This window comes from Phyllobates terribilis, unplaced genomic scaffold (assembly GCF_046119375.1).
Source record: "Phyllobates terribilis strain yellow unplaced genomic scaffold, ASM4611937v1 Scaffold_86__1_contigs__length_6382490, whole genome shotgun sequence".
NCBI classification, from domain to species: domain Eukaryota; kingdom Metazoa; phylum Chordata; class Amphibia; order Anura; family Dendrobatidae; genus Phyllobates; species Phyllobates terribilis.
Window position 1 is genome coordinate 4,058,652 of NW_027362846.1, and position 72,089 is coordinate 4,130,740.

General features: G+C 47.0%; 2 protein-coding genes across 2 annotated transcripts; both read right to left on the minus strand.

The window, feature by feature from the left end:
* Positions 1 to 2,216: 2,216 nt before the first annotated feature.
* On the minus strand, positions 2,217 to 5,972 carry LOC141197707 (uncharacterized; the record flags this gene model as incomplete). The annotated part of the gene is made up of 1 exon (XM_073662793.1): positions 2,217 to 5,972. A coding segment is annotated over one exon (2,034 nt), but the record flags the coding sequence as incomplete, so codon positions are not given.
* Positions 5,973 to 9,266: 3,294 nt separating this feature from the next.
* On the minus strand, positions 9,267 to 46,460 carry LOC141197708 (uncharacterized). The gene is made up of 9 exons (XM_073662794.1): positions 46,400 to 46,460; positions 29,186 to 29,335; positions 28,877 to 29,056; positions 28,670 to 28,793; positions 28,209 to 28,354; positions 9,988 to 10,137; positions 9,679 to 9,858; positions 9,472 to 9,595; positions 9,267 to 9,388 (listed from the first exon to the last, which is right to left on the minus strand). The coding sequence occupies exons 2-9, from the start codon at positions 29,261 to 29,263 to the stop codon at positions 9,267 to 9,269; spliced, it is 1,104 nt and encodes a 367-aa protein (XP_073518895.1). The 5' UTR covers positions 29,264 to 29,335; positions 46,400 to 46,460.
* Between the last annotated feature and the right edge of the window lie 25,629 nt (positions 46,461 to 72,089).

A 72,089-nucleotide genomic window follows, 5' to 3' on the forward strand; every position in this document is an offset into this window, starting at 1 on the left:
CCATTTTTGAAACTAGACCCCCCAAGGCACCTATCTAGATGCATAGTGAGCACTTGGAACCCCTAGGTGCTTCACAAATTGATTCGCAAAAATGAAAAAGTGTTTTTTTTTTTATTTTTACCAATCAATTTGTGAAGCACCTAGGGGTTCCAAGTGCTCACTATGCATCTAGATAGGTGCCTTGGGGGCTCTAGTTTCCAAAATGGGGTCACTTGTGGGGGAGCTCCAACGTTTGGGCACACAGGGACTCTCCAAATGCAACATGGTATCCGCTAACAAATTGTCGGCTCAAATTGTTAGCGGACACCATGTTGCGTTTGGAGAGCCCCTGTGTGCCCAAACATTGGAGCTCCCCCACAAGTGACCCCATTTTGGAAACTAGACCCCCTAAGGCACCTATCTAGATGCATAGTGAGCACTTGGAACCCCCAGGTGCTTCACAAATTGATTCGTAAAAATGAAAAAGTGAAAAAAAAAAACACTTTTTCATTTTTATGAATCAATTTGTGTCGCGTTTGGAGAGCCCGTGATGTGCCTAAACAGTGCAGCTCCCCCACAAGTGACCCCATTTTGGAAACTATACCCCTCAAGGATTTTATTAAGGTGTATAGTGAACATTTTGAACCCAGAGGTACGACACAGAATTTGATAACATTAGGTCATCATATTGAATAAGTTGTCATTAGTCTTGAGCGCAAGTGCTCGCTACTTGAGTTTGCATCGGGTACTCAGGTATGCACCATGTACAGCGTGTGCTCGAGTGACATGCTAGAGTCCCTGCTCCGCATGTTTCACGGTTATTAGACACCCAAAAAAAAACATGCGGGGATCGCTCGTGCATGGCAGGCAATCCCCGTAAAGTTTTTTTGGCCTCAGAGCATATGGGGCGGAGACTCGAGCATGTCACTCAAATACCCACGATACTCAATGCATACTAGAGCACCCGATGCAAACTCAAGTAGCGAGCACTTGCGCTCAACACTAGTCGCCATATCGTCATCTTTTTTTTCTTACTTTTGAAAAAAATCCCAACCCCATCACAACCCTAACCCCAAACCCAGCCCTAACCCTAGCCCAACCCTAACCCGAGAGTTTATTTTTGACGCCGTTCCTCGTGCGGTATAAGTGATTAGACGACTTTATTCTTCGGGTCGGTGTGATTACAGCAATACCAGAATCTTATGGGGTTTTTATGACTGACAGCTGTCACACACTAAAAGACGCATTTTTTGTAAAATTTAGTTTTTGCATCGCCATATTTTGAGAGCTATAATTATTCCTGATTTTGGCAGACAGTCATGTGATGGCTCGTTTTTTGCGGGATGAGTTGACATTGTTATTGGTGCCATTTTCAGGCACATGACATTTTTTGATCGCTTTCTATTCCGATTTTTGGGAGGCAGAATAAACAAAAACCAACAATTCAGGAATTGTTTTTTTTTTTTTTTTTTTTAATTCTGTTCTGCGTGTGGTAAAATTGATAAGGCAGCTTTATTCTTCGGGTCAGTACGTTTACAGCGGTACCACATTTATATCGTTTTTCTATGTTTTGCACTTTTACATAATAAAAGCATTTTTATAGAAAAAATTATTTTTTAGCATAGCTTTATTCTGAGAGCTATAACTTTTTTTATTTTTCGGCTGATGGAGCTGTATGTCGGTTTGTTTTTTGCGGGACGAGATGACGTTTTCAGCAGTACTATTTTTATTTATAGTTGTCTTTTTGATCGCGTGTTATTCCATTTTTTGTTTGGCGGTATGGTGATAAAGCATTGTTTTTTGCTTCGTTTTTTAAAAAATTTTTTACCGTGTTCACTGAAGGGGTTAACTAGTGGGACTAGTAGGTCAGGTTGTTCCGGACGCGGCGATACCAAATATGTGTACTTTTATTGTTTTTTTTTATAATAATATTTATTGATGGGTACATTATATTTTTATTTTTGGTGGATTATTTTTTATTTTTTTTGCAATTTTTTTTTTTTTTTTTTTCACTTTCTGAAAGTTTATATACTTTATTACTTTGTCCCACTATGGGACTTTCACTTTTTTTCTCTGATCGCCTGCATGGCACAGGAATGCAGCACCATCCCTGTGCCATGCAGGCTGTCAGCGCTGGACAGGGAGAAGATTGTTTGGAGATGCACTGCGCATGTCCAAACAATCTTCCTGCTTGTCTGGTGACCCGGATGTTGTCATGACGACATCGGTTCATCATGGCAACACCCGGGAAGCCGCGTCAGACAGCGCTGGAGGCCGGAAGAGGAGGTGAGTATCTGCGATCACCTCCCCTTGCCCCCGCAATGCTGCGATCGACTTCGATTGCAGCATCGCGGGGGTTAATGTGCTGGGAGCGGTGCAGGATCGCTCCCTGCACATAGTATCGGGTGTCAGCTGTGACAATCAGCTGACACCCGGCGGCGATCGCGCCCGAACAGCCTGTGTGCGCGCGCGATCGCCATGACGTACTAATACGGGTCTGGCTCTTAAGTCCCAGGGCACAGACGCGTATTAGTACGTCATATGTTGTTAAGGGGTTAAGGTCTGAAACCTTGGTCAAAGTTATCTAAGCACACAAATCTCAAAGGATGCCTAAAAACTTTTGCACCGTCCCATTTTCCTTTTTGTAATTTTTAAAATGTAAAAAATGACAATATTTTTTTTTTCTTTTGTCTAAAATACAAAGGAAATGTGTCATATTTAACTTTAGGCATTTCAGAGATCATTTACTCTTCAACTCGCTTAACTGTTCTCAATGACAGTAATTTTGACCAGGGGTGCCCAAACTTTTACATGCCACTGTATGAACACATATATATACAGCTTTACTAAATATGCACATTTGCATACACATACACTGTATATACATGACCCCATTTTGTAGTTCCTTCAAGGTCATGTGATTGATTCCATGATCTGAAAGGTCTTTGAGCTATTCGGGTGGAAGGTTCTTCAGCTGCTCACACAGAACGTGCAGCCTCTGTGCAGGTCCCGGTGGCTTCCTTTCCTGCTCAGCACCAATCAGTTAGAAAAGTGTGGAGCTGCAGGAGAGAGAGCAGTTCTTTCAGTGATCAGGAAGGACACTGTCATATTATTCTCCTCTGTCACAGGAATCTGACTCCAGTCTACAAGACGCACTCACTTATTAGCAAGATTATTTTCTTGCTAAAAGTGTGTGTCTTATAGTCCAAAAATACAGTCAGTTTTAAATATACAACTGTCTGCTATCTGTTTTTGTACAGTTTGTCAATAACATATATAGTTTCTCTCCCATCGGAGTTGTTTTGGATGGTCAACAAAATAGGATTTTCCAGAAAATCACTTTTCACACTCTAGGTATGATAATGACTAATCTCTATGTGGGATTTTTTGATGTTTAAATGGGTTCTCCACTACTTTCACAACCCATTCTCATTCCTAATGTTTGATCCTGCTAAAATAAAAACAAATTACACAAACTTCCCAATCCAGCGCTGTCAGCATTTGCATTTCCGAGGCTCAAGTGAGGTTGTTGAGAGCCTTGCACCCAATCAGTGCTGGTGTAACTGTCCCCACCTTCGAACAAATTGAACATTAAGAGGAAGTCGGAGAGCAGCTGCAGCCCTGGCTTCCTGTTGGTGTTCAACAAATCCGAAAGCGGCGACAGTGAAGCTGATTGAAGGCAGGGCTTGTGTGATTTAACGACCTCACATGAGCCCCGGGAATGCGAATCTCAACACTACTAGAATGGTGCTGACATGGAAAGTTATTATGAGTGTTTTTATTTTAACGAGGTCAAACATGAGGAATGACGAGAGACTGTCCTAGTAATGGACAACTCCTTTAAGATACAATTTTCAGTTAAAACAATTCCAACATTCTGAACATGAAAGGGGCTTCACCCCTGTGTGACTTCTCTGATGTTTATTATGAGTTGATTTCTGTGTAAAACATTTCACACCTTAAGAACATGAAAAAGGCTTCTCCCCTGTGTGAATTCTTTGGTGATTAAAAAGAGATGATTTCTTCAAAAAACATTTTCCACATTCTGAACAGGAAAAAGGCCTCACCCCTGTGTGAGTTCTATGGTGCTTAACCAAATCTGATTTGTGGCTAAAACATTTCCCACATTCTGAACAGAAAAAAGGCTTCTCTCCTGTGTGGGTTCTCTGGTGAATTACAAAATTTGATTTCTGGCTAAAACATTTCCCACATTCTAAACATGAATAAGGCTTCTCCCCTGTGTGAGTTCGCTGATGCTTAACAAAATCAGATTTACCGTTAAAACATTTCCCACATTCTGAACAGGAAAAAGGCTGCTGCCCTGTGTGAGTTCGCTGGTGCCTAAGAAAATATGATTTATCGTTAAAACGTTTCCCACATTCTGAACAGGAAAAAGGCTTCTCCCCTGTGTGAGTTCTCTGGTGCTTAACCAAATCTGATTTCTGGCTAAAACATTTTCCACATTCTGAACAGGAAAAAAGCTTCTCCTCTGTGTGAGTTTTCTGGTGCTTAACCAAATCTGATTTCTGGCTAAAACATTTTCCACATTCTGAACAGGAAAAAGGATTCTCCTCTGTGTGATTTCTTTGGTGCTTAACCAAATCTGATTTCTGGCTAAAACATTTTCCACATTCTGAACAGGAAAAGGGCTTCTCTGTGTGAGTTCTCTGGTGCTTAAACAAAATTGATTTCTGGCTAAAACATTTTCCACATTCTGAACAGGAAAAAGGCTTCTCCCCTGTGTGAGTTCTCTGGTGCTTAACCAAATCTGATTTCTGGTTAAAACATTTTCCACATTCTGAACACGAAAAAGGCTTCTCCCCTGTGTGAGTTCGCTGGTGCTTAACAAGACCTGAATGATCGTAAAAACATTTCTCACATTCTGAACATGGAAAAGGCTTCTGCCCTGTGTGAGTTCGCTGGTGCTTAACAAAATATGATTTATCGTAAAAACATTTCCCACATTCTGAACATGAAAAAGGCTTCTGCCCTGTGTGAGTTCGCTGGTGCTTAACAAAATATGATTTATCGTTAAAACATTTCCCACATTCTGAACAGAAAAAAGGCTTCTCCCCTGTGTGAGTTCTCAGGTGCTTAGCAAAATCTGATTTGCGGTTAAAACATTTCCCACATTCTGAACATGAAAAAGGCTTCTGCCCTGTGTGAGTTTGCTGGTGCTTAACAAAATATGCTTTATCGTTAAAACGTTTCCCACATTCTGAACATGAATAAGGCTTCTCACCTGTGTGAATACTCTCATGCCTAACAAGATTTGATTTCTGGCTAAAACATTTCCCACATTCTGAACATGAATAAGGCTTCTCCCCTGTGTGAGTACGCTGGTGATTAACAAAATCTGATTTCTGGCTAAAACATTTTTCACATTCTGAACATGAATAAGGCTTCTCACCTGTGTGAATACTCTCATGCCTAAAAAGATTTGATTTCTGGCTAAAACATTTCCCACATTCTGAACAGGAAAAAGGCTGCTGCCCTGTGTGAGTTATTTGGTGCTTAACAAAATTTGATTTGTGGCTAAAACACTTCCCACATTCTGAACATGAATAAGGCTTCTCACCTGTGTGAATACTCTCATGCCTAATTAGATCTGATATCTGTTTAAAACATTTCCCACATTTGCAGCAAGAAAATCCTTTTTTTGCTTTATGAATTTTTTGATGTTTAAGAAAACACTTTTCCAGGGGAAAATTATTCCCATGTTCTGAATGTGAAAATGGCTTCTTTGCTTTACGAGCAATTTGATTTTTAATGCCTTTTTTGTGACTTTGATTTTCCTTAGTAGTTGGTAATGAATCAGAAGATAGGACCCGTTTCAAAGGACCAGATGACAGATCTTTGCTGTGAGGGGATGATGGTATATCTGGAGTAATGGCATTCACTTCAATTGTATCCTGTGGGATCTCAAAAACATCTGATTGAAAAATTGAAGATACCAGCTGTCCCTCTGATCTCCTGGTACAGTCATCTGCCAAGAATAAAACGAATTATTATTTTTGAACAAAATATATCCTTGAATTTTATATTTTTTGAACATTTCTACTTAAACTCGCTGTAAAAAATAGCAAGTTATGTAAAAATATGGAATTATTCACCAAGACAATGACAGTTCACTGTCTAATAAGAAACTGTGAAGACCCGGGCATAATACTACTCAGAGAACGCAGGGTGAGAGTAAACAGTGTGGCAATACTTTATTGAACCACCAAACGGACAATAAACACATAGAACTACTACTAGAACTACTACTACTACTACTACTAGAACTACTAGAACTACAACTACTACTACTAGAACTACTACTACGTCTGGCAGTCAAAAACTGTGACTATAGACAATAACACATTTACTGAAATGATCAAACTCAACAGTCTTCATTAGTGATGGGCTAGCACTAAAATGCTCGGTTGCTCGGGTTGAGCACATTGGAATACTCGGATGCTCGACCCGAGCGATGAGTCCAATGTAAGTCTATGGGAAACTCGAGCATTTTTCAGGCGGCACCCCCGACTGTCAAAAGAGGGCCTAAGAATTGCTCAAATCGATGGGAAAAGTGCTCAAATGACATGGGAACAGCATGGGGAAGACCCCTGGAAGCATTTCTGACTCCCAGGTTACTTCTGTCAACAACGTTGTCAGAGGTATTAAGCCACTTTTACAGACTCACAATAAAACATACAAAAACAAAATGGATTTTCCTGGGAAATATGTTAAGGAACATCCTTTCCAGGGTAATGACTTGTATATAAAGCAAGATAAATAACCAAAAACAAAAATACTTCAAATATTTGGGCATCGCTACCTGCAATCTCCACTTGCCCCGCTTCAAGTGGACCGGGCGAGAGGCCCGAATCTATAAATGGAAAAGTGAACCGCTCTTCGGAGTGTCTAAATGTGGGATCAGTTGTCTCCGGGCACTCGGCATGGTGGGAGGAAGGAGGATCAGTGTGAGGAATATGCGGTCCAGACTCACGGCTACTGAGTCTTGACCATGTGGAAGACAGCGTGGTGGTGGTGGCTAAGTGACTGGAAGCATTATCCGCTATCCAACCAACAACCTTTTGACACTGCTCTGGGTTCAATAGTGGTGTGCTGCGGTCCCCTAGGAATTGGGACAGGAAGGTCTGGTAACAAGATGTGGGTGTTTGTTGTGGCACAATTTCAGCTTGCCCACGGCCTTGGCCTCTGCATGCACCATCACCCTTACGTCCAGTTCCCCGTCCCTTGCCACGCGCCTTGTCCATTTTAAATGGAGGACAATATCTTCCACGCTCACTACATATGGCTGAATTTGGAGCGAAGTTATATGTAATCCGTGTGACAGAGAAAACACAGTTTTAAATACCTGGCCTGTAGGTAACTATTTTGAACAGCAAACCGGTGTCAAAAACTTTGCTGACACACTGAAAAAAAATTTGAATGGAGGCCAAAAATGGCAGTATTTTCAGCGCAATTATATGTGATCCGTGTCACAGACAAACCACAGTTTTAAATAGCTGGATTTTTAGCACTGTAATATGGAAAGGATTTGGCTGTATTCTGCAGTGCCAACAAGCAAACGGCGCAGAAAAATGGATTAAGATCCCCCCCAAAAAATTATTCCTGGCCCCTGAGACCTGGGTCTATTTCTAGAAATATCTAATAGCAGCAGAAGTCAGAACTGGAATGGAGCCTCTTGTGCTATAAGCACTGCAGTCTGCTATATACACTGCCTGCCTGATATCTCTGCAGATGGATTAGTCCTCAGAAGGACTGTTTGTTAAGATGAATATGTGTAATGTACTTTTTTTCTCCCTACACTACCTAATACACAACCAAATCTCTCCCTAGCTTAGCAGCACCTCTCCCTACACTGCCTGATTGCGGAGTAGACTGACTAGCACAGCGGCGCCAGGTCTGATATAGACCTGATGACGCCGTGCAGCCAGCTAATCAGTGTAATGCCACAACCAACATGGCTGCGGCATTACAGTGAGTGGCAGGCAATGCCTGCATGTTGTTTCGCGCTCTAAAGAGCACCAAACATGCAGGGAGGAGACCCAAGCATCCGCCCGAGCATCTCGCAAGTACTCGGCGAGCTCTGAGCATCTCGAGTACTGAGATGCTCGGGCGAGTACTGAGTACTTGCGAATATGCTCGCTCATCACTAGTCTTCATCGGTAAAAAATAAGTAATTAGTGGTGAAACCTCTCTGGAAAGAGTAGAGGGCTCGGTGGAACTTGGTAATCTAAACTATCATAAGGGACAATATTCTATCAGATGAGTTTCAAGAAGAAATATTAGACATTTAAAGAGAACTTTTTATAATAGTGCAGAGCTGAGGAGTCTTAAATTTAGCTTAGAGATATATCATGGCACAGGTGTAATGTTTTTTGCATAGTTAATCGTGATCCTGTTTGAAGTTAGTTGGATTTAAAAGAAATTGAAAACTCAGGATAAAGGGAAACTCTGTTGTTATTATACAGAAATTCACACTTGGCCTCACTGCACATTTAATGTTGTAGATCATAAAAGTGAAGTTTGGCCAGAAAGACTGGACCTGGTCTTGTAGGGACCATATGAGGACATTCAGCAGCACAGAAGGGAGAGAAGGTAGATTCATCCTATAAGATATCAGGATTCTAGAAAGCCAACAGCATCATTACCCTTCACTTTCTCTGAAAAGCCCATCATAATTTTTCTTCAAGTGATTTTCTAACTTTTGTCAGCACATTCTACATACGCTGTCATTTGGCTTTGTAAATTACAGATCTGGGCGGGTAACGGTCAGTGTCTTCTGATCCCAGAGTGCAGGTGGATCTTCCAGGTTGTAAGTTCTATAGAAAAGGGCTTTCAATACCAAAAGTCATTTGAAAATTTTTGGGTGGAAGAGAATGTTGTGGTCCAGAGGTAAAATGGTGAACAGACGATTGTGATACAGCCGGACTACACCACCGATAAAGCAGCCACAGCCGGTGACTGAGAATAATCGGTGACTTCTCTACATTTAGTGGTCACTACTCACCTGGGTAGTCATATGTAGGAATCTCGTCTTTACACCGCTCCTCACCCCTCACATATGTCTCTGTAGTATTAATAAGGGTCAGATCTTCACCCTGAAACAAATATTGTAAAAGTCACAGACAGATGGAGAAGTCCCATCTATGATCAGCTCTAATCCTGCCATCTCCACCGTTCTCATTACACAAGTATAAACCATATAATACTGATTGATAAAACAAGACTGAACACAAGACCTTCACAGCCGTCTACACATCATAGGGGAGATCTCATGACACCTTCTCTCCATCTACCTGATGATCCTGAGGAACATTGGGATCTTCTTGTTTACAGTCCTGTGGAAGAAGAGGACGGGGACATCTCTCTGGTGTTGTCCTCTTACTGGATAGATCTGGAGGAAACACATACAGGGACTGAATTCATTCTTTACATACAGATAATTATAGGCCGTGTGTATTTAGTCCTGTCTATTACCTGGTGATGTGAGGGGCTGGGGAACCTCCATCATGACGTCCTTGTACAGATCTTTGTGTCCTTCTAAATACTCCCACTCCTCCATGGAGAAATAGACGGTGACATCCTGACACCTTATAGGAACCTTACACATACAATGATACCGTCATCCCCCCGATCCCTCCATAGCATTACTGTATAATGTCCCAGCATTCCCAGCAGTGTCACCTCTCCAGTCAGCAGCTCAATCATCTTGTAGGCGAGTTCTAGGATCTTCTGGTCATTGATGTCCTCATGTATCAGGGGGTGAGGTGGAGACCCCGTGATTGGGCTCAGGGGTCTTCCCCATCCCTCAGACACAGGGTCCTGACAGCGCTCACTAGAGGTCTTCTTCACTACTGTGTAATCCTGGTTATGGAGAGACACGTTAATAAATCTCACTACAGACATTTCCAGAGTCCTCACCTCTCCAGTTCTGTCCATCTGTTATTCCCATAGATAAGAATGATGTAATGTGACGTCATCAGAATCTCTCACCTCTCCAGTAAGCCGGAAGAGGATCTCTAGGGTGAGGTGGAATATCCTCTCCGCCATCTTGTCTCTGTCCATATCCATAGTTGATGGGTAAATCAGGAAAATTCTTTTATCCAGAAGATCTTCACTGAGAGGATCCGATATTGTAGAGACCTGAATGAGAAGAAGATGAGCCGATGTAACATCATAAAAATCCTGTGTAATAATACAATTACTGGAGACAATGAGGAGATATATTATTTTACATTATTTAGTTTTCTGCTTTACATCTAGTAATAAAACCTATATATTTTAGGCCACAGACAACAAGCAGTTTCTTCCTTGGAGTCTGTAGCTGAACACGTTTCTCATAGACTCGTCTTCCATTACACTGGTATCCACTATAATCGGCATTAGCAATACTGCAGGATATATTCATTACACATGACTTGAGAAATAACTACTTCATGATGAGGACGACATCTTTAACCCCTTTACAGCCTGTGACGTATTAGTATGCACCAGGCTATCACCCCCTGTTCAGCTGACCTGTGCCTGCAACAGCCGCGGGTGGAATCGCGATCCACCCGCGGCTGTTAACATGTTAAATGCCGCTGTCAATCTCTGACAGCGGCATTTAACATCACCGCGCCGGAAGCACATCACTTACCCCGCCCATCGGTGACCCCGTCACGTGATCGCGGGTCACCGATGCGTGGGCATGACAACCCTGGGTCTGCAGCAGACCCCAGTGGTTGTCATATGCTGATCGCTATGAGCGCCACTTAGTGGTCGGCGCTCATAGCACAGGACCATTTCTGTTACATAGAGGTGATCTGTTCATCACCTCTGTGTAGCAGAGGCGATCAGACAAGTGCTGCTTCTAGTCTCCTATGGAGACTATAGAAGGAAGCAAAAAGTGAAAAAGAAAAAAAAATAGAGTTTAAATCACCCCCCTTTCGCCCCATTCAAAATAAAATAATAATAAAAAAAACCACATACACATATTTGGTATCACCACGTTCACAATCGCCCGATCTATCAATATAAAAAAAGAATTAATCCGATCGGTAAACGGCGTAACGAGAAAAAATTTCAAAACGCCAGAATTAAGTTTTTGGTTGCCGCAACATTGCAATAAAATGCAATAACGGACGATCAAAACATCGGATCTACCCCAAAATGGTATCAATAAAAACTTCAGCTCGGCACGCAAAAATAAGCCCTCACCCGGCCCCAGATCCCAAAAAATGGATATGCTACAGGTCTTAGAATATGGCGCCATTTTTTTTTTTTTTTTTAGCAAACTTTGGAATTTTTTTCACGACTTAAATAAAAAAGAACCTATATATGTTTGATGTCAACGAACTCGTAATGACCTGGAGAATAAGAATGGCCGGTCCGTTTTAGCATTCAGTGAACGTGGTAAAAAAAAAACAACAAAAAAAAAATCTGTGGTATTGCACTTTTCACAATTTGCAATTTCACTGCACAATTTTTTTCCCGTTTTCCCGTACACGATATGGTAAAACCAGTAATGTCGTTCAAAAGTACAACTCGTCCCACAAAAAATAAGCCCTCACACAGCCATATTGACCAAAAAGTAAAAACGCTATGGCTCTGGACAAGGGGAGCAAAAAAGGAAAATGCAAAAATGGAAAATCCCAGGGTTGCGAAGGGGTTAACTTTGGTTCTAGAAACATATTTGGCCAGAGTCCGTCACTGACTACATCACCACCGGTCGTCTATATGAATGTTTCCCGTCTTCCCCAGACTGTAATCTTCTATCAAGTTAGATCTCATGTCTGATTCACACAAAGAAGTTTGAGGCTTTTATAAAAGCTTTTTTGTTTGCACAAACACCACAGGCAGAAATTATTTGACCCCAAAGTATCCATTTACATTGTTTTATGGGGTTTATTTATGGGCTTAGAAGAAAAACACCAGAAAAAAAGAAGAAATTAAGATGTTTCAAAAGAAAACTGGCACTAAAATAATTGCAAAAAGAAAAAAAAGCATAAGACACATTTTCTTATTTTTAAAACAATTTTAAACATTTGTTTTAAGAGAAATTGGGCACAGAACATAGATGACACGGCAGGGATGGCACAGGTGTGGCTGCAACAAGAAAAACCCTGCCAGTTTAACCACTTGTTGCCGTCAAAAGCAAACATGGCATCTCAGAAGGTTTGATAGAGTTCGGCTGAATGCCCCATTTCCCCGAAATACTTGATATTATGGGGCTGCCTAGTTATTCTGATACTTAAATGCCTAATAATGGTGTCTGGGCCTGCAATGTACGAGAGTCTATTAGGCCAGGCCAGAGGAAACATCCAACAAATTACCTTTTAACATCCCCATACACATTATGGGGATGTTAAAAGACCATTACCTCTTACTATAGACTCTCTCTTCTCTTGGCATCACAGACTTGGCCCTATCCTGGATCTCTTCATAGCTAACAGACAGGACATTCAACGTCTCCCACTCACACACCACCTCCTCATCTCACCCTCTATCTGTCGGTGTCCCCCAAAGTTCAGTTCTAGGACCCCTGCTCTTCTCCATCTACACCTTTGGCCTGGGACAGCTCATAGAGTCTCACAGCTTTCAGTATCACCTCTATGCTGATGACACACAGATCTACCTCTCTGGACCCGATACCTCCTCCTTACTAACCAGAATCCCACAATGTCTGTCCGCTATTTCATCCTTCTTCTCCGCCAGATTTCTAAAGCTTAACATGGAAAAACTGAATTCATCATCTTTCCCCCACCTCACTCAACCCCCCATCTGACCTATCCATCAAAGTTAATGACTGCCCACTCTCCCCAGTAACACAAGCTCGCTGCCTCGGTGTAACCCTGGACTCTGACCTCTCCTTCAAACCACATATCCAAGCCCTCTCCACTTCCTACCAACTCCAACTCAGAAATATCTCCCGGATCTGCACATACCTCAGCAAAGACTCTACAAAAACACTAGTGCATGCCCTCATCATCTCCCGCCTCGACTACAGCAACCTCCTGCTCTGTGGCCTCCCTTCCAACACTCTCGCACCCCTCCAATCTATCCTAAACTTTGCTGCCCGACTAATCCACCTGTCCCCCCGCTATTCCCTGCCTCTCCTCTCAGTCAATCCTTTCACTGGCTCCCCATCACTCAGACTCAACCTGTCACCTCCATACATCTGTGACCTAGTCTCCCGGTACTTACCTGTGCGAAACCTCTGATCCTCACAAGATCTCCTTCTCTACTCCCTTCTTATCTCCTCCTCCCACAATCATATACATGATTTCTCCCGTGCATCCCACCTACTATGGAACTCTCTACCCCAACATATCAGACTCTCGCCTACCGTGGAAACCTTCAAAAGGAACCTGACGACCCACCTCTTCCGACAAGCGTACAATCTGCAGTAACCACCGCTCCACCATACCGCTGCACGACCAGCTCTACCCCCACCCCTCCCTTGTAGATTGTGAGCCCTCGCAGGCAGGGTTCGCTCTCCTCCTGTACCAGTCGCTGATTCGCTTTGTTCAAGATTATTTTAAGTGTATTTGCTATGTATACCCCTTTTCACATGCAAAGCGCCATGGAATAAATGGTGCTATAATAATAGATAATAATTAGATTAAAGTTGCATGAAAGCACTGATTTCGGGGGTTTGGTCGACTTGATAATGTATTTGGGGGCCTCCCGACAGATGATGTCAGGGCAGAGAAGAATCTGGCATCCTGAATTTCAGAGGCTAATCTGTTTGTTATTCCTGTAGATAATCCTCTGCTAGAAGAGTCTGGAGGTGGCACTCTCATATAGACCGCAGGAAAGCTGGAATAATTGTGTGTATGGGGGAGTCGGAAGAGATAACCGTCTGCCAAATGACCGTTCAGCCAACACTTATCATGTGTATGGGGCTGTTAGTATTACACTGACAGGCAGTGATAATACACGGCACTACAGTAGTACAGTGCATCACCTGAACAATCAGAGGCTTGTATGTTGTATGATCGCACTAATAAAAATTGTTTCAAAAAGTTTAAAGAAAGGTTTAACATGAAAAATAATATCATTGTTTTTGCAACAAGAAATATCAGTCACTATGAGGAAAACAGACTCACTGCACAATGTCAGTTAAGTCACGTCCTTAACCACTTTATTACCCTATACACAGTGGCATAGGTAGAAATCACAGGTTCCACAGCAATAGCTGTAATTGGGCCCATCAATCTGAAAAGGAAAAAAAAAAGTATATATATATATATATATATATATATATATATATATATATATATATATATATACACATATATATATACACACACACACATACACACAACCACACTCATTTAAAGATTTTTCTGTATTTTCATGACCGTAAAAATTGTACATTCACACTGAAGGCATCAAAACTATGAATTAACACATGTGGAATTATATACTTAACAAAAAAGTGTGAAACAACTTAAAATATGTCTTATATTCTAGGTTCTTCAAAGTAGCCACCTTTTGCTTTGATGACTGCTTTGCACACTCTTGGCATTCTCTTGATGAGCTTCAAGAGGTAGTCACCGGAAATGGTTTTCACTTCACAGGTGAGCCCTGTCAGGTTTAATAAGTGGGATTTCTTGCCTTATAAATGAGGTTGGGACCATCAGTTGTGTTGTGCAGAAGTCTGGTGGATACACAGCTGATAGTCCTACTGAATAGACTGTTAGAATTTGTATTATAGCAAGAAAAAAGCAGCTAAGTAAAGAAAAACAAGTGGCCATCATTACTTTAAGAAATTAAGGTCAGTCAGTGCGAAAAATTGGGCAAACTTTGAAAGTGTCCCCAAATGCAGTTGCAAAAACCATCAAGCACTTCAAAGAAACTGGCTCACATGAGGACCGCCCCAGGAAAGGAAGACCAAGAGTCACCTCTGCTTCTGAGGATAAGTTTATCCGAGTCACCAGCCTCAGAAATCGCAGGTTAACAGCAGCTCAGATTAGAGACCAGGTCAATGCCACACAGAGTTCTAGCAGCAGACACATCTCTTCAACAACTGCTAAGAGGAGACTTTGTGCAGCAGGCCTTGATGGTAAAATAGCTGCTGGGAAACCACTGCTAAGGACAGGCAACAAGCAGAAGAGACTTGTTTGGGCTAAAGAACACAAGGAATGGACAGTAGACCAGTGGAAATCTGTGCTTTGGTCTGATGAGTCCAAATTTGAGATCTTTGGTTCCAACCACTGTGTCTTTGTGAGATGCAGAAAAGGTGAACGGATGGACTCTACATGCCTGGTTCCCACTGTGAAGCATGGAGGAGGTGTGATGGTGCTTTGCTGGTGACACTGTTGGGGATTTATTCAAAATTGAAGGCATACTGAACCAGCATGGCTACCACAGCATCTTGCAGCAGCATGCTATTCCATCCGGTTTGCGTTTAGTTGGACCATCATTTATTTTTCAACAGGACAATGACCCCAAACACACCTCCAGGCTGTGTAAGGGCTATTTGACCAAGAAGGAGAGTGATGGGGTGCTATGCCAGATGACCTGGCCTCCACAGTCACCAGACCTGAACCCAATCGAGATGGTTTGGGGTGAGATGGACCGCAGAGTGAAGGCAAAAGGGCGAACAAGTGCTAAGCATCTCTGGGAACTCCTTCAAGATTGTTGGAAGACCATTTCCGGTGACTACCTCTTGAAGCTCATCAAGAGAATGCCAAAAGCAGTCATCAAAGCAAAAGGGGCTACTTTGAAGAACATAGAATATAAGATATATTTTCAGTTGTTTCAGACTTTTTTGTTAAGTATATACTTCCACTTACTGGTGGCTGTCCCTCGAAAGCCCTAGTTAACCCTGATATATATGTATAAAAATACACGGATACATTAAATAGGACCAGATATGCCTCATGGTATATACACGTGCTTCTCACTAAATTAGAATATCATCAAAAAGTTAATTTAATTCAGTTTTTCAATACAAAAAGTGAAACTCATACAGTGGGTACGGAAAGTATTTAGACCCCTTTAAATTTTTCACTCTTCGTTTCATTGCAGCCATTTGGTAAATTCTAAAACTTCATTTTTTTTCTCATTAAAGTACACTCTGCACCCCATCTTGACTGAAAAAAAACAGAAATGTAGAAATTTTTACAAATTTATTAAAAAAGAAAAACTGAAATATTACATGGTCATAACTATTCAGACCCTTTGCTCAGACACTCATATTTAAGCCACATGCTGTCCATTTCCTTGTGATCCTCCTTCAGATGGTTCTACTCCTTCACTGGAGTCAAGCTGTGTTTAATTAAACTGATAGGACTTGATTTGGAAAGGCGCACACCTGTCTATATAAGACCCCACAGCTAACAGTGCATGTTAGACCAAATGAGAATCATGAGCTCAAAAGGAACTGTCCAAGGAGCTCAGAGACAGAATTGTGACAAGGCACAGATCTGGCCAAGGTTACAAAAGAATTTCTGCATTACTCAAGGTTCCTAAGAGCACAGTGGCCTCTGTAATCCTTAAATGGAAGAAGTTTGAGACCACCAGAAGTCTTCCTAGACCTGGCCGTCCAGCCAAACTGAGCAATCGTGGGAGAAGAGCCTTGGTGAGAGAGGTAAAGAAGAACCCCAAGATCACTGTGGCTGAGCTCCAGAGATGCAGTAGGGAGATGGGAGAAAGTTCCACAAAGTTAACTATCACTGCAGCCCTCCACCAGTAAGGGCTTTATGGCAGAGTGGCCCAATGGAAGCCTCTCCTCAGTGCAAGACACATGAAAGCCCTTATAGAGTTTGCTCAAAAACATATGAAGGACTCCCAGACTATGAGAAATAAGATTCTCTGGTCTGATAAGACAAAGATAGAACTTTTTGGTGATAATTCTAAGCGGTATGTGTGGAGAAAACCAGACACTGCTCATCACCTGCCCAATACAATCCCAACAATGAAACATGGTGGTGGCAGCATCATGCTATGGGGATATTTTTCAGCTGCAGGGACAGGACGACTGGTTGCAATTGAAGGAAACATGAATGCGGCCAAGTACAGAAATATCTTGGATGAAAACCTCTTCCAGAGTGCTCTGGACCTCAGACTTGGCCGAAGGTTCACCTTCCAACAAGACAATGACCCTAAGCACACAGCTAAAATAACAAAGGAGTGGCCTAAGAACATTTTGACTGGCCCAGCCAGAGCCCTGACCTAAACCCAATTGAGCATCTCTGGAGAGACCTGAAAATGCCTGTCCACCAATGTTCACCATCCAACCTGACGGAACTGGAGAGGATCTGCAAGGAAGAATGGCAGAGGATCCCCAAATCCAGGTGTGAAAAACTTGTTGCATCATTCCCAAGAAGACTCATGGCTGTACTAGCTTAAAAGAGTGCTTCTACTCAATACTGAGCAAAGGGTCTGAATACTTATGACCATGTGATATTTCAGTTTTTCTTTTTTAATAAATTTGCAAAAAATTCTACATTTGTTTTTTTTTTCAGTCAAGATGGGGTGCAGAGTGTACTTTAATGAGAAAAAAAATGAACTTTTTAGAATTTACCAAATAGCTGCAATGAAACAAAGAGTGAAAAATTTAAAGGGGTCTGAATACTTTCCGTACCCACTGTATATTATATAGAGTTATTACAAACGGAGTGATCTATTTCAAGTGTTTATTTCTGTTAATGTTGCTGATTATGGATTACAGCCAACGAAAACACAAAAGTCATTATCTCAGTAAATTAAAATAATTAACAAAAAACACCTGCAAAGGCTTCCTAAGTGTTTAAAAAGGTCCCTTAGTCTATTTCATTAGGCCCCACAATCATGGGCAAGACTGCTGACGTGACAGATGTCCAGAAGGCAGACATTGACACACTCCACAAGTAGGGTAAGCCACAAAAGAACAGGTCATTCCTAAAGAAGCTGGCTGTTCACAGAGTGCTGTATCCAAGCATATTAATGGAAAGTTGAGTTGAAGGAAAGAGTGTGGTCTAAAAAGGTGCACAAGCGACCGGGATAACCGCAGCCTTGAAAGGATTGTTGATAAAAGGCCATTCAAAAATTTGGGAGAGATTCACAAGGAGTGGACTGCTGCTGGAGTCTTTGCTTCAAGAGCCACCACACACAGACGTATCCAGGACATGGGCTACAAGTGTCGCATTGCTTGTGTCAAGCCCCTCATGACCAATAGACAACGCCAGAAGTGTCTTACCTGGGCCAAGGAGAAAAAGACCTGGACTGTTACTCAGTGGTCCGAGGTGTTGTTTTCAGATGAAAGTAAATTTTGCATTTCATTTGGAAATCAAGGTCCCCGAGTCTGGAGGAAGAGTGGAGAGGCCACAATCCAAGCTGCTTGAGGACTAGTGTGAAGTTTCCACAATCAGTGATGGTTTGGGGAGCCATGTCATCTGCTGGTGGAGGTCCACTGTGTTTTATCAAGACCAAAGTCAGCGCAGCCGTCTACCAGGAAATTTTAGAGCACTTCACGCTTCCCTCTGCTGACAAGCTTTTTGGAGATGGAAATTTCACTCTCCAGCAGGACTTGGCCCCTGTCCACACTGCCAAAAGTACCAATACCTGGTTTACACACAACAGTATCACTTGACCATCAAACTTGCCTGACCTTAACCCCATAGAGAATCTATGGAGTATTGTCAAGAGGAAGATGAGACACCAGACCCAACAATGCTGTCGAGCTGAAGGCTGCTATCAAAGCCACCTGGGCTTCCATAACACCTCAGCAGTGCCACAGGCTGATCGCCTCCATGCCACGCCGCATTGATGCAGTAATTGATGCAAAAGGAGCCCGACCAAGTATTGAGGGCATTTACTGAACATACATTTCAGGAGGCCAATATTTCGGATTTTAAAATCATTTTTCAAGCTGGTGTTATAAAGTATTCTAATTTACTGAGATAATGACTTTTTGATGGTATTTTAATTTAGTAAGAAGCACTTGTACCGTGGGGAAAATAAGTATTCGATACACTGCCGATTTTACAAGTTTTCCCACCTACAAAGAATGGAGAGGTCTGTAATTTTTATCATAGCTACACTTCAACTGTAAGAGACAGAATCTAAAAATAAAAACCAGAAAATCCCATTGTATAATTTTTAAATTGCATTTTATTGCATGAAATAAGTATCCGATCACCTACCAACCACCAAGAATTCGGACTCTCACAGACCTGTTAGTTTTTCTTTAACCCCTTAAGGACCCTGGGATTTTCCATTTTCGTTTTTTTGCTCTCCTTGTTCCCAGAGGTATAGCATTTTTATTGTTTGGTCAATATGGTCGTGTGAGAGCTTATTTTTTGTGGTATGAGTTGTACTTTTGAACGACATCACTGGTTTTACCATATCGTGTACGGGAAAACAGGAAAAAATTTCCAAGTGGGGTGACATTGCAAAAAAAGTGCAATACCACAGATGTTTGGTTTTTTTTTTTAATTTTTTTTACCACGTTCACTGAATGCAAAAACTGACCGGCCATTCTTATTCTTCAGGTCATTACAAGTTCGTAGACACCAAACATGTATAGGTTCTTTTTTATTTAAGTGGTGCAAAAAAATTCCAAAGTTTGCTAAAAAATTTTTTTCAAAAAATGGCGCCATATTCCAAGACGCCTCCATTTTTCGAGATCTGGGGCCGGGTCAGGGCTTACTTTTTGCGCGCTGAGCTGAAGCTTTTATTGATACCATTTTGGAGTAAATCTGATGTTTTGATCGCCCATTATTGCATTTTATTGCAATGTTGAGGAGACCAAAAAACATAATACTGGCGTTTAGATTTTTTTTTCTCGCTACGCCGTTTACCGTTCGGATTAATTCTTATTTTATATTGATAGATCGGGCGATTCTGAACGCGGAGATACCAAATATGTGTATGTGGGTTTTTTTTTAATTATTTTATTTTGAATGGGGCGAAAGGGGGGTGATTTAAACTTTTATATTTTTTTTAAAAACATTTTTTTCACTTTTTGCTTGCGTCTATAGTCTCCATAGGAGACTAGAAGCAGCAACTGTCTGATCGCCTCTGCTACATAGAGGTGATGAACAGATCACCTCCATGTAGCAGAAATGGTCCTGTGCTATGAGCGCCGACCACTAGGTGGCGCTCATAGCGATCAGCACATGACAACCACTGTCTGCTGCAGACCCAGGGTTGTCATGCCCACGCATCGGTGACCCGCGATCACGTGACGGGGTCACCGATGGGCGGGGTAAGTGAAGCGCTTCCGGCGAGGCAATGTTAAATGCCGCTGTCAGAGATTGACAGCGGCATTTAACTAGTTAACAGCCACGGGTGTAAGAATCAGCTGACATGTGCCCAGTTCAGTGCGGGCTCAGCGCCGGAGCCCGCGCTGAACAGGGGGTGACAGCCTGGTGCATACTAATATGTCCCAGGCTGTAAAGTGGTTAAGAAGCCCTCCTGCTCTGCACTCATTACCTGTATTAATTGCACCTGTTTGAACTCGTTACCTGTATAAAAGACAAATGTCTACATAAGCAATCAATCACACTCCAACCTCTCCAACATGGTCAAGACCAAAGAGCTAAGGGACAAAATTGTAGACCTGCCCAAGGCTGGGGTGGTCTACTGGACAATAGGCAAACAGCCTAGTGAGAAGGCAACAACTGTTGGCACAATTATTAGAAAATGGAATAAACACAAGATGGCTGTCAATCTTCCTCGGTCTGGGGCTCCATGCAAGATCTCGCCTCATGGGGTAAGGACGATTTTGAGAAAGGTCAGGAATCATCTCATAACTACATGGGAGGACCTGGTCATTGACCTGAATAGAGCTGGGACCACAAACATTACTGTTAGTAACACACTATGTCATCATAGATTAAAACCCTGCAGGGCACGCAAGGTCCTCCTGCTCACGCCAGCACATGTCCAGGCCAGTTTGAAGTTTGTCAATGACCATCTGCATGAATCAGAGGAGGCATGGGAGGTCAGGTGGTCAGATGAGACCAAAATAGAACTTTTTGGTATAAACTACACTCGCAGTGTTTGGAGGAAGTTGAAGGATGACTACAACTCCAAGAACACCAACCCAACTGTGAAGCAGGGTGAGAGAAACATCATACTTTTAGGGTGCTTTTTCTGCAAAGGGTACAGGACGACGGCACCATATAGAAGGGAGGGTGGACAGGATCATATATCGAGAGATTTTGGCCAACAACTTCCTTCCCTCAGTAAGAGAATTGATGACGGGTCGTGGCTGGGTCTTCCAGCATGACAATGAGTCGAAGCACACAGCTAAGGAAACTAAGAAGTGGCTCTGTACGCATTTCAAGGTCCTGGAGTGTTCTAGCCAGTCTCCAGACCTGAATCCAATAGAAAATCTTTGGAGGGAGCTGAAACTTCATGTTACCAAGCGACAGCCCCGAAACCTGAAAGATCTGGAGAAGATCTGTATGGAGGAGGGGGCCAAAATCCCTGCTGCAGTGTGTGCAAACTTGGTCAAGAACTACAGGAAACGTCTGACCTCTAATTGCAAACAAAGGTTTCTGTGCCAAATATTAAGTTCTGTTTTTCTATTGTATTAAATCCGTATTGCATGCAATAAAATGCAAATTAACTATGTAAAAATCATAATGTGATTTTCTGGATTTTTTTTTTTTAGATTCTGTCTCACAGTTGAAGTGTACCTACGCTAAAAATTGCAGACCTCTCAATTCTTTGTAGGTGGGAAAACTTGCAAAATCGGCAGTGTATAAAATATTTATTTAGACAGAAGACCCAGGTGCCTTCTGTCACCACTGCCATTTGGGGACACCGCATGGTTTCACATCTTGCTGGGAACCCCGCAGGCAGCCTCCTGTGGTCATTTCACCTTTTCAGATTGGGGGGATATCTCTCCCTTCAGGGAGATCTGGATGGCTCATGTGGACATCGACTCTCTGACCCAGGTATATCTCTGGGTCATAATATGGAATGCCCTCTAGTGGCCGGGCATATACTTGCGCTCTTTTGTCGACAATTTATTTCAGGTCTTTAGAGCAACCTTTAAAAAACAACATGATACTCGCTTACCATGTTGCCCATACAGCCTGATTAGTCGTCCAGGTCATAGTTGGCGCAAAAACTTTTTTTTGACAGATTTTCTTTTTGTAAAGAGGCATAATTTGCTTTTCGCTGAGGGTCTAACTGCTGGTGTCGCTGTTCCATTGGACAGAACCTGGCAGAGGTCATATTACATATTATACAGAGCAGTAAAAATGCTCCTCTTACAAATTTTGAGGATTATTTTTAGCCAAGGAAAAGGACATAATTTGCAGTAACTCAAATCTAGAGTACATGGATATAAGTTGTGGTAAGACGATTCACTCGGCCACTTTCGGAAGTAGACTGGGGAACAGATTTTTCTCTGCAGGCTTTATTGTATGGCATAAAGCCCTACAGCTCCAGCAAAAGAAACACAGCCTTACTGGCAAAGCTACAAAACAAAAGATAAATGATAGGACAGGTTCGCCCACACAGGTTGTAGCCCAGCCTTTAGCTCCTTCCTGAGCTATGGCATTTCAGTCTGGAGACCTTGCCTCTCCAAACTCAACAACAGAAAAAAAAATAGTGACTGAGCATTTAAGCTTGATCAGCAACACCCTGAGGGGAGGTAGGGTGAATGACTTCTCACCCTCTTTGCCATTCACATAAAACCACACCCTTTAGGGGAGTTAACCCCCAACATATAACATGCTGGAGGAAAGTTTGCAGGTTTCAGTTCACACAGGTTAGCAGCCGAAGTGACAACCTCCCCTCGCATATAACACCAGTGACTGTGTCACATGTTCGCCCCCTCTGCCCAAAGCTGGGGGTTTGGGCACCTTCAGACACCAGACAGGGAATTCTAGACAGGGCATCATCGTTCCCATGCAACTTACCAGGCCTATGCTCCACATGAAAATTAAAGTCTGGAAGACCTAAGAACCATCTAGTTACCCTAGCATTTTTACCCCTCTTTTCCCTCAACCATCTCAAAGGGGCATGGTCTGACACTAATTTAAACTTCTGGCCTAGTAGGTAATATCACAGTGTATCTAAGGCCAATTTTATGGCTAAACACTCTTTTTCTACTATTGCGTAGTTGTTCTCGCAGGACAAGAGCTTCTGGCTCAGATAGAGAATGGGATGTTCTTCTCCATTTATCTCTTGAGAGAGTACGGCTCCTAGACCAACCTCTGAAGCGTCTGTCTGGGCCACAAATTCTTTCTTAAAGTCTGGTGCGACCAGGACCGGCTGCTTACACAGTGCTAGCTTCAACTGTTGAAACGCGATCTCTGTTTCCTCCGTCCACTTCACCATGGTTGATTTGGTGCCTTTTAAGAGGTATGTAAGTGGCGCGGCCATCATGGCAAAGCTTGGGATAAACCGCCGGTAATATCCCACCATTCCCAGGAACAATCTCACTTGATTCTTGGAGAGCGGTTGCTGACAGGTCTGGATTGCCTCCACTTTATTGACTTGTGGGTTTATTTCGCCTCTCTAGATGACATAGCTCAAGTACTTGGCTTCCTCTTTTCCAATGGCACATTTGCTCGGATTTTAGTAAATCCCGCCTTCCTCAGAGCATCCAGAATGGCCTGTAGTTTAGGTAAATGACTAGCCCAGTCTGGGCTAAAGACTACAGTGTCATCAAGGTAGACTGCGGCATACTCCTTATGTGGGGCTATGATCTGATCCATAGCCCTCTGGAAGGTGTCTGGGGCCCCCTGTAGTCCAAACGGCATACGAGTGTATTGAAAGCACCCATGAGGTGTCGAGAAAGCTGTCCTCTCCTTGGCCGTCTGGGACATAAGGATCTTCCAATAGCACTTTGTTTGGTTGAGGGTGGTAATATACCTCGCTGGTCCCAGCCTCTCGATGAGCTCGTCGACGTGGGGCATCACACTTGGACACCTCATTCAGCCGGTGGTAGTCGTCACAAAACCTCCACTCTCCGTTGGGTTTTGGCACAAGGACGATGGGGCTCAACCATCCACTTTGACTCCTCTATCACTCCGAGGTCTAACATCCTCTTCACCTTGGCCGAAATCACCTCCTGGCGTGCTTCAGGAATCCTTTACGGCTTCAGGTTCACCATTACATGCGGCTCATTTAACACATTATGTTCTACCACCTGGGTATACCCCAGCAAGTCAGAGAACAGGTCCCGATTCTGCTGGAGAAGTTCTCGACACTTTGCTTCTGGGCTGGCAAAAGGGTCTTCGCTATCGTGACATCTTCGACCGGACCTTCGGGAGTGGTCCCAGGCAAGGAGTTCTAACGGGTTCCCAATGCCGCCACGACTTGAGCAGGTTTACATGGTACACCTGGTGTGGTTTTCTTCAGCCAGGCTGATGGACTCTGTAGTTCACTTCACTGAGTTTCTCCACCACCTCATAAGGTCCTTGCCACTTGGCCAGGAGCTTACTTTCAACGGTGGGAATGAGAACCAAAACGCGATCCAGAGACTGGAACTGTCTCAGTCTTGCCGACCAGTTAAAGACCCTCGCGTGGGCTTCCTGCTCCTGAAGGAGATGTTCCTTCCCGATGGGCATCATCTTCGCCATTCTCCCCTGTAACTGGACTACATGTTCAATGATTCTCCGGTGGGGTGTGACCTCGGCCTCCCAGGTTTCCTTGGCAATGTCAAGGAGACCTCCTGGATGCCGTCCATACAGGAGCTCAACTGGAGAGAAGCCAGTGGAGGCTTGAGGAACTTATATGATGGAGAAAAGTAGAAATCGGAGCAGGTCTGTCAAAATCTCTTTTGGCAGACCTGTCCGAGCAAAAATATGGACCAGCTCTTGGTCTATACTTTTACTGGATGAGTTCCTTAGGGGTACCGGGTCGCATAGTCCATGACCACCAGGATATATTGGTGGCCCTAGGCCAATTTAACTAAGGGACCCACGAGGTCCATGGCAATCCTCTCAAATGGGACCTCTATCATAGGTAGTAGAACTAAGGGACTGCGGAAGAGGGAGGTTGGCACGGTTATCTGGCAGGTGGGGCAGGACCTACAAATAGTTTAAGATTTCCCAGTAACATTCTGGCCAATAGAACCTCCTCATTATTCTCTCCTGGGTTTTCTCAACTGTTGCTGTCCCGCCAGGATATGCGAGTTGGCCATGTCTAATACCCTCCGACGGTATGACCCTGGAACTAACAGCTGTTCCACTACCTCTTCACCATTTAGTTAGTCACCCAGTATAAAAGCTCCCCCTGAACTGGAAAGTGTGGGTACCTGGTGTCCGCCCCCGGCACTTGAGCAACACCATTACAAACAGTAAAATTGTTTCACGCCCCTTTCAAGGTCACTTCCCGAACTTGAGCTGACCCAAAGTTCTCTCCGGGCACCTCCAATTCAGAGAGGTCGGCCACCTTGGTCACAGTCTGGTCCTCGTCGCCGGCAAGGAGACACAGTGGGAACTCATCCACTTCCGATGTCGACCGGGGTATTTCTCTCGGGTCCTGGCTTTTGTCCACGTAACTCAGTCTCGATCCCTTCCCCCACAAGTCCCAGAACAAGAGAAAATCACGCTCCAATATGACGGGATGTATCAGGTCCTTGACCACCCCGACCTCGTGGGATTGGGCGCCACAGTCTGTTCCAACTGTCACTCTGGCCACCGGGTAGTTCTTGGCGTCCCCATGTATGCAGCAGACGCCCACAGATTTGGTAGGGATCCAGACTCCCATAGTCCAACAACCCCAGGACCATCACCCCATTAACAGAAATGGCACACGCCTGCAGCCCCTCGCTGGGTTGACAGTCCACACTGCAGGCTGGGTAAGCATAATATGAACCTTGTCTGCCTAGGCTGCAGTCCATTGACTCAACAGATGTATGACACTGGGCGGCTACGTGTCCTGGATTGTGACACGGCCAACAGATTACATCCTTAACAGTCCTTGCGGCACCTTCAGTGGAAGTGGGGCGCCCCCCAGTTGTGGCTCTGAACCCCTTCCGTAGTAAACCCACCCCCTTTTGGGCACTCCAGAACAGGGAGGGATTTTTCGACCATTTGGTACCTCTCTACCAGACCCACAAGGTCGTCGGTGTTCCGAGGGTTGCCCTGGGCAACCCAGGTCTGCACCGGCCTGGGTAGGGAATGGATGAACCTGTTCATCACCACACGCTCAACCATCTGGGCAGGAGAGGAAGACTGTGGCTGCAACCACATCTGGACTAGATGTAGCAAGTCAAACATCTGTGAGCGTGGAGGTTTGTCGCCAGCATACGCCCAGTGGTGGACCCTTTGCGCTTTGACAGACAGTCACTCCTGAGCGCACCAATATCTCGGTTTTCAATTTGGCGTATTCCTTTGCGTCTTGTAAAGTCAGATCATAATAAGCCTTCTGCGGCTCCTCGGTCAAATATGGCGCCAAAACCTCCGCCCACTGCTCCAGTGGCAATCTCTCCCATTCCGCCACCCTCTCAAAAACAGTCAGGAACGCCTCAACATCATCCCCCGGGGTCATCTTCTATAATGCTCTCCTTACTCTCTCCAGTAGGTAACTAATTAAAAATGGTTACCTACAGGCCAGCTATTTAAAACTGTGGTTTTCCGTCACACGTATCACATATCACTGCGGTTCAAATCCAGCCATTTGTACTGAACGTGGAAAATATTGTCCTCCATTTAAAATGGGCAAGGCGCGTGGCAAGGGACGGGAAAGTGGACGTGATGGTGACGATGGTGCATGCAGAGGACGAGGACAAAGACGAGGACAAGGCCGAGGCCGTGGGCTAGCTGAAATTGTGCCACAACACCCACATCTTCTCGCTCGACCTTCCTGTCCCAATTAATAGAGGACCGCAGAACAGCACTATCGAACAAAGAACAGTGTGAAAAGGTTATTGGTTGGATAGCAGATTCCATGCTTCCAGTCACTTAGCCACCACCACCCTGTCTTCCACACGGTCAAGTCTCAGTGACCGTGAGTCTGGACCGTATATTCCTCACCCTGATCCTCCTTCCTCCCACCATTCCGAGTGCCTGGAGACAACTGATCCCACACTTGGACAGTCTGAAGAGATGTTCACTATTCCATTTATAGATTCGGGCCTCTCGCCCGGTCCACTTGAAACGGGGCAAGAGGAGATCGCATGTAACAATGCCCAAATATTTGAGCAGCCATGGTCACAAGAAGGCGACGGTGGGAAACTGTCACAAGAGGTGGACGATGATGAGACACAATTGTCAGAAAGTCAGCAGGAGGACCAGGGTGCGGAATTGGAAGACGAGGTGGTGGATGATATAGTAACTGACCCAACCTGGCAAGGGAACATACAGAGAGAGGACAGCAGCACACGGGGGAGGGAGGCGTAGCACCACAACAGGCAGGAAGAAACAGTGTGGTGGCCGCAGACAGAAGGCGGGCAACCGTTCCCCGTAACATCAACAAGACGGATGTTGCCAGTATAACTGTTGGGTCTTCCCGAGTCTGGTTGTTTTTTAAAGACTCGGCCGATAACCCCAAAAAGGCCATTTGCACCACCTGCCAGGCCAGCATCAGCAGGGGTAGCAAAACTAGCAGCCTGACCACCACCAGCATGATCAGGCAGATGGCAGCAAAGCACCTGACTAAGTGGCCCGAACCCAAGGGTCCAGGAACAGTGTCTGCGGGTGGCATCACTGCTTCTTCCGCTGTTGTGCGTGCAAGCCAATCCCCTGTCCATGGCGCATGCGAAGATGCCTCCTGCCTTACACCGGTCGTTGCACACTCTCAACTAGCACCATCAGCAAGCATGTCCACGTCCTTGTCCCAGCGTAGTGTTCAGTTGTCCCTACCCCAGTCCTTGGAAAGCAAGCGCAAATACGCAGCCAACGTCTCACAGGCCACACTACTAAATTCACACATTTTGCGACGGCTTGCGCTCGAAATGTTGCCCTTTAGGCTCGTGGAGACGGAAGCTTTCTGCAACCTGATGAAGGCAGCCGTTCCTCGGTACTCGGTCCCCAGCAGCCACTATTTCTCCCCATGTGCCGTCCAAGCATTACGCAAGCATGTGTCCCACAACAATGTAGTTACTGGGAAAGTCCACCTAACCACGGACACGTGGACAAGTGCTTCTGGGCAGGGACGGTACATCTCGCTGATGGCACACTGGGTTAATATAGTGGAATCTTGGACACAGTCGGACCTTGGGATGGAACACGTCCAAACAATTTTTTTGCTTTAGGAGCAGTTCGTTTTTTAATGCTTATTTTGGGACTTTGATTTTCCTTATTAGTCAGTAATGAATGAAAAGACAGGACCTGTTTCAAAGGATCTTTGCTGTGAAGGATTGATGGTATATCTGGAGTAATGGCATTCACTTCAGTTGTATCCTGTGGGATCTCAAGATCATCTGATTTAAAAATTGCAGATGTCAGCTGTCCCTCTGATCTCCTGGTACAGTCATCTGCCAAGAAGAAAATATTATATTTTGAATAAAATATCCTTGAATTTTATATTTTTGAACATTTCAACTTAACGTGATTGTAGAAATGGCAAGTTATGTAAAAACATTAAATTATTCTCCAAGACAATGACAGTTCACAGCCTAATAGAAAATCTCCTACCATGAGCCAACTGTTGGGCAATAAAATGGTCTATTTGCAATTTTCACTCTCCAACATCCCCCTTTCGCCCCATTCAAACTAAATCAATAATAAAAAAAATTCATTCTTTACATACAGATAATTATAGGCCGTGTGTATTTAGTCCTGTCCATTACCTGGTGATGTGAGGGGCTGGGGAACCTCCATCATGACGTCCTTGTACAGATCTTTCTGTCCTTTTAAATACTCCCACTCCTCCATGGAGAAATAGACGGCGATATCCCGACACCTTATAGGAACCTGACACATACAATGATACCGTCATCCCCCCGATCCCTCCATAGCGTTACTGTATAATGTCCCAGCATTCCCAGCAGTGTCACCTCTCCAGTCAGCAGCTCAATCATCTTGTAGGTGAGTTCTAGGATCTTCTGGTCATTGATGTCCTCGTGTATCAGGGGGTGAGGTGGAGGCCCCGTGATTGGGCTCAGGGGTCTTCCCCATCCCTCAGACACAGGGTCCTGACAGCGCTCACTAGAGGTCTTCTTCACTACTGTGTAATCCTGGTTATGGAGAGACACATTAATAAATCTCCCTCCAGACATTTCCAGAGTCCTCACCTCTCCAGTTCTGTCCATCTGTTATTCCCATAGATAAGAATGATGTAATGTGACGTCATCAGAATCTCTCACCTCTCCAGTAAGCCGGAAGAGGATCTCTAGGGTGAGGTGGAATATCCTCTCCGCCATCTTCTTTCCGTCCATATCCATCCTTGATGGGTAAATCAGAAAAATTCTCTTATATAGAAGATCTCCACTGAGAGGATCCGATATTGTAGGGACCTGAATGAGAAGATGTAACAAGTAGATGTAAAAAAGATAAATACTGTAAATTAAATACCTATAATCGCAATCGTAAGGCTCATATTCATCATATCAACAACAACCCAAATTTAGAAAAAATGCAAGCCAAAATATATTAAAAACATCCGATTTATTTAGAATATATAACAAGTAGAACAAAAAATAACATAGGATAATAATAAGACAACACAGGTAGGAAAAAGGGGGCACACCCAATATACAAACAGGTGCATCTCACTAAATTAGAATATCATCAAAAAGTTAATTTATTTCAGTTCTTCAGTGCAAAAAGTGAAACTCCTATATTATATAGAGTCATTACACACAGAGGGATCTATTATATAGAGTCATTACACACAGAGGGATCTATTATATAGAGTCATTACACGCAGAGGGATCTATTATATAGAGTCATTACACGCAGAGGGATCTATTATATAGAGTCATTACACGCAGAGGGATCTATTATATAGAGTCATTACACGCAGAGGGATCTATTATATAGAGTCATTACACGCAGAGGGATCTATTATATAGAGTCATTACACGCAGAGGGATCTATTATACAGAGTCATTACACACAGGGATCTATTATATAGAGTCATTACACACAGAGGGATCTATTATATAGAGTCATTACACACAGAGGGATCTATTATATAGAGTCATTACACACAGAGGGATCTATTATATAGAGTCATTACACGCAGAGGGATCTATTATATAGAGTCATTACACGCAGAGGGATCTATTATATAGAGTTATTACACGCAGAGGGATCTATTATATAGAGTCATTACACGCAGAGGGATCTATTATATAGAGTCATTACACGCAGAGGGATCTATTATATAGCGTCATTAAACGCAGAGGGATCTATTATATAGAGTCATTACGCAGAGGGATCTATTATATAGCGTCATTACACACAGAGAGATCTATTATATAGAGTCATTACACAGAGGGATCTATTATATAGAGTCATTACACAGAGGGATCTATTATATAGAGTCATTACACGCAGAGCGATCTATTATATAGAGTCATTACACACAGAGAGATCTATTATATACAGTCATTACACGCAGAGGGATCTGTTATATAGAGTCATTACACACAGAGGAATCTATTATATACAGTCATTACACAGAGTGATCTATTTCAAGTATTTATTTCTGTTAATGTTGATGATTATGGCTTACAGCCAATGAAAACACAAAAGTCATTATCTCAGTAAATTAGAATACTTTATAACAACAGCTTGAAAAATTATTTTAAAATCGGAAATGTCTGTTCAGTAAATACCTCAATACTTGGTCAGGGCTCCTTTTGCATCAATTACTGCATCAATGCGGCAATGTGGCATGGAGGTGATCAGCCTGTGGCACTGCTGAGGTGTTATGGAAGCCCAGGTGGCTTTGATAGCAGCCTTCAGCTCATCTGTATTGTGGGGTCTGGGGTCTCATCTTCCTCTTGACAATACCCCATAGATTCTCTATAATAGATTCCCTATGGGGTTATGGTCAGGCGAGTTTGCTGCCAATCAAGCAGAGTGATACTGTTGTGTGTAAACCAGGTATTGGTACTTTTGTCAGTGTGGACAGGGGCCAAGTCCTGCTGGAGAATGACATTTCCATCTCCAAAAAGCTTGTCGGCAGAGGGAAGCATGAAGTGCTGTAAAATTTCCTGGTAGACGGCTGCGCTGACTTTGGTGTTGATAAAACACAGTGGACCTACACCAGCAGATGACATGGCTCCCCAAACCATCACTGATAGTGGAAACTTCACACTAGACCTCAAGCAGCTTGGATTGTGGCCTCTCCACTCTTCCTCCAGACTCTGGGACCTTGATTTCCAAAGGAAAATTGAAACTTTGGGACCTTCCGGAGTGTGTCAATGACTGCCTTCTGGACATCTGTCAAGTCAGCAGTCTTCCCCATGATTGTGGATCCTACTGAAACAGACTAAGGGACCTTTTTAAATGCTTTGCAAGCCTTTGCAGGTGTTTTTTGTTAATTATTTTAATTTACTGAGATAATGACTTTTGTGTTTTCATTGGCTGTAAGCCATAATCATCAACATTAACAGAAATAAACACTTGAAATAGATCCCTCTGCGTGTAATGACTCTATATAATAGATCCCTCTGTGTAATGACTCTATATAATAGATCCCTCTGCGTGTAATGACTATGTAATAGATCCCTCTGCGTGTAATGACTATGTAATAGATCCCTCTGCGTGTAATGACTATGTAATAGATCCCTCTGCGTGTAATGACTATGTAATAGATCCCTCTGCGTGTAATGATTCTATATAATAGATCCCTCTGCGTGTAATGACTCTATGTAATAGATCCCTCTGCGTGTAATGACTCTATGTAATAGATCCCTCTGCGTGTAATGACTCTATGTAATAGATCCCTCTGCGTGTAATGACTCTATATAATAGATCCCTCTGCGTGTAATGACTCTATATAATAGATAATAATAATAATAATAGTTTATTTTTATAGCGCCAACATATTCCGCAGCACTTTACAAATTTTAGGGGGGACTTATACAGACAATACAGAATAAGCATATCTCATATCGAACGGAGTGAGGGCCCTGCTCGCGAGCTTACAGTCTATGAGGAAGTGGGGGAGACACAAAAGGTAAAAAGTACATATATTGTATAATGCAGCCTTGATATACTGAATAGGATAAATAATAATACATGGACTGGTCGCCAGCCAGTATGTGTGCAGTCCTGACAGAGGCTTTTATGTGCATGGTTGGTTTGAACCCGAAGTTGAAGAAGATTTTAATATGGGGGAAAGCTGGGATGGACAGAGTGTGTTTAGGTGATACGCCAGTCTAAAGAAATGTGTTTTTAGGGTTCGCTTGAAACTGTGGGTATTGGGAATTAATCGAACTGTCCTGGGTAGTGCATTCCAGAGAATTGGCGCAGCACGCGAGAAATCTTGGAGACGGGAGTGGGAAGTTCGGATTATGGAGGATTTTAGTTTCAAGTCATTTGCAGAACGGAGGGCACGTGTAGGGTGGTAGACTGAGACAAGGGAGGAGATGTAGGGGGGTACTGAAGCATGGAGCGCTTTGTGGGTAAGCGTGATAAGTTTAAAACGAACTCTATATTGGATGGGCAACCAATGCAATGACTGGCACAGGGAAGAGGCATCTGAGTAGCGGTTGGCGAGGAATATGATCCTGGCTGCTGCGTTCAGGACGGATTGGAGAGGGGAGAGTTTAGTAAGAGGGAGACCGATTAGTAGAGCGTTGCAATAGTCAAGACGAGAATGAATAAGAGCGACAGTAAGAGTTTTTGCCGAGTCAAAGGTGAGAAAAGTCCTGATTCTTGAGATGTTTTTGAGGTGTAGATGACATGAACGAGCGAGTGATTTGATGTGAGGAGTGAAAGAAAGATCTGAATCAAAAATGACCCCAAGACAGCGGGCTTGTAGCTGGGGAGTAATGGTTGAGCCACAAACGGAGATGGCAATATCGGGCACAGGTAGATTAATGGAGGGAGGAAAGACGAGTAGTTCAGTTTTTGACAGATTCAGTTTTAGGTAGAGGGAGGACATAATGTTAGACACAGCAGAAAGACAATCACTGGTCTTTTGTAGTAATGCAGGGGTGATGTCCGGAGCAGAGGTGTATAATTGGGTGTCATCAGCATAGAGATGGTACTGAAAACCGAATCTACTGATTGTTTGTCCAATAGGAGCGGTGTATAAGGAGAAAAGAAGGGGGCCTAGGACTGATCCTTGAGGAACCCCGACAGTAAGAGGAAGTAGGGAGGAGGAGGAGCCGGCAAAAGACACAGAGAAGGAGCGGTCAGAGAGATAAGAGGAGAACCAGGAGAGAACCGTGTCCTTGAGGCCAATAGTGCGGAGCATAGTGAGGAGGAGCTGATGATCCACAGTGTCGAATGCTGCAGAGAGATCCAGGAGAATCAGCAGGGAGTAGTGACCATTAGATTTAGCTGTTAGTAGATCATTAGAGACTTTAGTGAGGGCAGTTTCAGTAGAATGTAAAGAGCGGAAACCAGATTGTAAAGGGTCAAGAAGAGAGTTGTCTGAGAGATAGCGGATTAGACGGGAGTGGACCAGGCGTTCCAGGAGTTTAGAGATAAAGGGAAGATTGGAAACAGGTCTGTAGTTGGCCGTGCAGTTCTGGTCGAGGGATGGTTTTTTAAGTAATGGTTGTATGCTGGCGTGTTTAAAAGAAGAGGGAAAGATACCAGATGAGAGGGAAAGGTTGAAAATTTTAGTTAGGTGAGAGGTGACAGCTGGAGCAAGGGACTGAAGGAGATGTGAGGGAATAGGGTCGCTGGTGCAGGTGGTAGGGCGAGAAGATGCAAGGAGCCTGATCACTTCATCTTCCGTGACTGGTTCGAAGTCAGAAAATGAGCAAGATACAATGTGGCGGGGGGGAGCATGCATAACATTTGGGGATTGGGAGAAAATTTCCTGTCGGATATGGTCAATTTTTTCTTTGAAATAGTTAGCCAGATCGTCAGCGCTGAGGTCGGTGGTCGGGGCCTGTGCTGTTTGATTGAGGAGAGAATGAAACGTGTCAAAGAGTCGTTTAGGATTATTGGAAAGTGAGATGATGAGGTTGTTAAAGTAGGTTTGTTTGGAGAGGTGAAGGGCAGAGTTATATGTTTTCAGCATAAATTTATAGTGGAGGAAATCTTCGGGCAGATTTGATTTTCTCCACAGCCGTTCAGCGCACCTGGAGTACCTCTGGAGAAGACGTGTTTGAGGCGTGTGCCAGGGTTGTCGCCGTCTATGCCGAATTGTTCTTTGTGTAGGAGGTGCGGCTTCATCCAGGGCGCATAGCATTATTTTGTTATAATGCTTCAATGCAGAGTCGGGACATGAGAGGGAGGAGATTGGGGCCAATGATGATTGCAACCTTTTTATAAATTTCTGGGTGTTAATGGCGCGTAAATTTCTATAAGTGTGGACGGTGGGAGTGTCTTGAGTAGAGTCACAGTTCTTGACAGAGAATGAAAGAAGATTATGGTCAGAGAGTGGAAGGGGAGAGTTAGTAAAGTCATGTACTGAGCAAAGCCGGGAGAAGATCAGGTCCAATGTGTTCCCGTCCTCATGTGTAGGAGAATTAGCAAGCTGTGAAAGGCCGAAGGAGGAGGTTAATGATAAAAGATGCGTGGCAGATGGGGAAAGAGGATCGCCAATTGGGATGTTAAAGTCTCCCATGATTATCGTGGGGATGTCGCAGGATAGAAAATTTGTAAGCCAGGCAGCAAAGTGATCCAGGAATTGACGGGGGGGACCTGGGGGGCGATAGACAACCGCCACTCGCAGGGAGAAGGGCCGGTAGAGTCTGACTGTGTGGGCCTCAAAGGACGGGAAGATAAGGGAGGGTACAGGGGGGATAACCTGAAAAGTACATTTTGTTGAAAGAAGCAGACCAACACCTCCACCTGATCTGTTGTCAGGTCGCGGGGTATGAGAGAAATGTAGGCCACCATAGGAGAGAGCTGCAGCGGCGGTGGTGTCCGACTGCTGGATCCAGGTTTCAGTGAGAGCCAGAAGGTTGAGGGAATTAGAGAGGAAAAAGTCATGGATGTAAGAGAGTTTATTACAAGCTGAGCGTGCATTCCAAAGGGCACAGTTGAATGAGACAGAAGATATGCAGGGAATATTAATGAGATTAGCAGGGTTTCTGAATGCAACAGGGAAAGAGTTAGTGTTATTATTACTGGAGGGTCCTGGGTTGGGAGAAATATCACCTGCGACTAATAGAAGGAAGATACAGAGAGTGAGCAGATGATTGAGTGATTTGTGAGAGCGTTTCCTGCGTTGTATGGTGGGAATGAATGGATCTGCGTGGTATAACATTGTGAAGAGAGCATGACAACTGTACATAGGAGAAGAGAGGAGTGAGGGATTAATATGGATGAAGTGTGCCGCATTTGTGGGAGAACGGTGAATGTGGATGATTGTAGCAACCAGAAAATAAATGGCACAGATACAAATGGTGAATACTGTTTGCCAAAAAGATGACCTGTAAGCAAGTTTGTTTAATTGTCTTGCATGTCTTACCTGTCTCCTGCCCTGTCCAACTGCCATTTTCTAACTGCCAGGGCACTTTGCTAAATTATGGCACTTCGATAAAGTATGCATAAATGCTATATGCATAAATGCCCCCGCATAAATGCTGCCCCTTAACTAAGTCTCAATATATAGGGACGTATCTGCTTAGATCTGCACAGATTTAACTCATTAACAATCAATCACTAGCTTAAAAGACAACAGGAGACCATAATAGATCCCTCTGCGTGCAATGACTCTATATAATAGATCCCTCTGCGTGTAATGACTCTATATAATAGATCCCTCTGCGTGTAATGACTCTATATAATAGATCCCTCTGCGTGTAATGACTCTATATAATAGATCCCTCTGCGTGTAATGACTCTATATAATAGATCCCTCTGCGTGTAATGACTCTATATAATAGATCCCTCTGCGTGTAATGACTCTATATAATAGATCCCTCTGTGTGTAATGACTCTATATAATAGATCCCTCTGTGTGTAATGACTCTATATAATAGATCCCTCTGTGTGTAATGACTCTATATAATATAAGAGTTTCACTTTTTGTATTGAAGAACTGAAATAAATTAACTTTTTGATGATATTCTAATTTAGTGAGATGCACCTGTATATGATAAAGAGCTACATAGAAACAGCCAGAGTATGTGCATATAGATAATCAAATATAGGTGCAGGCCCCTGAACATACACTCAGTATAGACAAGACCCCAAAAGGAGAGAAGGCAAAAGCAGAGAAGACGTTCCAAGGGGCGCACCTACTAGCTGTTTCTATTATCTTCTATTTAGCTCTTTGTCATATATCAGGGCTGTGTAAGTAGCAGCCCACAGAACGGGACAGACAGAGACCATAACCTATGGGAGCTAATGCAGGGGCCATTATACAGTGTGAGAGCTAATGCAGGGGCCATTATACAGTGTGAGAGCTAATGCGGGGGCCATTATACAGTGTGGGAGCTAATGCGGGGGCCATTATACAGTGTGAGAGCTAATGCGGGGGCCATTATACAGTGTGGGAGCTAATGCGGGGGCCATTATACAGCGTGGGAGCCAATGCGGGGGCCATTATACAGCGTGGGAGCCAATGCGGGTGCCATTATACAGCGTGGGAGCCAATGCGGGGGCCATTATACAGCATGAGAGCTAATGCTGGGGCCATTATACAGCGTGGGAGCCAATGCCGGGGCCATTATACAGCGTGGGAGCCAATGCGGGGGCCATTATACAGCGTGGGAGCAAATGCGGGGGCCATTATACAGCATGAGAGCTAATGCTGGGGCCATTATACAGCGTGGGAGCCAATGCTGGGGCCATTATACAGCGTGGGAGCCAATGCGGGGGCCATTATACAGCGTGGGAGCCAATGCGGGGGCCATTATACAGCGTGGGAGCCAATGCGGGTGCCATTATACAGCGTGGGAGCCAATGCGGGTGCCATTATACAGCGTGGGAGCCAATGCGGGGGCCATTATACAGCATGAGCGCTAATGTGGGGGCCATTATACAGCTTGGGAGCCAATGCCGGGGCCATTATACAGCGTGGGAGCCAATGCCGGGGCCATTATACAGCGTGGGAGCAAATGCGGGGGCCATTATACAGCATGAGCGCTAATGTGGGGGCCATTATACAGCGTGGGAGCCAATGCGGGGGCCATTATACAGCGTGGGAGCCAATGCGGGGGCCATTATACAGCATGAGCGCTAATGTGGGGGCCATTATACAGCTTGGGAGCCAATGCGGGGGCCATTATACAGCGTGGGAGCCAATGCGGGTGCCATTATACAGCGTGGGAGCCAATGCGGGGGCCATTATACAGCATGAGAGCTAATGCTGGGGCCATTATACAGCGTGGGAGCCAATGCCGGGGCCATTATACAGCGTGGGAGCCAATGCGGGGGCCATTATACAGCGTGGGAGCAAATGCGGGGGCCATTATACAGCATGAGAGCTAATGCTGGGGCCATTATACAGCGTGGGAGCCAATGCTGGGGCCATTATACAGCGTGGGAGCCAATGCGGGGGCCATTATACAGCGTGGGAGCCAATGCGGGGGCCATTATACAGCGTGGGAGCCAATGCGGGTGCCATTATACAGCGTGGGAGCCAATGCGGGGGCCATTATACAGCATGAGCGCTAATGTGGGGGCCATTATACAGCTTGGGAGCCAATGCCGGGGCCATTATACAGCGTGGGAGCCAATGCCGGGGCCATTATACAGCGTGGGAGCAAATGCGGGGGCCATTATACAGCATGAGAGCTAATGCTGGGGCCATTATACAGCGTGGGAGCCAATGCTGGGGCCATTATACAGCGTGGGAGCCAATGCGGGGGCCATTATACAGCGTGGGAGCCAATGCGGGGGCCATTATACAGCGTGGGAGCCAATGCGGGTGCCATTATACAGCGTGGGAGCCAATGCGGGGGCCATTATACAGCATGAGCGCTAATGTGGGGGCCATTATACAGCTTGGGAGCCAATGCCGGGGCCATTATACAGCGTGGGAGCCAATGCCGGGGCCATTATACAGCGTGGGAGCAAATGCGGGGGCCATTATACAGCATGAGAGCTAATGTGGGGGCCATTATACAGCGTGGGAGCCAATGCGGGGGCCATTATACAGCGTGGGAGCCAATGCGGGGGCCATTATACAGCATGAGAGCTAATGCTGGGGCCATTATACAGCGTGGGAGCCAATGCGGGGGCCATTATACAGCGTGGGAGCCAATGCGGGGGCCATTATACAGCGTGGGAGCCAATGCGGGGGCCATTATACAGCATGAGAGCTAATGCTGGGGCCATTATACAGCGTGGGAGCCAATGCGGGGGCCATTATACAGCGTGGGAGCCAATGCGGGGGCCATTATACAGCGTGGGAGCCAATTCGGGGGCCATTATACAGCGTGAGAGCTAATGTGGGGGCCATTATACAGCGTGAGAGCCAATGCGGGTGCCATTATACAGCGTGGGAGCCAATGCGGGGGCCATTATACAGCATGAGCGCTAATGTGGGGGCCATTATACAGCTTGGGAGCCAATGCCGGGGCCATTATACAGCGTGGGAGCCAATGCCGGGGCCATTATACAGCGTGGGAGCAAATGCGGGGGCCATTATACAGCATGAGCGCTAATGTGGGGGCCATTATACAGCGTGGGAGCCAATGCGGGTGCCATTATACAGAGTAGGAGCCAATGCGGGGGCCATTATACAGCATGAGAGCTAATGTGGGGGCCATTATACAGCATGAGCGCTAATATGGGGGCCATTATACAGCGTGGGAGCTAATGTGGGGGCCATTATACAGCATGAGCGCTAATGTGGGGGCCATTATACAGCATGAGCGCTAATGTGGGGGCCATTATACAGCTTGGGAGCCAATGCCGGGGCCATTATACAGCGTGGGAGCCAATGCCGGGGCCATTATACAGCGTGGGAGCAAATGCGGGGGCCATTATACAGCATGAGAGCTAATGTGGGGGCCATTATACAGCGTGGGAGCCAATGCGGGGGCCATTATACAGCGTGGGAGCCAATGCGGGGGCCATTATACAGCATGAGAGCTAATGCTGGGGCCATTATACAGCGTGGGAGCCAATGCGGGGGCCATTATACAGCGTGGGAGCCAATGCGGGGGCCATTATACAGCGTGGGAGCCAATGCGGGGGCCATTATACAGCATGAGAGCTAATGCTGGGGCCATTATACAGCGTGGGAGCCAATGCGGGGGCCATTATACAGCGTGGGAGCCAATGCGGGGGCCATTATACAGAGTAGGAGCCAATGCGGGGGCCATTATACAGCATGAGAGCTAATGTGGGGGCCATTATACAGCATGAGCGCTAATATGGGGGCCATTATACAGCGTGGGAGCTAATGTGGGGGCCATTATACAGCATGAGCGCTAATGTGAGGGCCATTATACAGCGTGGGAGCTAATGCGGGGGCCATTATACAGCGCGGGTGCCATTATACAGCGTGGGAGCCAATGCGGGGGCCATTATACAGCGTGGGAGCCAATGCGGGGGCCATTATACAGCATGAGAGCTAATGTGGGGGCCATTATACAGCATGAGAGCTTATGTGGGGGCCATTATACAGCATGAGCGCTAATGTGGGGGCCATTATACAGCGTGGGAGCTAATGTGGGGGCCATTAGACAGTGTGGGAGCTAATGAAGGGGCGCCAATGCGGGGGCCATTATACAGCATGAGAGCTAATGTAGGGGCCATTATACAGCATCAGATCTATTGAGGGGGCCATAATACAGTGTTGGAGCAAATGCGAGGGCCATTACACAGTTTGAAGGTTACTGGGGGACCATCACACAGTATGGGGTCCTATACACAGTGTGGGAGTTACTGTGGGGGGCTTTATGCAGTGTGGGAGCTACTGTAGGAATCATTAAAAAGTGTGGAGGCTACTGTGAAGGAACAAAGAGACATTTTACTATATAAGGGGCACAGTGGTGGCATTAGTATGTGGGGCAGTGAGAGGATCTCTGCTTTTATACCACAGCAGTGATAGGGACACATACGGCAGCCGCGGCTCAGCATTGGGGTATCGTCAGGATGCGGAGATTGTGCAGGTTGGGAATAGATGGGGACGGGGGGTGAGGAGTCATATGTGTCTGTGCTGTAATCTCCGCAGACGAGTCCTGGCGGGAGAAGTCACAATGTCTCTCTGAGAAAGATGAAAAAGTGAACGACTCCATCAGAAAGAACATCAGCTGTGATTATCTGTAACTGTGCTGTGCCTTCTGTGTGTCCTGCAGTACTGGGATCTACCACTAGATGTCACTGTATGGCGGGAATAGTGTTGGGTTTTGTGGAGATTTTTCTTTTAGTTACAGCGCGATCATCAGCTGAGGTTCTCCTATACCCACTAATAGGCCACGGCCCCACTATCAGTATTCGGTCAGTATTTTTTCTCAGGAGTCGGAGCTCCCACTCCTGAGAAAAAATACTGACCGAATACTGATAGTGGGGCTGTGGCCTAAGGCTGCGCCAGCATAGCTGGAATCAGGGTTACCAGTAAGGGCCCACTAAGATACTGTGCCCCCCGGAACTAAACACCTAGATATGCCTCTGCAAGTGTTACGTAAACGGCATAATGGGGGCATTACACTGTGGTGGGGGCATCATACATCCTGCATAAGGGGCATAATGGGGGCATTACACTGTGGGGGGCATCATACATCCTGCATAAGGGGCATAATGGGGGCATTACACTGTGGGGGGCATCATACATACAGTATAAGCGGCATAATGGGGGCATTACACTGTGTGGGCGCATCATACATACTGCATAAGGGGCATAATGGGGGCATTACACTGTGTGGGGGCATCATACATCCTGCATAAGGGGCATAATGGGGGCATTACACTGTGGGGGCATCATACATCCTGCATAAGGGGCATAATGGAGGCATTACACAGTGTGGGGGCATCATACATCCTGCATAAGGGGCATAATGGGGGCATTATACTGTGTGGGGGCATCATACATACTGCATAAGGGGCATAATGGGGGCATTACACTGTGTGGGGGCATCATACATACTGCATAAGGGGCATAATGGGGGCATTACACTGTGTGGGGGCATCATACACACTGCATAAGGGGCATAATGGGGGCATTACACTGTGTGGGTGCATCATACATCCTGCATAAGGGGCATGATGGGGGCATTACACTGTGTGGAGGCATCATACATCCTGCATAAGGGGCATAATGGGGGCATTACACTGTGTGGGGCATCATACATCCTGCATAAGGGGCATAATGGGGGCATTACACTGTGTGGAGGCATCATACATCCTGCATAAGGGGCATAATGGGGGCATTACACTGTGGGGGGGCATCATTCATCCTGCATAAGGGGCATAATGGAGGCATTACACTGTGTGGGTGCATCATACATCCTGCATAAGGGGCATAATGGGGGCATTACACTGTGTGGGGGGCATCATACATCCTGCATAAGGGGCATAATGGGGGCATTACACTGTGTGGAGGCATCATACATCCTGCATAAGGGGCATAATGGGGGCATTACACTGTGTGGGGCATCATACATCCTGCATAAGGGGCATAATGGGGGCATTACACTGTGTGGAGGCATCATACATCCTGCATAAGGGGCATAATGGGGGCATTACACTGTGGGGGGGCATCATTCATCCTGCATAAGGGGCATAATGGAGGCATTACACTGTGTGGGTGCATCATACATCCTGCATAAGGGGCATAATGGGGGCATTACGCTGTGTGGGGGCATCATTCATCCTGCATAAGGGGCATAATGGAGACATTACACTGTGTGGGTGCATCATACATCCTGCATAAGGGGCATAATGGGGGCATTACACTGTGGGGGGGCATCATTCATCCTGCATAAGGGGAATAATGGGGGCATTACACTGTGTGGGGGGCATCATACATCCTGCATAAGGGGCATAATGGGGGCATTACACTGTGTGGGGGCATCATACATACTGCATAAGGGGCATAATGGGGGAATTACACTGTGTGGGGGGGATCATACATCCTGCATAAGGGACATAATGGGGGCATTACACTGTGTGGGGGGCATCATACATCCTGCATAAGGGGCATAATGGGGGCATTACACTGTGTGGGGGCATCATACATCCTGCATAAGGGGCATAATGGGGGCATTACACTGTGTGGGGGGATCATACATCCTGCATAAGGGACATAATGGGGGCATTACACTGTGTGGGGGCATCATACATCCTGCATAAGGGGCATAATGGGGGCATTACACTGTGGGGGCATCATACATCCTGCATAAGGGGCATAATGGGGGCATTACACTGTGTGGGGGCATCATACATCCTGCATAAGGGGCATCATGGGGGCATTACACTGTGTGGGGGGATCATACATCCTGCATAAGGGGCATAATGGGGGCATTACACTGTGTGGGTGCATCATACATCCTGCATAAGGGGCATAATGGGGGCATTACACTGTGGGGGGGCATCATTCATCCTGCATAAGGGGCATAATGGAGGCATTACACTGTGTGGGTGCATCATACATCCTGCATAAGTGGCATAATGGGGGCATTACACTGTGTGGGGGCATCATTCATCCTGCATAAGGGGAATAATGGGGGCATTACACTGTATGGGGCATCATACATCCTGCATAAGGGGCATAATGGGGGCATTACACTGTGTGGGGGGCATCATACATACTGCATAAGGGGCATAATGGGGGAATTACACTGTGTGGGGGGATCATACATCCTGCATAAGGGACATAATGGGGGCATTACACTGTGTGGGGGGCATCATACATCCTGCATAAGGGGCATAATGGGGGCATTACACTGTGTGGGGGCATCATACATCCTGCATAAGGGGCATCATGGGGGCATTACACTGTGTGGGGGGATCATACATCCTGCATAAGGGAAATAATGGGGGCATTACACTGTGTGGGGGCATCATACATCCTGCATAAGGGGCATAATGGGGGCATCATACATACTGCATAAGGGGCATAATGGGGGCATTACACTGTGTGGGGGCATCATACATCCTGCATAAGGGGCATAATGGGGGCATTACACTGTGTGGGGGCATCATACATCCTGCATAAGGGGCATAATGGGGGCATTACACTGTGTGGGGGCATCATACATCCTGCATAAGGGGCATAATGTGGGCATTACACTGTGTGGGGGCATCATACATCCTGCATAAGGGGCATAATGGGGGCATTACACTGTGTGGGGGCATCATTCATCCTGCATAAGGGGCATAATGGAGGCATTACACTGTGTGGGTGCATCATACATCCTGCATAAGGGGCATAATGGGGGCATTACACTGTGGGGGGGCATCATTCATCCTGCATAAGGGGAATAATGGGGGCATTACACTGTATGGGGCATCATACATCCTGCATAAGGGGCATAATGGGGGCATTACACTGTGTGGGGGGCATCATACATACTGCATAAGGGGCATAATGGGGGAATTACACTGTGTGGGGGGATCATACATCCTGCATAAGGGACATAATGGGGGCATTACACTGTGTGGGGGGCATCATACATCCTGCATAAGGGGCATAATGGGGGCATTACACTGTGTGGGGGCATCATACATCCTGCATAAGGGGCATAATGGGGGCATTACACTGTGTGGGGGGGATCATACATCCTGCATAAGGGACATAATGGGGGCATTACACTGTGTGGGGGCATCATACATCCTGCATAAGGGGCATAATGGGGGCATTACACTGTGGGGGCATCATACATCCTGCATAAGGGGCATAATGGGGGCATTACACATCCTGCATAAGGGGCATCATGGGGGCATTACACTGTGTGGGGGGATCATACATCCTGCATAAGGGAAATAATGGGGGCATTACACTGTGTGGGGGCATCATACATCCTGCATAAGGGGCATAATGGGGGCATCATACATACTGCATAAGGGGCATAATGGGGGCATTACACTGTGTGGGGGCATCATACATCCTGCATAAGGGGCATAATGGGGGCATTACACTGTGTGGGGGCATCATACATCCTGCATAAGGGGCATAATGGGGGCATTACACTGTGTGGGGGCATCATACATCCTGCATAAGGGGCATAATGTGGGCATTACACTGTGTGGGGGCATCATACATCCTGCATAAGGGGCATAATGGGGGCATTACACTGTGTGGGGGCATCATACATCCTGCATAAGGGGCATAATGGGGGCATTACACTGTGTGGGGCATCATACATCCTGCATAAGGGGCATAATGGGGGCATTACACTGTGTGGGGGCATCATACATCCTGCATAAGGGGCATAATGGGGGCATTACACTGTGTGGGGGGATCATACATCCTGCATAAGGGGCATAATGGGGGCATTACACTGTGTGGGGGCATCATACATCCTGCATAAGGGGCATAATGGGGGCATTACACTGTGTGGGGGCATCATACATCCGGCATAAGGGGCATAATGGGGGCATTACACTGTGGGAGCATCATACATCCTGCATAAGGGGCATAATGGGGGCATTACACTGTGTGGGGCATCATACATACTGCATAAGGGGCATTACACTGTGGGAGCATCATACATCCTGCATAAGGGGCATAATGGGGGCATTACACTGTGTGGGGCATCATACATCCTGCATAAGGGGCATAATGGGGGCATTACACTGTGGGAGCATCATACATCCTGCATAAGGGGCATAATGGGGGCATTACACTGTGTGGGGGGCATCATACATCCTGCATAAGGGGCATAATGGGGGCATTACACTGTGTGGGGCATCATACATACTGCATAAGGGGCATAATGGGGGCATTACACTGTGTGGGGGGCATCATACATCCTGCATAAGGGGCATAATGGGGGCATTACACTGTGTGGGGGCATCATACATACTGCATAAGGGGCATAATGGGGGCATTACACTGTGGGGGCATCATACATCCTGCATAAGGGGCATAATGGGGGCATTACACTGTGGGGGCATCATACATCCTGCATAAGGGGCATAATGGGGGCATTACACTGTGTGGGGGGCATCATACATCCTGCATAAGGGGCATAATGGGGGCATTACACTGTGTGGGGGGCATCATACATACTGCATAAGGGGCATAATGGGGGCATTACACTGTGGGGGCATCATACATCCTGCATAAGGGGCATAATGGGGGCATTACACTGTGGGGGGCATCATACATCCTGCATAAGGGGCATAATGGGGGCATTACACTGTGTGGGGGGCATCATACATCCTGCATAAGGGGCATAATGGGGGCATTACACTGTGTGGGGGCATCATACATACTGCGTAAGGGGCATAATGGGGGCATTACACTGTGGGGGCATCATACATCCTGCATAAGGGGCATAATGGGGGCATTACACTGTGGGGGCATCATACATCCTGCATAAGGGGCATAATGGGGGCATTACACTGTGTGGGGGGCATCATACATCCTGCATAAGGGGCATAATGGGGGCATTACACTGTGTGGGGGGCATCATACATCCTGCATAAGGGGCATAATGGGGGCATTACACTGTGGGGGGCATCATACATCCTGCATAAGGGGCATAATGGGGGCATTACACTGTGTGGGGGGCATCATACATACTGCATAAGGGGCATAATGGGGGCATTACACTGTGGGGGGGGCATCATACATCATGCATAAGGGGCATAATGGGGGCATTACACTGTGTGGGGGGCATCATACATACTGTATAAGGGGCATAATGGGGGCATTACACTGTGTGGGGGCATTATACATCCTGCATAAGGGGCATAATGGGGGCATTACACTGTGTGGGGGCATCATACATACAGTATAAGTGGCATAATGGGGGCATTACACTGTGTGGGGCATCATACATACTGCATAAGGGGCATAATGGGAGCATTACACTGTGTGGGGGCATCATACATCCTGCATAAGGGGCATAATGGGAGCATTACACTGTGGGGCATCATACATCCTGCATAAGGGGCATAATGGGGGCATTACACTGTGTGGGGGCATCATACATACAGTATAAGTGGCATAATGGGGGCATTACACTGTGGGGGGCATCATACATCCTGCATAAGGGGCATAATGGGGGCATTACACTGTGTAGGGACATCATACATCCTGCATAAGGGGCATAATGGGGGCATTACACTGTGTGGGGGGCATCATACATCCTGCATAAGGGGCATAATGGGGGCATTACACTGTGGGGGTCCTGTACTATGAGAACAATACGTTTCCTCCCTTCCTGTCTCCATAGTTGGGTCGTATGTATCTATTACAGGAAACAGAACAGAAACCTTATGATTCTTATAAAGGGGCAACACAAGACCCCAAAGGAGTCTCGGTGCTGAAGGGGTTAATGCCCCCTGCGCCCAGTAATGGGGTCTCCACATACCTCCACCTGCAGAGCCGCCACCACATATATGGCTGCTCTGTGCGCACAGGAGCTGTGATGAGGTCACAGGAGGGGAGGAGTCAGGGGTCACATGATCAGGGGCCTCAGTGGATGCAGGAGTGACAGCAGCGTTACACTGATACATCACAGTCAGACAGGACAGGGGGGATGAGGCTGCAGTTTGGGGTAATGGAGGATTTCTGCCTCCTAGTAATCTTTGTTGTTGCTGTGTACAGTGGGGGCAGAAAGGAGCTGTGGAGAGATCTAGGTACAGAGTATAATAAGCCCACCCTGAGGGTCACACGTGGCCAAACCAGGAATATATATACAGTATAAAGAATAGCAATAAATAAAATAAACAAACAAACATGTATACATAACATTCCAATAATTTTGGAGTCGGATGTCAATTGGACATCCTAACCAAAACATCAGTACTGATGTTAATTCAAAAATAAAGAAAATTATATGTAACCCCCAAAAATATATAGATACACATGGTCACTACCATTCTACACTGTGTTCCAGATTATTATGCAAATAATATTTTCTCAGATTTTCCCAAATTACCTATATGAATTGCAGTCATTGTAATTTTCCGGTCAATAACTATTAGAGTACAATTGAAAGGTTTTTGTGCAAACTGCCTATGATAACAGTATATTTAAAAAAATAAAACACTCAAACTGCACTCAAAATGCATGTTCCAAATTATTATGCACAGCAGAGTTTTCAACCTTTTCATTTTAATAAAGAACAAAAAAATGGTCATTTTTGAAATTATAAGCATTAGCAGGTTATTACACACTGAAATCAAACAGTTTTCAACTCAAAACTTTATTCTAGGTGATGTTACATTTGCACATAGGACCGCTTGTTCGAAAGGAGCTTCTGAACTCTCTCGTCCATTGAATTTGTCAGGTTTTGGATGGTTTCTGCTTCAATTGTCCGGTGGTGGAACCTTTGTGCTTCGGTGCAAGGAGGGACCAGAGGGGCGTGACTAAGTGCCTACTCAGCCTGACCAATTTTGCATGGCGGCTCAATCGACTCCGTGAACCAGGTAGGGACCGAGCAGGGGGACCAGGTGCCACTCTGGGACCGACCTAGTGTGAGAGCAGGTGAATCCCACGGGTCTGATGTCAGGAACTGACCAGTACAGCGCATGGGCACGGCAGGCAGGCTGACGGGTGGTCCGGGTAGATAAGCAGGCTAGTTCGTCAGATAGCCAGCCGGGTGCTTTGGGTAGGCAAGCTGGCGGGCACGACAGGTAACCGGTAGGTGCTCCAGGTAGGCTGACTGGCGAGCAAGACAGGTAACTGGCAGGTGCTCCAGGTAGGTAGGCTGGCGGGCACTACAGTTAACAGACAGGTGCTTCCAGGTAAGCAGGCTGGCAGGCAGTACAAGTAACAGACAGGTGCTTCCAGGTAACCAGACTGGTGGGCAGAACTATAGACAGACTTGCCGCCTGGACTGTAGACAGACTGAGGAGCAGGACTGACAGGCAGCGGGACCTGAGGGCTGAAGCAAGTGTTAGCACACAGAACAACAACCTTGCACAGGCACCTCCATTTTGGAGGCGGTGCCTTATATAGGGGCAGTCCTCCGGACATTGGCCGGGGACTCTATAGGACTCTATAGAGGGAGGGAGCGCGCGCGCCCTAAGAACAAAGCCCGGGAAGCTGCGCACAGTGCGCGCCACAGCATCAGGGGAGCGGGAGGACGCCGGACCTGGACAGCGGCGGTGAGGGGAACGGCGTCTCTGGAGGGAGTAGGCAGAGACGCCGATGGTACAGAAGTGTCCCCCCTCTTGGGTTTAGGTTGTAAAAGATCAATCCTATCAAGTTCTCTGACCCTCTTCAATGTGCCGGTGAGGACCTTTTTCAGGTATCCTCTAGCTCTCAGGCGCAAGGTCAAGTCGTTAGCTTGTGAAGCAAAATCAACAGTGTTACTACAGCTCCGTTTTGTCCTAATGAATTGACTGAAGGGAATACCCTTTTTTTGATGTAATGGATGAAAACTACTGTAGTGTAGTAAATTGTTAGTCGAAGTAGTCTTATGGTATATATTCGTACGAATACTCTGATTCTCCAATGTAAGTTGTACGTCCAAAAAAGTAACCAAACTGGATGAAATTTGATGGGTAAGATGTACATTGAATCACAATTCTTTTGGACCCGTTCAGAAAAACAAAATGTCGTCAGTGTACCTATGCCATTTGACAACATACTTCTGGTATAACTCCAACGGGTACACGTGAGCCCCCTCCCACCAACCAAGGAAAAGGTTGGCATTGGAGGGGGCGCAATGTGCACCCATCGCAGTGCCAGAGACCTGCCTGTAGTAAATAAAATCAAATATGAAATAATTCTGTCTCAAAATGTAGGACAGAAGCTCCAAGAGAAAGGACCAATGGACCAAGTCAGCCGACTCCAACTCAAGCAACAATGAATCAGCCGCTGTAAACCTAGTTTGTGTGGTATATTTGTGTAGAGGGACTCCAAGGACACCAAAAGGGTGCCAACTGGGACAGGGAGCCCCCTCCAAACCACTCAACAGGTGCATGATGTCTCGAATATAGGACTGGAGTTCCAGTACATGTGGCTGTAAATAAAAGTCAACATATTCACAAAGTCTCTCACTCAATGCCCACCACAATAGGTCTCCCAGGGGGCACTGACAAAGATTTATGGACCTTTGGCAGAAGGTAAAAAGTTGGAGTAACTGGTTTTGGGGTGATTAAAAAATCACGTTCACCCTTATCTATAACTCTCCGCCTGAAGGCCCCTTCCAAAAGGAAATCCAATTTCTTTTTAAATATTTTTGTGGGATCCGGAGGAAGGACTGTGTTAAAATCCCTATTACTCAGCTGTCTCTTGGCCTCAATAAGGTATTGTTCAACAGGCCACAGAACTATATTGCCAAACTTGCCCGCCTCATTGATGACGAACAAGGGATTCTACTTAAGGGTGGCAATAGCTTGTTTTTGTTAACGATAAATTATTGTCCATATTCTTAACCGAGTCAAGCCTATCAACATCAAGGGTCACAGATCTGAAGAATGTTTGGATAGCTGGTAATGTGCCTAATGAGGGTGTCACTCTGGAAGGGAGACGTGAATTAAATTTTCTCCTACCCAGTGGTTCTTCAATTTCTCTCAATAGATCCAAAAGATCACGGAAGACTTGTCGTTCGTCAGGCGGCAGATCATGCAAAACCGAAGGTTGTTGATACATATATTTAAATGTTACATTTCTGGAAAACAAATAAGTATCCTTAATAAATGTTAATTTATCATGTGTTTGCATGGGGGAGAATGTACCGTATTTTTCGGACCATAAGACACACTTTTTTCCCAAAACATTTTGGGGGAAAAGAGGGGTGCGTCTTATGGTCCGAATGTACCGTTTTTTGTTCTGTGGGTGGCGGCTGGAGTTGTGGCAGTGGAGGGGGCTGTGGCAGCTGGGGCCGCGTTAGACATCAGGAGGTGGGCGGTGTCCCGTCCAGATGTCGCACTGCAGTGATGTTACTGCAGCCACAGCCCCCTCAGCAGCCTACTCCGCAGCCACAGCCCCCCCACAGCCCCCTCCACAGCCCCAGCCACCTTCGCAGCCCCCTCCGCAGCCCCCAGCCAGCCAGTGTGACCCCGCTCCCTGCCTATCCAGGCAAGCATTATAAGGTAGAAGTAAAGTATAAAGTGAAAAAGCACATGTCATTAAATACTGTACCACTCCTGTGGTGAACTATAACTCCCAGCACATCCTTCAGCTCTTAACTCCCAGCATGATATATAGTTCACCTCAGAGCAACCACATGATAAATGTGTGGTGAACTATAAGTCCCAGCAGGGCAAAAGAGCTGAAGGACATGCTGGGAGTTATAGTTCTCTGGGCAAATCCTAGTTTACATCCTCACCAGTGCTCAGTAAATGATCGGTTAATTAGTGGGTGTGTATAAAGAGAAACCCAGCACCCCAGACCTTCACTTGAACTGCAACTTGAGCTCTGACAATATGCCAAAAATCCACCCTGCGACCAAAGCCTTGATTATCAAGAGGCTGAAGACCAGATCCACTGCAGAGGTGGCTGGCACCTTTAATGAGTCTCAGCGTCAAGTACAAAGAATTAAAAAAAGATTTGAAGAGACTGGAGATGTGTTTGACAAGCCCAGGTCCGGCAGACCCCGCAAGACAACTGCTCAGGAGGAACGTTTGTTGGTTAGAAAATCCAAAGCAAGCCCCTCTTCCACTGCAGCAGAGCTCCAACAGGCCTGGTCACCTCAAGTCCCTGTCTCAACTAGAACAGTTTGTAGGATTTTGTCTCGAAATGGTCTCCATGGTCGAATTAGTGCCCAGAAGCCAGCACTAAATAAAAGGCAAATAAAAACCATGTGGCATTTGCAAAGTCCCACAGCCTGCTAAACCGATGGACGCTGGAAAAGTGGCAGAAGGTGGATTTCTCTGATGAATCTTCAGTAGAATTACACCACAGCCGCCGCAAATACTGCAGGAGACCTACTGGAGCCCATATGGATCCAAAATACACCCAGAAAACAGTTACATTTGGTGGTGAAAAGATCATGGTCTGGGGTTACATTTAGTATGGGGGTGTGCGAAACATTTGCAAGGTGGAAGGCAATATCAATAGCCTAAAATATCAAGAAGTATTAGCTACCTCTTAAATTCCAAATCATAAAAGGGGTCAAATTCTGCAGCAGGATGGTGCTCCATCTCATACATTCATCTCTACAACAAAGTTCCTCCAGGCAAAAAAGATCAAGGTGCTCAAGGACTGGCCAGCCCAGTCACCAGACATGAACATCGTTGAGCATGTTTGGGGTAGGATGAAAGAGGAAGCTTGAAAGACAAAACCAAAGAATCTAGATGAACTCTGGGAGGCATGTAAGACTTCATTCTCTGCTATTCCTGATGACTTCATTAATAAATTGTATGAATCATTGTTGAACCGCATGGATGCAGTCCTTCAAGCTCATGGAAGTCACACAAAATATTAAATAGGACTCTAATAGCTGTAATGCAGCAGCTTGCTGCATTGCTAAAATGTCCAGGGGGTGTGTTCTGGCTGACCATGTACCCCCCCCCCCTCAGGTGACTGATCACATGACTGTGACATTATCACAGGTCCTGTGTGCACAGAAGGATATATAAATCCTGGTGGTTTTGAAACGGTGAGAGAGGCCTGGAAGGCAGAGGCTGGATTCCTGTGTCTGGGATACCAGTAGCCTTGGAAGGCAAGAAGCCTGGTCCCTGTGTCTGGGACTCCACTAGCCTGGATCCCTGTGTCTGAGATACCAGTAGCCTTGCAAGGCACGTGGCTTGGGGACTACGTCTGGGAAGCCTTAAAGCCACAGCTGTGGCAGAACTGAGCTGATAGAAGCGTCTGAGACTCGGCAAAGGTAAATCGGCGCTTTAAGTGAATATTGATGCTGTACCTTGCTGAAGTCTGTATTTGAAGCCAAGCGGGCATAGCTGCCACTGAAAAGGCTCTATTATACATGTGTAACATTCCTGCGAGCCACTGAGATGGACTATGTTATAAGCGGTTTATGATGTGTAATAAACTGCTGGACTACATATTACCGGAAAACGTTGCATGTGTGCTTTAATTCACCCAGTGAAGCGAGTGCCCCTCAGCGTGATGAATAGCGCTACCTTACATGTGGTTGGAGAATGTGGGCAACTGCAGCCTGGTTGCTAGGGGTAACGGCACAGGACGACGAATGTGGATGCAAGCATCTTGCTGTGGCTCGGCGGGGTCATGAAGATTAAAGCATCTGGCTTTAACTCGGCGGGGTTACGAAAATTGTCGTCACACTCAAACCAGGTTTGCTGTGGCTCGGTGGGGTCACGAAGATTAAAGCATCTGGCTCTAACTCGGCGGGATTACGAAAATTGTCGTCGCACTCAAATCTGGTTTGCTGTGGCTCAGCGGGGTCATGAAGATTAAAGCATCTGGCTGTAACTCGGCGGGGTTACGAAAATTGTCGTCGTACTCAAATCTGGTTTACTGTGGCTTGGTGGGGCCACGAAAATTTTCCGGGGAGAACGGTGTGAAGTGTCTAGTGTGAACAGCATACCGTGATTGGCTATGAATGGAGCAGTATCCCCAGACAGAATGGAGAAGTGGTTGGATGACCGGGTGCAATCGCTCTTCAGCATAATGGAGTGTCCTAAAAAAAATGCAGGAGCAGTTAAAGATGGCTGTGAAAGGAGCAGCAAATGAGACTGAAGCTATTGAGCGATTAAAGTGCCTGTCAAAAGCGCAGCAGCAGGCATTTGAGAAACCGCAACAGGAATTGCTGCAGGAACAGCAGGAGCTGTTGGACAGAAGGGCGGCAGTGGACCACTCCTTGAGTTCTCCTTGGGCGCCGGTACTGTCCCAGAGTGCCGGGGGAGGTGGTAAGAGATGTTGTGAACTGGGTCCTTGGACTATTGCGTTTTTTTTTTGTAAAGTACCCCCTACCGATGTGGTTGCTCAAAAGTGGGTGGAGTCTAAAAGGGCGGAGTTTCAAAAGAGTGTGGAGTATAGAAAACCAAAATTGGTTACTGGTTGTGGGTTGGTACCACCTAAAAATGACAATGTGACCGTTGATAACGGGGTAGCTCCAGTAGAAGGGGTTGATGTCAAAGTGGGAGGTGACTTGTTGGTCCACAACACCATGGGGAGTGACACAGACCCCATAGCTGACGGTGACACTACGAAAGTAGAAAGAGAGTTCAGTCAGGAGGAGCTAGACGAGGTGAGAAATTCCCCCTCTCGTCGTCAACGGCGCAAGGGCCACAAAAAAAGTTGCTCCTGTAGCCTTTGCTGAAAGGGCAAATAAAGAAAATGCAATGTTGGGTGCCTTTATTCCGAGTGTGGATCCTCCTTTAGAAACAGAAGAGGCCAGGAGGGAAGAGGAGGTGACGTTGCCAGTAGCAACCTCCGGTACAGTATCAGACAACAATGAAGATCAGGAGGAAGAGTTGGATGCAGTTCTGCCGATTAGTTACAAGCAGGATGGTCTACTGAGACAGAAGAATCAGGAACAGACAGCCCTGAAAGAGGAGGTGGCCAATCCTGACCAAGAGCTGGAGCCTGTCAGCAGCAGTATCAGAGTGACGTGCAGCAACTAAGGAAAAACCTGGAAAACGTGTCCTCAGACCAGCTCAGCCTGGAGTCTGAACGGCAGAAAATAAACCAGGTTGTGAGGAACTTACAGCGAGAACTGGAGGAAAGCAGCAAGGAAGTCAACAATTGGAAGGAAAAGTTCTAGAAAAATAAAGAGGAGGTTTTTCAGTTGGAGCTTGACAAAGCGGAGTTTGAAGATGAGCTGTGCGAGGTGAAAGATCGTTTCTCCCTGGTACAGTTAGAGCTGATGCAGGTGAAGCAAAAGCTGGATGAGGGTCTACACCAGAGGGATTGGGAGCTGTCTGCCTTAAAAGAGGCGCTGCAGGATGAAGTTTCTGGACGTGATCAAAACCTAGAAAGACTGCGCGAACAGTCCAACCGGGAGCTGTGTGAATCCAAGAAGGAGTATGGTGAACTCAGTAGGGATCTGCAACAAATTAAGAGAGACTATGAGGATCTCCTCAAGATTAAGGAAAAACTAGAGAATGATAAGGCGGATGCAGAACACATGCGCCAAATGATTGAGACCACTCTACAGGACACCCGGGATGAGAATGATGATCTCCGCAGAAAGATCCCAGGACTGGAAGCTCAGGGGAAGGAGCTGCAGACGTTCTGTGATGATCTCCAGAGGGCAGAGACGTGCCTTAAGGATAGAATCTGCAGGATGGAGGAGTCTATCGGAGAAGGGAGGTATGAAGCAAAGGCCTCCTCGAATAATGCGAGCTTGGATGATTCGGTGGATGTAAGAGCCAAGATCAAGGAGCTCAAGGAGATGTCACAAGCCCATTTGAAGCAAGAGAAGCTTGAGAGACTGGCTGTCGAGAGCCGAGTGGGAGCATTGGAGACAGAGAGGTCTGAGAGAATTCTGCTGATAAAGGAGCAGTTGAAGCAGGAAGAGCTTCAGAGATGGTGTAGCATCGGCGTCTCTGCCCCGTTCTTGGCAGAGACGCCGTCCCTCTCACCTCCCCGCTCCTGGCGCGGCGTCCTCCAGCGCTGCTCTCCCCGCTGCTTCCGGCACGCGCTCCTTCCCCGGCAGTGTGCTTAGGGCGCGCGCGCTCCCCCTCTCTTAAAGGGACCGCGCGCGCCGTCCTAAGGAGTCCCCGGCCAATTGCCGGAGGACCTCCCATATAAAAGGCACCTCCTCCAAAATGGAGGTGCCCGAGCAATGTTGTAGCACTGTTCACTACTCTGCTTCAGCCCTCAGGTCCCGTTGCCAGTTACCTGCCAGATACCTGCCAGATTCCTGCCAGTCTGCTGTCTAATTCCTGACTGATATCCTGCTACCTGCCTGCTAGCCTGAGGTCCGACGGTCTGCCTTACTACTCCTGTCAATCTGTCTATGGACCAGCTTGCCCGCTCACCTGGGAGCGCACATCTGCTACCTGCCTGCTAGCCTACCTGGAGGCTCTGCCGTCACGTGCTGTGACCACCTGCCTGTCCAGTGACTCCTGCCCGCTCACCTGGGAGCGCTCATCTGCTGCCTGTCTGCTAGCCTACCTGGAGGCTCTGCCGTCACGTGCTGTGACCACCCGCCTGTCCAGAGACTTCTGCCCGCTCACCTGGGAGCGCTCATCTGCCGCCTGTCTGTTGGTCTTCCTGGAGGCTCCGCCGTCACATGCTGTGACCACCCGTTTATCCAGAGACTCTCGCCTGCTCACCTGGGAGCTCACGTCTACCATCAGCCGCCACAGGTCGTACCAACCCTTTACCCAGAGACTGCCCCGGTCACTTGCTGTGACCATCTGCCCATTCACCCAGAGACTGCCCCGGTCACTTGCCGTGACCATCTGCCCGTTCACCCAGAGACTGCCCCGGTCACTTGCCGTGACCATCTGCCTGTTCATCCAGAGACTGCCCCGGTCACTTGCCGTGATCTCCTGCCCGTTCTTCTAGAGACTGTCCCGGTCACCTGCTGTGACTGCCTGCCTGGTCGCCACCCGCTCCCTTACAAGGACCGCCCCCTTGTATAGTAGCTCAGAGGTTCGGCCTCCCAGACCCGTTACAGTTTGCTCGGGCCATGGAACCCGGTGGCCCCCAAGCTCCCTCGCTCTCGGACCTGTGTCATGAACTGTCCTGTCAGAGGTCCCAACAGGAGTCCATCCTGGGTCACCTGCGGAATGTCAATTCTCGCCTGGACACTCTGACTGCTCTGCCTGCAACCACCGCCAGTGCCATGACTCGCAATCCGGCAGCTCCACTGCCCACTAATAACATGGTATCCTACCCCGGACCCCGGCTTTCTGCACCTCCTCGTTTCGGAGGCGACTCCGCCCAGGCTCGGGGCTTCATAAATCAGTGCACCCTGCACTTTGAACTCCTGTCTCACCAGTTTAACTCCGACAGGGCCAAAATTGCCTTCATCATGTCCCATCTCACCGGAGAGGCCCTGGCCTGGCTAAATCCTCTATGGGAGAGAGGAGACCCCCTGGTGTCCGACTTGCCTGCCTTTCTCACGGCTTTCCGGAAAGTCTTCGACGAACCCGGACGGAAGACCTCATCCGCATCATCTCTGCTACGCCTCCGTCAGGGAAGTCTCACCGTGGGCCAATATGCCATACGGTTCCGTACCCTTGCCTCGGAGCTCGCCTGGGATAATGACGCTCTGGTTTCTGTCTTCTGGGAGGGTCTGTCCGGCCATATAAAAGATGAACTTGCCGGTCGGGATATTCCTACCACTCTCGATGACCTAATAACTCTTGCCACCCGGATTGACCTGCGGTTCCAGGAGCGTGCCAAAGAGGTCACCCGTGAGAGGAGGTTTCCACGTCTTGCTCCTACTTTTCAGAAACCCGTCACTCCCTCCGTCTCTCCTCAGCTACACTCTCCTGAGCCTATGCAGGTCGACCAGACCAAGATGGTCGGTTCTCGCCAAGAATCTCGCCGAGCCGAGGGAAGCTGTTTCTATTGTGGCAGTATGAAGCACTTCATCCGTTCCTGCCCGGAAAAGCCGGGAAACGCCAGTGTCTAGGACCACTCGGAGAGGTCGTCCTAGACAAAAGTAAGCCCTCTCCGTCTCTGACCTTACCGGTCTCTATTGCTTGGGGAGAAAACCGTCTCTTTGAACTCGCCCATCTGGATTCTGGAGCTGCTGGAAACCTCATCTCCCAGTCTCTGGTAGAGAGATACCATATTCCCACCAAGTCCCTGGCTGAACCATTGTCAGTCGCCTCCGTGGATGGAAGACTTCTCTCGGAGACCATCCTGCTCGTCACCGAACCCATAACCCTGCAGGTGGGAATGCTGCACTCTGAGGAGATCTCATTCCATGTGCTGTCCGGACTTTCTCACTCCCTGTTGCTAGGTCTACCTTGGCTCCAGACACATGAACCCGTATTGAACTGGCGGTCCGGTGAAGTACTCCGATGGGGTCCTGACTGCCATAGGACCTGCCTGGTCCCGGTCCGTCCACTTCGCCCTCAGCCTACTCCAGCTAACTTACCTGGTCTCCCGGCTCCCTACTGGCCCTATGCGGACGTCTTCGGTAAGAAGGAAGCTGAGACGTTGCCACCCCATAGGCCATACGATTGCCCGATCGACCTGGTACCTGGCACCACTCCTCCCCGTGGGCGTATCTACCCGTTGTCTGCAGCCGAGACCCGAGCCATGTCTGAGTACATTGAAGAGAATCTGGCTAGGGGATTTATCCGAAAATCTACCTCCCCGGCTGGAGCCGGATTCTTCTTTGTCAAAAAGAAAGACGGCTCGCTACGTCCCTGTATTGACTACAGAGGACTCAATCTCATCACGGTAAAAAACAAATATCCCCTGCCACTCATCTCCGAATTGTTTGACCGTCTCAAGGGCGCCAGGATCTTCTCCAAGCTGGATCTACGAGGAGCGTATAATCTGGTCCGTATCCGTCAAGGAGACGAGTGGAAGACGGCATTCAATACCCGGGACGGTCACTACGAGTACCTTGTGATGCCCTTCGGTCTCTGTAATGCTCCCGCGGTCTTTCAGGAACTAGTCAACGACATCTTCCGTGACCTCCTGTACTCCTGCGTAGTGGTATACCTGGACGATATCTTGGTCTTCTCTCCGGATCTCCCCACACACCGGAGGGATGTTCGTCAGGTCCTGCTTAGGCTTCGGCAGAACCACCTTTACGCCAAATACGAGAAGTGCCTCTTCGATCAGACCTCCCTTCCGTTCTTGGGCTATGTCATCTCCCAAACAGGTCTGCAAATGGATCCCGAGAAGCTCTCTTTCGTTCTAAAATGGCCTCGTCCTGAAGGTTTGAAGGCGATACAGCGATTCCTGGGCTTCGCTAATTATTATCGTCTTTTCATCCCACACTTCTCGTCTCGGACTGCTCCCATATCTGCACTTACCCGTAAGGGGGCTAACCCCAGAACATGGTCGCCTGAAGCCGAGGAGGCCTTCCTTTCCCTAAAGAAAGCCTTCGCCTCTGCTCCCGTCCTGCACCGTCCGGACTGTAATAAACAATTCTACCTGGAGGTTGATGCCTCCTCTTCCGGAGCCGGAGCGGTGCTCACCCAGAAGTCTTCTACTGGGAGAATGGTAACGTGCGGCTTCTTCTCCAAAATCTTCTCCTCGTCGGAGCGCAACTACTCCATTGGAGATCGGGAATTGCTAGCCATCAAATTGGCACTGGGAGAGTGGCGCTATCTGCTTGAAGGGGCTCGCTACCCGGTAATTATCTACACGGATCACAAAAACCTGGCATATCTCCAAAATGCCCAGAGACTCAATCCTCGCCAGGCCCGGTGGTCGTTGTTTTTTGCCCGCTTCGACTTCATTCTTCATTTCCGTCCGGCGGACAAGAACGTCAAAGCTGATGCCTTGTCCCGGTCCTTCCTGTCCTCCGATCAAGAGGAGGAACCTACGCACATCATCGACTCCTCCAAGGTGATGAATGTGGCCCCCGTGGATCTGACTCGTCTTCCACCCGGTAAGACGTTCGTAGCTGTGCCAGATCGGGAGAGGGTTCTTCGCTGGGGACATTCTTCTAAACTAGCTGGCCATGCTGGCCAAAAGAAGACCTTCCAACTTATTACCCGGCTTTACTGGTGGCCTACCCTGCGTAAGGACGTGGTAGACTTCGTCGCGGCCTGTTCATCCTGTGCCCGTAACAAAGTTCCCCGACATCTACCTGCCAGCCATCTCCTGCCCCTTCCCGTACCTGCTGCTCCTTGGCAACACATCGCTATGGACTTTATCACCGACCTTCCAGTTTCTGCCGGTTGCACTGTCATTTGGGTTGTCGCTGACCGTTTTTCTAAGATGGCCCACTTCATTCCCCTGCCTGGTCTTCCGTCTGCACCCGAGCTGGCTAAAGACTTTATCCGCCACATCTTCCGTCTCCATGGTCTGCCCCTCCACATCGTGTCGGATCGTGGGGTTCAGTTCACCTCTCGCTTCTGGAGAGCCACATGTAAGCTGCTGGACATTACCCTGGATTTCTCCTCCGCTTACCACCCTCAGTCCAATGGTCAAGTGGAGCGGATCAATCAGATCTTGTCCAGCTACCTCCGGCACTTCGTTGATGCTCACCACTCGGACTGGGTGGATCTCCTACCATGGGCCGAGTTCTCTTATAACAACCATGAGAGCGAGTCCTCTTCCAAATCCCCGTTCTTTATAGTCGGTGGCCAACATCCCCGGATTCCACTTCCTGTCTCCGTTTCTGTGGACAACCCTGCTGCGGAGTCTCTTGTCAGCGAATTTTCTACTATTTGGGAGAGCACCAGGTCCGCTCTTCTTCTCTCCTCTGAGCGGATGAAGAGATATGCTGATAAGAGACGTCTGGATCCGCCCCAATTCCGTCCGGGAGACAAGGTTTGGCTCTCATCCAAACATGTGCGGCTCAAAGTACCCTCCTACAAGTTGGGTCCTCGATTCATCGGCCCCTTCGAAGTCCTCAGGCAAATTAACCCTGTGGCCTACAAATTAAAACTCCCGGCCACCCTACGGATCCCCAACTCCTTCCACGTATCTCTCCTCAAACCCGTTGTCTTTAACTTTTTTTCCAAAAATCCAGGTGCCCCTCCTGCTCCGGTTTCCGCTGATGACATCTTTGAGGTAGAGAGTATTCTGGCCTCCAAGAGGGTAAGAGGAAAAACCTTTTTTCTGGTAGATTGGAAGGGGTTTGGTCCTGAGGAGAGAACTTGGGAACCCAGGGAGAACATCAACGCCCCGCTTCTCCTTGAGAAATTTCTTTCTGGCCAAAAAAAGAGGGGGCCTAAAGGGGGGGGTACTGTAGCATCGGCGTCTCTGCCCCGTTCTTGGCAGAGACGCCGTCCCTCTCACCTCCCCGCTCCTGGCGCGGCGTCCTCCAGCGCTGCTCTCCCCGCTGCTTCCGGCACGTGCTCCTTCCCCGGCAGTGTGCTTAGGGCGCGCGCGCGCTCCCCCTCTCTTAAAGGGACCGCGCGCGCCGTCCTAAGGAGTCCCTGGCCAATTGCCGGAGGACCTCCCATATAAAAGGCACCTCCTCCAAAATGGAGGTGCCCGAGCAATGTTGTAGCACTGTTTACTACTCTGCTTCAGCCCTCAGGTCCCGTTGCCAGTTACCTGCCAGATACCTGCCAGATTCCTGCCAGTCTGCTGTCTAATTCCTGCCTGATATCCTGCTACCTGCCTGCTAGCCTGAGGTCCGACGGTCTGCCTTACTACTCCTGTCAGTCTGTCTATGGACCAGCTTGCCCGCTCACCTGGGAGCGCACATCTGCTACCTGCCTACTAGCCTACCTGGAGGCTCTGCCGTCACGTGCTGTGACCACCTGCCTGTCCAGTGACTCCTGCCCGCTCACCTGGGAGCGCTCATCTGCTGCCTGTCTGCTAGCCTACCTGGAGGCTCTGCCGTCACGTGCTGTGACCACCCGCCTGTCCAGAGACTTCTGCCCGCTCACCTGGGAGCGCTCATCTGCCGCCTGTCTGTTGGTCTTCCTGGAGGCTCCGCCGTCACATGCTGTGACCACCCGTTTATCCAGAGACTCTCGCCTGCTCACCTGGGAGCTCACGTCTACCATCAGCCGCCACAGGTCGTACCAACCCTTTACCCAGAGACTGCCCCGGTCACTTGCCGTGACCATCTGCCCGTTCACCCAGAGACTGCCCCGGTCACTTGCCGTGACCATCTGCCCGTTCACCCAGAGACTGCCCCGGTCACTTGCCGTGACCATCTGCCCGTTCATCCAGAGACTGCCCCGGTCACTTTCCGTGATCTCCTGCCCGTTCTTCTAGAGACTGTCCCGGTCACCTGCTGTGACTGCCTGCCTGGTCGCCACCCGCTCCCTTACAAGGACCGCCCCCTTGTATATTAGCTCAGAGGTTCCGCCTCCCAGACCCGTTACAGATGGGTTGCTGAGAGGTGAGTAGCTGAGCTAGAAGAAGAAGTTGTCGAGCTCAAAGGTCGCCTGGCAAAGTACCAATCAGTGAACAAGGCCTCCTTGGAGAAGGAGAAAGGCAAACAAATGGCACTTAATCCTTTAAACCGTAGAAGGTGAACCTGAAGAGAGCTGAGAGAGTGTTAAAAGAAGATAAGTATGAAATGGAAGTGGTCAAGACGAGAATTCTTGAGTTCATAGCTGCGAGTCCGCTCAGGGGAAGCATACAGGGTGAAGAAATTGAAAGTCAGTTGTCCCTGAAACCTGAGCCAGATGATCATTTGGAGACCACTGGTGAGACAGAAACGTCTCGGTACAAGTGCCTCATAGATGTACCTGAAGATTTGAGAGAAGAATGCACCAGAGAGTCAGTGTATGAAGAGTTTAAGAAGGCCGGCAGAGCCTGTAAGGTGTACTCGACCTCAGAAGCTAAACAGCTGGTGGTCCTGTCCACAACCGAAGTCACAGTGAAGCGGGTGGCTATCCTAAGTGACATGCACTGGCGATGTGTTCGCACGAAGCGGTTTGTCCGGTTGAAGACGGAACAAGCCATTAGACAACTATTTAAATTACTCGTGGACAGTCTCCCCTCCCGCCTTTTTCACCCCCTCTTTCCTCCTCCGCACCCTTCTACCTCTTCTTTCCCATTCCCCTTTTGTTAAGATTCAATGACTCCATCTATCCTTGAGTCAATTTAGTTGAATTTCTCTTACATTGTTATAACTTATAAAAAATATGAAAAAAATTTGGAATCACCTACTCAATCTTCACTGTTTTTACATGTTATCCCACCACATTCATCTCTGTGATTTAATTGTAATATGCCTTTGCCTTTTGCATTGCAAATTAGGGCATGACTGGTTATATGCCCTCAATTTATGCATGTCAATGGTTGTTACTTAACTGTCTTTATTTTTTTTTTACTCCTAATAAACAAAACAGAAGCTTGCACGTAGACCTCCAGAAACGTGAAGTAAACTGGACCCCTCTATGAGAGACAATATGAAGAGGTAGGCTGTGGAGATGGAAGATGTGGAAAATTAACTTCTCAGCCAGCACTGGTGCGGAGGGAAGACTAGGCAAGGGAACAAAGTGAGCCATCTTGGAGAAGCGGTCAGCGACCACTCAAATGACAGTACAACTGGCTGATACAGGAAGATCCGTGATGAAATCCATCGCAATATGTTGCCACAGAGCGGACCAGGTAGAGGAAGTAGTCGACCAGTCGGAAGTTGTCTAAGCGTTCTGTTTCGGGCACAGGAAGAGCAGGCAGAGACAAAATCCACAACGTCCTTGTGCAGGGTCAGCCACTAGTGATGAGCGAGCACTAAAATGCTCAGGTACTCGTTGTTCGAGTCGAGCAAATAGGAATGCTCGATTGCTCGGACGGAGTAACGAGCCCAATGTAAGTCTATGGGAAAGTCGAGCATTTTTCTGGCGGCTCCCCCCGGCGGTCTGCAGAGGGCCTAAAAATTGCCCAAATCGATGGGAACAGTGCTCAAATGACATAGGATCAACATGGGGAAGACCCCTGGAAGCATTTCTGACGCCCAGGTCACTGCTGTCATCAATGTTGTCAGAGGTATTACACCATTTTTCAAGGGTAATGACTTGTATCTAAGGCTAAATAAATAAACAAAAATGCTTCTCCACACCTTGGGCCATGCTCACATGTGGCGTTTTTGATGCGTTTTTGCACTTGCATTGCTTTCAACCAAGACAAATGCATTCACTGGGAAATTTTACAACCTTATCTGGCCATGTGGTGTGTGAGACATCATCAGACACATGCATACAGTGCTGAAAAGACATGGGAACAGCATGGGGAAGACCCCTGGAAGCATCTCTGACTCCCAGGTCGCTGCCTAAAAGTGTGCCCATAAGTGACCCTTGGTGCATGCGAAGATGCCTCCCGCCATGCACTTGTCATTGCAGACTTGCAAAAATCACTGTCCACGTCCTTGTCCCAGCGCAGTGTTAAGTTGACCCTACCCCATTCCTTGGAATGCAAGCTCAAGTATGCAGCCAGCCACCCACCCACAGGCTGCAATAGTAAACTGCCAGATTTCTGCACAGCTGCATGCACTTGAAATGTGGCCTTTTAGGCTCATAGAGGCGGAAGCTGTCCTCAACCTCAAGGCGGCGGCCGGGTGTCCATACTCGGTCCCCAGCCGCCACTATTTCTCCCGGTATTGTCTCCGCCTTCTACAAGCGTGGGTCCATGAACATTACTGCTGGTACTTTTCTGTGGGAATCTGCTTGCCTCCTACCACCCTGGAATATTTCCAATAAACTTTGGTATGATGCCATGGTATTAGCTCTGCCTCCAATACCAGTAGCGAAGCCATCCCCAATTTCCTTCTCAGGAATTTTATTTGGTAGACTGAGCGGCTGCCCACATACATTAATTTCTCACAAAGGAGCTGAAGATAGAGTGGCAGTAGTTGCAAGTTTCTCCAGCCTGTTAGATATCAGAGGGTGAACAGCAGCACATTTGCTCAGTGGTTAGCACTGAACCCTTGCAGCGCTGGGATCCTGGGTTCAAGTCCCAGCAAAGACAACATCTGCAAGGATTTTGTATGTTCTCCCCGTGTTTGCGTGGGTTTCCGCCTCAGTAAAAAAGCAGCCATAGTGTATCCGGGAACCTTCCTACACACTTTTCTTAGCCAGGACTGCTTCTTGGCAGGGTTGGACAGTCCCACCAGAGAATCCTCTGGTGTGCCCTGGCTTCTCCATCAGGAGAGTTCATGATAGAGCAAACTTTGCAGCTGCTATGGGGCTCTTGAGCGGGGGAGAAAGGTGAGCCCTCAGGATCAAATCCTCTGGTGGGTGGGCCCAATGTTTTTCAGTCTGAAACTGCTTCTCAGTGGGAGTTGTATTTCACCACAGCCATATTCTTTAGCTTGGTGAAAGAACTGGCATAGAAGGAAACCGTATCTACTTAGCTGTCATTTCTCCATCACCAGGCTCCGCTCATTGTCACACACGACCATGCCTGGCTGTAAGTTCAGCGGTGAGAGCCACAGATCAGGCTGCTGTGTTACAGCTTTCAACAACTCTGCAGTGCTGGGCGGTTTGTCACCTAAGCATTAAGCATGTTATCTTCAGCACAGCCTGTTGCCGCTTGGCCAAAGCAGTGCTGCAGTGCTTTCAGCTTGTGACTGATGTGGTCATTTCGGATATCGAGGCCGAACTGGAGGAGGAGGTGTAGGAGCTGATCAATGTGATTACATTGCAGTTACATTGGCGAGTCTGGATTTTATACTAAAGAAAGATCCTACTGTGTCTTTTTTTTAAGACAAATGCATTCACCCGGAAATGTCATTTTAACATATTACAACCTTATCTGGCCATGTGGTGTGTGACACATCATCAGACACATCCTGTTTCATTTATGATGGAGGGACTCTGAAAGTCACAAAGCCTATTTTTATAGGGCCATCAGGCGGCCTTTATTATTTTTTAAAGGGTGAGCAATTGGCCCTCGCTATTGTTAGAGAGCCATCAGCCGGCTATGCTTTGTTGTTCCCATTATTAACGAGTGGGTCTCCTATACTGTTATTGCATATGAAGTGACTGCAAGGGCTGCCGAAAATTTGGATGCAACTCAAAATCTCCTTTGAAGAGACCTGAGGAGGGTCTCAGTAAAAAAATGTTCCCATTATAAAAGGAGCGGGTCTTCTATAGTGGTAATGTCTTCTATTCAGTTATAGGGTATGCAGTGAGTGCAACGGCTGCCAAAATTTAAGAAAAACTCTAGTAACAATTTAAAGACACATAGAGCTCGGCCACAGTAATGACATGTTCCCATTAGAAAGCTAGTGCGTTGCAGAGTCCAAAGGGCATCACGCGGTACTCGTAGTGGCCATTCCGAGTGTTGAATGCCGTCTTCCACTCGTCACCCTGGCGAATCCGGATCAGATTGTATGCGCCACGGAAATTGAGCTTAGTAAAGATTTTTGCGCCTTTTAGGCGATCAAACAACTCAGAGATGAGAGGCAGAGGATACTTATTTTTTATTGTGTGATTTGATTTAGTCCCCTATAGTCGATATAAGGGCGAAGAGAACCGTCCTTCTTGACAAAGAAGCATCCTGCTCCAGCCAGAGAGGTGGATTTCTGGATAAATCCCCTGGCAAGATTCTCCTCAATGTATTCGGACATGGCACGAGTATCGGCCAATGACTAGTCGTAGATTCGACCATTGGGGAATGATGCACCTGGAATGAGGTCGATGGGACACTCATACGGCCTATGAGGAGTTAGTGTCTCAGCCTCTTTTTTGTTCAAAGATGTCAGCGAATGACCAGTAGGGTGCCGGCAAACCGGGTAAATTAGCTGGAGTAGACGGAGATCAAGCAGGACAAACAGAAACAGGTTTTGTGACACTCCTGACCCCAGCGGAGCACCTCTCCCAAACTCTAATTCAAGATTGGCTCATGTCTCTGTAGCCAAGGCAGTCCTAGAAGCAAGGGATGAGAGAGGCCGGACAGCACATAGAAGCAGATTTTCTCCGAGTATAGCATTCCAATCTGGAGAACTATGGGCTCGGTGACGAACAACATGGATTCGGAGAGGGGCTTCCCATCCAGCGAGGAAACTGCCAACGGATTCGGGAGACATTGGATAGGGATCTGATACTGCTCCACAATGGCTTGTTGGATGAGATTCCCAGCAGCACCGGAATCCAGATAAGCAGTTTTGAAAAAATGGATGTTGCCACAGGAAACCGATACAGACAGAGTCAGGGATGAAGGGGAAGAATTCTTGCCCAGGATGACCTCTCCAAGCGATCCTAGGCACTGGAGTTTCCTGGTCTCTCTGGACAGGAGAGGATTACATGCTCCAAACTGCCACAATAAAAGCATCTTCCCTCAGTGCGGCAGACCTCCTGGCGAGTCTTGACCATCGTCACCTGGTCTACAGAGGTGGATGCCGAGGCAGAGGCTTGCTGCGAGACCAGCCTTTGGAAGGTGGGTGTAAGGTGTAGAGATCTTTTCTCACAGGCCACCTCCCTGGAACGCTCCTGGAATCTGAGGTCAATCCGTGTGGCGAGAGACACTAGGTCATCCAAAGAGGTGAGTATGTCACGACCGGCAAGTTCATCTTTGATCAGCCCAGAAAGGCCTTCAAAAAAGGTAGCCACCAGAGCCTTGTTATTCCAGGCAAGTTCAGACGACAGGGTGCGGAAACATACAGCGTACTGGCCCACTGTGAGGTTACCCTGGCGCAGATGGAGGAGAGAGGAGGCAGGTGAGGACGTTCATCGAAAACCCTCCAGAAGGTCGCAAGGAAAGCCTGGAGATCAAACACCAGAGGGTCCCCCCCTTTCCCACAGGGCATTGAGCCATGCCAATGCCTCTCCTGTGAGATGAGACATAATGAAGGCCACTTTAGCTCGATCAGAAGCAAACTGATGAGCTAGGAGCTCGAAGTGCATCGTGCCCCGATTTACAAAGCCCCGACATAGAGCGGGATCACCGCCAAAGCATGGAGGAGCAGTCGGGGTCCGAAGCCGGGTACTACACCGCCACTTGATTGAGATGCCGCAGGAGTGATTACCGCTTGGGTAGAGGTGGGCACAGCCGGGGTAGACAGTGCATCTAGGTGGGAGTGTACCGTCCACAGGAAGGACAAGATTGTATCCTGTTGCGATCTCTGGCGTGAGACCTCTTGGTAAATGTCCGAGACCGAAGGAGCCTGGGAACCACCAGATTCCATGGCCTGAGCAAACTGTTACGGTGCCGGGTGGTGGAACCACTGTGCCGTGGTACAAGGAGGGACCGGAGGGGCGTAACTAGAGACCTCACCCGGACCGACCTTGGCTATATGGCGGCTTAGTCGACTCCGTGAACCAAGGAAGGACTGGGAAGGTCGACCAGGTGTTACTCCGGGACCGACCTCGTGTGAGAGCAGGCAACTCCCATGGGACTGGTGACAGGTGCTGACTGCCACAGTAGATAGGCACGGTTGGTAAGCAGGCAGGCAGGCATGGTTGATAGGTAGGCAGGCGGGCACGGCTGGTAGACAGGCTGGCGGCAGCACAGGAATCTGAGTGCTTACAGGAGTGTTAGACACTAATATACAACGTTGCTCAGGCACCTCCATGTTGGAGGAGATGCCTTATATAGTAGATGCCCTCCGGCCATTGGCCGGGGGCATCTTGGGACAGAGTGTACATGCCCTAAGCACAGTACCCGGGGATCTGCGCGCGGCACACACACCCCGGCAGAGTAAGCGTGGGAATCCAGAAGGAGGAGCGGTGGTAAGGGGGTCGGTGTCTCTGCCGGGGGAGAGAGGCAGAAGGCAGAGGCACTTCCAAGACCTATCTTGAATTACAATTAAAGTAGGTCTATATATCCTGTTTTTGATACTAACTATATCTCTCTTGTTCTAAGCCATCTTGAGGTCAATCTTTGTTGAGGTAGACGCTTCCGCTATTGGGATGGGAGCTGTTTTTTAACAGAAAAAATAGAGTACCTACATCCTTGTGCTTTTTTTCCCCAGAAGTTCTCTCAAGCAAAGTTTAATTATGATATAGATGACAGCTTTTGACAGTTAAAAGAGCCTTTGAAGAATGGAGACATTTGTCGAAGGGGGCAAGATATAAGGTGACTGTCTACCGATCATAAGAATCTGTTGTATATCGATACTAAGTGCTTAAAAACCAGACAGGCTTGGTTGGCCCTTTTTCTTTGGCCGGTTTGATTTTGCTGTTACTTATCTCGCCAGATCTAAGAATGTCAAGGCTGATGCTTTGTCCCAGAATTGAGGGACGAAAATCCAGTCAAGATTCTTAGTGAGGGAATGGTGGTTGGTGCTCTGGGTAGTAGATCTCATGCAGCGTATTCAGGATTCTCAGAACAGTACGACGGATAGTTTACCTATAAACATACTTTATGTACAGCCCTCGTTACGCATAGATCTTCTTAATGAAGTACATGATTCCATTTTAGCTGGGCATGCGGGTTCGTCTGCCACTTGGAGATTACTTTCTAGGTCCTTTTGGTGGCAGAAAGCTCATAAGGATATTGAAGAGTATGACTGTAAATGCAAACTCTGTGTCAGGGTTAAAGCCTCTCGTCAAGCTCAGTGGGTTATATCTTGCCTTACGATGTTCCGTCACAGCCCTGGACCCATCCAAGGACTTTGTCACCGATTTGCTTAACATTGGTGGTAATACTAGCCTGTAGGTGGTGGTGGACCGTTTTATCAAAACTGTTCTTTTGGTCCCACTTGAAAAGTTACTAGGAGCTTTGCAACTTTAAAGAAGAAAAAATGTAAAAGACAAAAGGCACCAACTTAATGGAAGGGATCAACCTCATTAACGCTAAAACACAGTGAGTTTAAGGAAGGAGAAAAAGAGCCATGTCAAAATAAGGGATCACTGTTTAAATAAGATGATTTTATTAGCAATGTTTATCAGAAAAGACACAATGAACACAAGCTGAAAAACATTTAAAATCCATAAAATGGCAATAGATACTTGACATGCTCATGGTAGAGTCAATGTCTAACCTCTAAAAACCTGCGCAATGCAATGCAGACCTTAGTTTGAATAATAAGTTGCACTGAAAAAACAATTAAATAACATGAATGAATTGCCGGATTTCGCTAAATTATACAAAGGAGCCCATATGAGAATATCCGCAAATACAATGTCAAGGTAACCCATTCAATGAATATATATGTAAACAGCACGATGCACCAAAGCCCATGATAGGCCCCAAATGTATGATGATTCGAGAGAAATGTTTAAATGATATACACGAGATACATTATATGATAGAATACAAACCATGCAAAACAGTAAATAAATCACATGAATATGTGTTTTTGGTTCAATTCACGAAGCCCAAAGTAAGCCTCTCCGTTATAGTAATAAAGATGCAGGGTGCCAATTGCAACAAACATCAACCATCTAGATAGAAATCCAACACATACACTGGGTTCAGGTCTGGAAACTGGCTAGGCCAGAGGTCCCCAACCGCCGGTCCGCGGACCATTACCGGGCCGTTGGGGTTTTTCAGCCGGTCCGCGGCGCCGCTGACAGCTAGCTCCGCGGCCCTGCGCCTGGTCAGAGCTCGCTCTGTGTGGATTTATAATGTTTTCTGCCATAGCCGTGACAGCTCGCAGCTCCCGGCAGAGAACATTATGCAGGACGGGGTGGGGCGTCGGGCGGGTCTTAGTGACGCGGCCCTCCTGCACAGCATGGTGTGTTCCTGACGGGGTGGGGCGGCAGGCTCTCCTCACTGACACGCCCCCGGCAGAACATGTTATGTGGGGCGTGCTGGGGCAGCAGACTGGCTTCAGTGACGCGGCTCCCGGTACCGGTGTTCAGTGTGTAGCGCTGCTAAGCAGCAGCGCTGTATACACTGACGCTCAATGTACAATGCTGCTACTTAGCAGCGCTGTACACCGAGGTCCCGCCAGCATCCTCCCCATACAGCTCCACCCCTCCATAACCCCACCCCCATATGACCAAAGCCCTGCCCCCACCCCCACCGGGCCATGGAAAACTGGTCTTGCTTAAAGCCGGTCCCTGGTGCAAAAAAGGTTGGGGACCTCTGGGCTAGGCCACCCCAGGACCTTGAAATTTTTCTTATGGTGCCACTCCTCAGTTCCCCAGGCTGTGTGTTTTGGGTCATTGTCATGCTGGAAGACCCAGCCACGACCCATCTATATGCATAAATGCGGGGGCATTTATGCATATAGCATTTATGCATACTTTATCGAAGTGCCATAATTTAGCAAAGTGCCCTGGCAGTTAGAAAATGGCATTGCTAATATTCATCTTTCTTCTCTTCTTACAGGTATATATTTTTCACTGCTTGTGTGATCTGTCCTGAAAACTGCATTATATCTCCATGCAATGCTCTGCAGCCTATCAACTTCTGGTATATATTTTTCACTGCTTGTGTGATCTGTCCTGAAAACTGCATTATATCTCCATGCAATGCTCTGCAGCCTATCAATTTCTGGTATATATTTTTCACTGCTTGTGTGATCTGTCCTGAAAACTGCATTATATCTCCATGCAATGCTCTGCAGCCTATCAATTTCTGGTATATATTTTTCACTGCTTGTGTGATCTGTCCTGAAAACTGCATTATATCTCCATGCAATGCTCTGCAGCCTATCAATTTCTGGTATATATTTTTCACTGCTTGTGTGATCTGTCCTGAAAACTGCATTATATCTCCATGCAATGCTCTGCAGCCTATCAATTTCTGGTATATATTTTTTCACTCCTCTAGCTTTTTTATTCCATGATACTTAAAGGTCATCACACTTACTTTAAGAGTTTATGATCCATGCCGAGTTTACTAGTCTGTTTTTTTTTTTTTTTTTTTTTTTTTTCCCTGCACTTTATGGTCTCCTGTTGTCTTTTAAGCTAGTGATTGATTGTTAATGAGTTAAATCTGTGCAGATCTAAGCAGATACGTCCCTATATATTGAGACTTAGTTAAGGGGAGGCATTTATGCGGGGGCATTTATGCATATAGCATTTATGCATACTTTATCGAAGTGCCATAATTTAGCAAAGTGCCCTGGCAGTTAGAAAATGGCAGTTGGACAGGGCAGGAGACAGGTAAGACATGCAAGACAAACCAACAAACTTGCTTCCAGGTCATCTTTTTGGCAAACAGTATTCACCATTTGTATCTGTGCCATTTATACTCTGGTTGCTACAATCATCCACATTCACCGTTCACCCACAAATGCGGCACACTTCATCCATATTAATCCCTCACTCCTCTCTTCTCCTATGTACAGTTGTCATGCTCTCTTCACAATGTTATACCACGCAGATCCATTCATTCCCACCATACAACGCAGGAAACGCTCTCACAAATCACTCAATCATCTGCTCACTCTCTGTATCTTCCTTCTATTAGTCGCAGGTGATATTTCTCCCAACCCAGGACCCTCCAGTAATAATAACACTAACTCTTTCCCTGTTACATTCAGAAACCCTGCTAATCTCATTAATATTCCCTGCATATCTTCTGTCCCATTCAACTGTGCCCTTTGGAATGCACGCTCAGCTTGTAATAAACTCTCTTACATCCATGACTTTTTCCTCTCTAATTCCCTCAACCTTCTGGCTCTCACTGAAACCTGGATCCAGCAGTCGGACACCACCGCCGCTGCAGCTCTCTCCTATGGTGGCCTACATTTCTCTCATACCCCGCGACCTGACAACAGATCAGGTGGAGGTGTTGGTCTGCTTCTTTCAACAAAATGTACTTTTCAGGTTATCCCCCCTGTACCCTCCCTTATCTTCCCGTCCTTTGAGGCCCACACAGTCAGACTCTACCGGCCCTTCTCCCTGCGAGTGGCGGTTGTCTATCGCCCCCCAGGTCCCCCCCGTCAATTCCTGGATCACTTTGCTGCCTGGCTTACAAATTTTCTATCCTGCGACATCCCCACGATAATCATGGGAGACTTTAACATCCCAATTGGCGATCCTCTTTCCCCATCTGCCACGCATCTTTTATCATTAACCTCCTCCTTCGGCCTTTCACAGCTTGCTAATTCTCCTACACATGAGGACGGGAACACATTGGACCTGATTTTCTCCCGGCTTTGCTCAGTACATGACTTTACTAACTCTCCCCTTCCACTCTCTGACCATAATCTTCTTTCATTCTCTGTCAAGAACTGTGACTCTACTCAAGACACTCCCACCGTCCACACTTATAGAAATTTACGCGCCATTAACACCCAGAAATTTATAAAAAGGTTGCAATCATCATTGGCCCCAATCTCCTCCCTCTCATGTCCTGAATCTGCATTGAAGCATTATAACAAAATAATGCTATGCGCCCTGGATGAAGCCGCACCTCCTACACAAAGAACAATTCGGCATAGACGGCGACAACCCTGGCACACGCCTCAAACACGTCTTCTCCAGAGGTACTCCAGGTGCGCTGAACGGCTGTGGAGAAAATCAAATCTGCCCGAAGATTTCCTCCACTATAAATTTATGCTGAAAACGTATAACTCTGCCCTTCACCTCTCCAAACAAACCTACTTTAACAACCTCATCATCTCACTGTCCAATAATCCTAAACGACTCTTTGACACGTTTCATTCTCTCCTCAATCAAACAGCACAGGCCCCGACCACCGACCTCAGCGCTGACGATCTGGCTAACTATTTCAAAGAAAAAATTGACCATATCCGACAGGAAATTTTCTCCCAATCCCCA

What these genes read in the sequence shown, in the direction of transcription:
- LOC141197708 (XM_073662794.1), bottom strand. Translation starts at nt 29,263, where the DNA reads ATGGATATGGACGGAAAGAAGATGGCGGAGAGGATATTCCACCTCACC. An exon ending in TCTTCCGGCTTACTGGAGAG is followed by an intron (nt 29,057 to 29,185) that starts GTGAGAGATTCT and finishes CTCCATAACCAG; the next exon opens with GATTACACAGTAGTGAAGAA. An exon ending in GCAAAGATCCTTTGAAACAG is followed by an intron (nt 10,138 to 28,208) that starts GTCCTGTCTTTT and finishes CTTCTCATTCAG; the next exon opens with GTCTCTACAATATCGGATCC.